At 33.9% G+C, this 72,089-nt stretch overlaps 3 protein-coding genes, 1 non-coding gene and 2 pseudogenes across 7 annotated transcripts; 3 read left to right on the top strand and 3 right to left on the bottom strand.

Annotated features, from left to right (window-relative positions):
• Positions 1 to 1,266: 1,266 nt before the first annotated feature.
• LOC131173726 (small nucleolar RNA R71) lies at positions 1,267 to 1,372 on the bottom strand. Its single transcript, XR_009144039.1, has one exon. It is a non-coding gene; the product is annotated as a small nucleolar RNA R71 (small nucleolar RNA).
• Positions 1,373 to 2,075: 703 nt separating this feature from the next.
• On the top strand, positions 2,076 to 3,170 carry LOC110672914 (uncharacterized). Its single transcript, XM_021835849.1, has 2 exons — positions 2,076 to 2,534; positions 2,640 to 3,170. The coding sequence occupies exons 1-2, from the start codon at positions 2,076 to 2,078 to the stop codon at positions 3,168 to 3,170; spliced, it is 990 nt and encodes a 329-aa protein (XP_021691541.1).
• Positions 3,171 to 25,787: 22,617 nt separating this feature from the next.
• Positions 25,788 to 29,183, top strand: LOC110672894 (disease resistance protein RPM1-like). Its single transcript, XM_058134020.1, has one exon. It carries the CDS (start codon positions 25,960 to 25,962, stop codon positions 28,996 to 28,998), a length of 3,039 nt encoding a protein of 1,012 aa, XP_057990003.1. The 5' UTR covers positions 25,788 to 25,959; the 3' UTR covers positions 28,999 to 29,183.
• Positions 29,184 to 30,687: 1,504 nt separating this feature from the next.
• Positions 30,688 to 50,412, bottom strand: LOC110672895 (uncharacterized; annotated as a pseudogene).
• Positions 50,413 to 60,135: 9,723 nt separating this feature from the next.
• On the bottom strand, positions 60,136 to 62,921 carry LOC110672879 (purine permease 3). 4 transcript variants are annotated; one of them, XM_021835798.2, is made up of 4 exons: positions 62,772 to 62,921; positions 62,541 to 62,697; positions 60,957 to 61,798; positions 60,136 to 60,640 (listed from the first exon to the last, which is right to left on the bottom strand). In XM_021835798.2, exons 3-4 carry the CDS (start codon positions 61,698 to 61,700, stop codon positions 60,326 to 60,328), a joined length of 1,059 nt encoding a protein of 352 aa, XP_021691490.2. In that variant the 5' UTR covers positions 61,701 to 61,798; positions 62,541 to 62,697; positions 62,772 to 62,921; the 3' UTR covers positions 60,136 to 60,325. The 4 variants fall into 4 exon arrangements, with proteins under 4 accessions (XP_021691490.2, XP_021691493.2, XP_057990004.1 ...); XM_021835801.2 differs by lacking the exon at positions 62,541 to 62,697 and having other exon boundaries at positions 62,772 to 62,888; XM_058134021.1 differs by lacking the exon at positions 62,772 to 62,921 and having other exon boundaries at positions 62,541 to 62,765.
• Positions 62,922 to 71,561: 8,640 nt separating this feature from the next.
• The window catches only part of LOC110672896 (disease resistance protein RPM1-like), a 14,999-nt pseudogene continuing 14,471 nt past the window's right edge, over positions 71,562 to 72,089 (top strand).

Here is a 72,089-nt window from a genome sequence, read left to right as displayed (position 1 = left end):
GAAAGGTGAAGATCATTGATAGATAATTAAGGATTAGAACTTAAAATTACCTAAATTTAGAAATAAATTAGGGTTTTAAGAGGATTTAATGATTGGTTACGAAACTTAATGGGTTTTAAATTAATCAAATATAGTATGAAAGTAGGTTTGGTTATTTTAAAACACACTTTGATTTGCTTTAAAAAGATATTAAAAGAATTTAGAATCCATCACCTTCAAACTCTATTTTCTCTTAAAATTGGAATACCCAAGACAAATCCTAATTAATTTATGCATAAACCCCCAACTTTGACATCATTTTTATCATAATTAGACTTTGATTTAAATTACCCGTTATTGATTTAGTTCAATTGCATCTAGATTTAAAATTTATTTGCTTGCTCTTACCCATTTTAGCTAGATTTATCAATTTTACTTCGCTCATTTACATTTATCATTTATTCATCAATTATTAGCCCAAATAATCGCTTTATTCATAGTTTGGTACTTAAACGGCAAATCCTTGTGGGAACGATACTTGACTTATCACTTTATTATTTGCTACGACCCATATACTTGCGGATTCACGCATCAAGTTTTTGGCACCGTTGCTGGAGATTTGATTTTTGTTTGATATTGAACGATTGTTTGTTTTGTTAATTTGGGTATTTTATTTTATTTTTAATTTCTTTTATCATTTTACTTTGAGAAATTGTTTATTTTGTTTTTCAGGTACTTTTATTTTATGAGAAGGACAAAAAGTGAAGAAATCAATTTATTCTTCGATCCAGAAATAGAAAAGACAATAAGAGCTTTAAAAGCAAAAGCTAAAAGGAGAAAAGCTAAATTTAATGCTCAACAATAATAAGAAAGAGCACAAGAGTAAGAGCAACTACAAGAAGAAATAGCCAACAATAGTAATAATCGTTCTGTGAAGGATCATGCCTATCCTAACATTAGGGATTTCATGCCAAGTATCACAAGACCAAAAGTAGAAGCTAATAATTTTGAATTGAAGCCTGCACTGTGTTAGATGGTACAACAATTACAATTTGGGGGATGTCCAAGTGAAAGTCCACATGTGCATCTAACACACTTTCTTGAGATCAGTGATGTGTTAGAGATAAATGGACTTTTGATGATACAATTCGACTCAGATTATTCCCTTTCTCTTTGAAGGATTGAGCTAGAGAGTAGTTACATTCTTTGCCACCAAGTTCTATCATAACATGGGATGAACTTTCTCAAGCATTTTTAGCTCAATATTTTCCACCAAGCAATACAGCTACGCTAAGAAATGAGCTGACTTCTTTCAAACCTAAGATGATGAGAGCTTGTATGAAGCATGGGAGAGGTACAAGGATTTGCAAAGGAGATGTCCACATCATTGGATTCCTAAGTGGATGCTTGCTCAACACTTTTACAATGGAGTTTCACTAGCTATTAGAAGTACAATTGATGCATCTTCTGGAGGTGATCTTATGGAGAAATCTAAAGATGAAGCTTTTTTTGCTCTAGATAAAATTGCTTATAACAACTACCAATTGAGTTGTGAGAGGAATGAGATCAAGAAACCAACTGGTATGTTTGAGCTTGATGCCATGAATATGATTAATGCTAAGTTTGATGCTTTGACAAGGAAGATGGACAAGCTAAGCATGAAAGTAGACTCTTCAATTGGAGGTTCAAGTAATTCAGTAGATGTTGGAGCTGCAAATGTAAACTATGCAACTGATTTTTCTGCATTTGGTCAAGATTTTTCAAGTGAGCAAGTAGATTATGTGGGGAACTATAATCAAAGACCAGGTGGTAACTCATTTTTTGCAACTTATGACCCAGCTTGGAGAAACCACCTTAATTTCTCTTGTGGAGGTAGACAAGGACAACATCAAAATTTTCAGCAACCTTCTGGGTATCAACAACAATAAAATTCTCAGCAGAATAGAGGTCCTCCTCCTAGAATTCCTAAACCTCAAAATGCTCTTGTTTCACCACAGCCACAATAACCTCCACCACAACAAGCACAACTAGATAAGACAGCTAGATTAGAAGCCATGATTGAGACTCTACTAGTAAGCCATCAAAGTTAACAAGAAATGATTTCTCAATTAGCATCTAAAGAGGATCAAATGGAAACACACAGCAAGATGTCAGATAATCAAATAGCTCAACATGCTGGCTCTTCAAATAGTAAAGCTTTTAGGAAGCTTCCTAGCCAACCTGAGAATCCAAGGGAGCAGTGCAATGCGATTACTTTAAGAAGTGGAGAGGTAATGAGGGAAGAACAGGAAATTGAAGTAAAGTTGAAAGAAAAGAAAGATGAGTGTGAGAGTGAATCCACTTCAACTAAAGCTAAAGCTAGTAAGGAAGCAAATGAAGAGAAAGAAGATAAAATGGAAATAGAAGAGAAATATGTGCCTCTTACACTGTACAAGCCTCCATTGTCCTTTCCTCAGAGGTTTCAGAAAGCAAAATTAGATAAGCAGTTTAGAAAATTCCTTAAAGTTTTGAATAAGTTGTATATCAGCATTCCATTCACAGATGTCATTTCTCAAGTGCCTTCTTATGCTAAGTTTTTGAAGGAGATTTTATCAAATAAAAGAAGGTTAAAAGATTATTAAACTATTACACTTACTAAGGAGTGCAGTGCTATATTGCAGAATAAGCTCCCACCTAAGTTGAAAGATCCTGAAAGTTTTTCTGTACCATGTCACATTGGAGAAATAAGTATTGAGAGAGCATTATGTGACTTGGGAGCTAGTGTTAGCTTGATGCCACTTTCCATATGTGAGAAGTTGAAGGTTAGAGATCTAAAGCCCACAACTATTTCTTTGCAATTAGCTGACAGATCTATAAAGTATCTAGTTGGGATTTTAGAGAATGTGCCATTAAAAGTTGGGAAGTTTTTCATTCCAGTGGATTTTGTTGTACTAGAGATAGAGGATGATGTAAGAACACCCATCATACTTGGAAGGCCATTTTTAGCCACTGCAAGAGCTAGTATAGATGTAAAGAATGGGAAATTAAAGTTAACAGTGGGGGAGGAGGCAATAGAGTTTAATTTATTCCAACATTCCAAGGAACTAGATGTGATGAATTCTTGTTATAGGGTAGATATTATAGAGCATGATGCTGAAACTGAAGTTATTAAACTAAAGGAAAATCAAGCTATTCCAATGCAATGTAATTAGCATAAAGTGCGAAAGAAAAAGTCAACTTCTCCATCTCATTTGATTAATAATGAAGCTCTAAAAGTTAAGCTCAAGCCTCCATCGAAGAAGAGGAGATTCATCTAAAGTTTATAAGAATATTCTTCAAGATATGGTTGAGATTCTGAACAAAGCAATGGGTATTTTCACATATAATGGAAAAAAGTTGAAGTACAAATTCATTTTAGCATTTGTTATAAAGGGAGGTAACATTTTCCAATTCCAACCACCATGTGAATTTGAAAAGAAGGTCAAGCTAAAGACCTTAAACAAGCACTTCTTGGGAGGCAACCCAAGCATATCCTTTTATAGTTTATTGATTTTCTATTTCATTTCATTTTAGTTTTTACCCTCATTAAACTCAAAAGTGATATTTGTTTATCTTTTGTAGGTCATTCATGAAGATTGGGCAAATTAAGACTTGTAGCGAAAAGAGAATAATTGAGAGGGAGCAAGTATAAGGAAAATTTATGCATTTATCTAGTCCCTGTGGACAGTAACACTTTTAAACTTGTGCTAAATTGCTGATATTGAAATCTACTTGATAGCACATGTTTAATTTTGTGTCTTATGTAAATCTTGTGAAATGCAACTTGAATAAGGATCATTTTTTATATTTAGGACTGATGTGAGTTTTACTGAAGTGCAAAAATAGTATTTGTTGAGTTTTACCATTTAGTGTATATATAGTTTTTATAGTTTGTTAGAATTTGCATAATTTTGTTTAAGTTACTGTTTATATTACTGTTCATACTACTGTTCATGTTGCTTAAGAAGTCAATATCTATGTCTTTTCTACAATTTTTGAATGCTTGGAATTTGTCTCAAATGCTGCTGAAAATGTGTTTTGGGTATAAGCTTAGGAATACGTCAATTTCATTAAATTTGCAAGGGTAATCTACAATTTGTGCTTAATTTGAGCTATTTGTCTTTCAATTCCCACATATTTATATCATGCTTGATAAGTTTTTGAGAGATGATGAGCTAAAATTCTTGAATTTTCTGATTTTTATGTGTATTTAATAATTCTTGAGGGTCATGATAGCATTCCATGGCATTTGGACTGTTTTTGGTAAGTGAAATCACAATTTTTCTGAAAATCTGCTGAAAGTTGCTGATGATATTGCTTACCCTAAGTTGTACCCTATGCAAATCCTACTTAACCCTAAGCAAATTTGTGCAGACCCTAAGCATTGCCCAGAATATTTAGTTCAGCAATTGCTACATGCTTAACCTCAGCAACTACCCTATGTAAGTTATACTTAACCTCGATTAATTTTGTGCTTACCCCAGCAAAATCCCTTGTGCCACCAGTAGACCCATCAGCAGCAGATTAAACAATAATACAACCTTGACAGCAGAGCCTGAATAGCAGCAGTAGTATAGTAGTAGTTTTAGTTCTTCATTTCAGTTTTAGTTTCTGTTTTAAGTTTATTTTGTAATCCGTTTGTTTTAATCTTCAAACTTTGGTAATTAGTTTTTATGATTATATTTGCACTAATTTCCTTTAGTTTAGTTTATTTTATTTTATATTCTGATATGAATATAGTTATTTTATGAATACTTTTTGGTTTAATTTTTTATTTAATTGCTAGATCTTATTTCATTACACTTTTTCCTCTTCTTGCACATTATTTTTATACTTTATTTTTTATTCAGTTCTATTTTTGTTGATATTGATGAGTGACACAGTTTACCTTCAGCCAAATATGTTTAATATCATTATGAGGTAATGGCTTACTTGTTGTTCTTTATATTTTTAGCATGTTGCCAGTGCTTATGATCTTGCTTAACCCTAAGCAATAGGTTAAGCAATATCTTAAGCAACTTCTTAAACATTGTAAATTCATATATTTGAGATGCTTTCTCACATTTTTTTCTCTAAAGTTTCATTATTAATGTCATTTTGAGCTTAATTTTGGAATTCTTAAGCTTATATTGATCTAATTCCCAATTGTATATATTTCATTAATTAATTAGCTCGCACAATTTTACCCATCTTTGCATTCATTTTACACAGTGAGGATAATGTCTCATTTGAGTTTGGGGGTGAGGGCAAAAGTTTAGCAAAATTTTTTTAAAAATTTTTTGAGCATTTTAATTCATTCATTTATTGCATTTCATTCATTCATATATAATTAATCCATACACTTATACATATACCACACATATGTTTATACTCATAAATATACACTTGTATATAGTTTTCATACAAATTACACTTAGTTTTAATTTGAGTTATACATTCATTTTAAAATCATGCATATCATAAAAATAAATTTTTACCTTATCCATAGAGGATTGAGAATTGCTTTGAAGAGCAATTGAGCTTACTTTTAGAATGGTTTGATGGATTGAAAGTTCTGGACATGTGCAAGGTTATTAGATCCTTGCCTTAGTTTATATCTTTTTAGCCAAGGGCCACCCAATCAATTGCATTGACTTTGAGTGCCTAGAGAAAATTCTAGGATAAGAAGTAGCTAATTGATGTCTCATCGATCCTAGAACATTCCTTCTAAACCTTTCAAGGCGAAATCATAGCATGCACTTGAGAAAGAAATGATCTAGGCATTCTTTGAATTTTAAACTCATATTTTAGCCTTAGCCAACTTCACTTTAAAATTTCCCTTTGGAACCAATTTGAGCCTACATTTATCCCTTTCATTTCTTTGGAACTCACATTAATGCCTAGCCATAAACCCAAACACTTACTTACCCTCCATGAGAATAATTTTTTGAGTGATAGATACACTTAAAAAAATTAATAATAAAAAAGAAGAGAAAAAAATATATAATAATTAGTTGGGAGAAGCGACTAAAGTAAAAAGGCTAGCAGATTCAATTATGGTATGTAAAGGAATTCACCACCCAAGTACACAAAGAAATGAGTTTGGGGGGTGAATTAAAAGGGACAATTGTAATTCAAAGTCAATGTTATTTATGTAGTCCCTCTAAAAACTTCAAAATTATATGCTAGTATTGGTGAATAGTTGTAAAGTTCCCTCTCCCATTTGATTTTAAAAAAAAAAAAGGTTGTGTGCCTTAATCTTTTAATGATTTGATTATTATCATATTTTGTTACCTTTATCCTTTCCTTGTTAACCAAATTATCACCCCCTTAGCCCTATTACAACCCTTGAAAGTCCTTTTGATCTTTTGATGTGTTTTGCTACATTAGTGGAGATTGGAATAGAAGAATTGCCTATGGGATTGGGATATCACTCATCCATTCATTTACTTCTATCATTATTTGAGACACTTTAGTTTATGATTGCTCTAGAGTCTATTTAAGCATGATTATTCTTTGTGATTGATTGATTTGGGCTTGATGATATGGATAATTGACCCAAGGCTAAGCGGTGATAACTTTGGTAAGGATTGAATTCTTTGTACCTTGAAAGTGGTATGGTTTGTTAGTGGCTAAAGGTAAGCTTGAGAGCTTGGATAAGTAGTTTTCATGAATTTAAGGGAAGGTACCCCAATTGCATTAATTGTTTTTAATTTGCTTGAGGATAAGCAAAGATTTGAGTTTGGAGAAATTTGTTGAACTCATTTCATATAGGCATTTTAGGATAGTTTTACATCCATTTTGCCCTTATATTTTAGTATATTTTATGTTTTTAGCTTTATTTTAGCTTATTTGTTAACTTTAATTACTTTATATTTGATTTTTATAATTTTATTATTTTTAATAGGTTTTTGTAGCAAATTGAAAGTCAATGAGTGCATTAGGAGGTGATTTGAAGAAATTTGGAGCCCCTTAAGCATGGAGGAAAGTTGAAGAAATCAAGTCTTAGAAGATTAAGTATATCGAAATTTACTTTGAGACTTTGCTTATGATGTTGCATACTGCTTAGCCTTAAGCCTGGGGCAAGTCGCAAGTTAAGCATAGCTTAAATCCAATACATTCAAGTTTTCATCCACAAACTTGCCAAGATTTGCTTAGGGTCTTGCTTGAGATCTTGCTTAGGGCAAGCGGCAGCGCTTAAGGTGCAACTCAGGTCAAGTTAGAAGTCAAACATAAGCAGAAAAACTCATTTTATCCTAAACCTGCTGAGATTTACTGAGAGTCTGCTTAACTTTAAGCAGATAGTGCATACAGAGGCCGAAAATTGCTGAAGATGTTGCTTAGGGTAAACAGTACCCTAAGCAGACTGCCCAGAATGGGAATAGCTTTGCTGACCTATATATTTTTACACCTCATTTTCTATCCACTCCTTAGCTCTTATTTATTTTTAGGGCAACTTTTGGGGACCATATAAAAGTATCATTTTCTAGTTTTTGCCACAAGAGGTAACAATAAGAAACACAAGGAAAGAAAAATTAAAAAGATAGAGGGGAGGATGATGCCATCAATTCTGAAGAAGAGGAGCTACTGCAGCCATCTCTGGAAGCTCCTGAAATCAGAGTTTTGGGTAATTCTACCTGGGTTTTTCTATTTTTAGTCCTCTTATCATATTTTTCTTTACTTTTCCATCAATTTCTCTTATAAATACCAACATGAGTGAGTAAACTCTTTAGATTTCAGAGTTGGGAAATATGATTTAGATTAATTTATGGATTTGGACTGGTTATTTTCATATTTAATATAAATATGAGTTTTGGTTCTTTTCTTGTGTGCCTAATTTACTTGCCTAATGTTGGTACTAATTGGGTATTGTGTTAATCTTTGATTGAAGGACCGAAATGTGAAGATTATTGATAGATAATCAAGGATTAGAACTTAAAATTACCTAGATTTAGAAATAAACTAGGATTTTAAGAGGATTTAATGATTGGTTACAAAACTTAATGGGTTGTAAATTAATCAAATACCGTACGAAAGTAGATTTAGTTATTTTAAAACACACTCTGATTTGCTTGAAAAAGATATTAAAGGAATTTAGAATCAATCACCTTCAAACTCTATTTTCTCTTAAAATTGGAATACCCAAGATAAATCTCAATTAATTTATGCATAAACCCCTAACTCTGGAATCATTTTTATCGTAATTAGACTTTGATTTAAATTACTTGTTATTGATTTAGTTCAATTGCATCTAGATTTAGAATTTATTTTCTTGCTCTTACCCATTTTAGTTAGATTTATCAATTTTACTTCGCTCATTTACATTTACCATTTATTCATCAATCATTAGCCCAAATAATCGTTTTATTCATAGTTTAGTACTCAAACGGCAAATCCTCGTGAGAATGATACTTGACTTATCACTTTATTACTTGATACGACCCGTATACTTGCGGATTCACGTAACACCTACCACTGAACTCTAGGTAGCATTTAATGAGACAAACCATTGCACAATCCATCGTCTCCTCTCATAGCACTAATAAACAGAGATAATATTTAATCATCATACTAGTGTGGGGGGGTCGAACCGGGGTGAGACAAGGCCATCCTCCCAAGTTAATCGCCAGACTATAACGTTCGGTGGTAATATTCCAATCATCTCTAGATTTGTATTCATTTGAAACGAATATATGTTTGTACTCAAATATATTCTTGTTGATAAATCTTGAGTTTCAATTTCCTCATTTGTGAGAATTTTTTGTTTCATCATTTGTAAGAATTTTGTGTTTCCTTCCTTATGAGGATCTGTTCTTCATTTTATATTATGGAGTTATTAAGTATAATAGTTTATTATCTGAGTAAAAGTATAATGATATGAAGTACATATTTTATCTTCAAGAAGATATCAATGTTTGATAGTTTCCACATTAGGCTCATAGAGAGACGTTAAAGTCAAACAATGGTAAATTGAACGTATTTCTTATCGAATGGCCTACTCAAATACTCTGTGTCTTTCAAATCAAGAAAATTACTATTAGAGAGACATATTAATCAATATGTGAATAAATTAATGATTCAAATATTATTTAATTAAAAATAAAAAATTAATTATAAAGTCTATTTGATTCAGCATTTTATGGTCAATTCTCTCAGTAATCAACAATCAAATAATAATGATTAGCATCTAGCAATTATTAAAAAGTTAAAAGCTAACAACAAATAATAACAACTTTTAGTATTATAGTTATAATTTTGATTGTGAATTTCTGAAAAATTAATCTAAAAATTGTATTTATCAATATTTCAAATCAATGATATAAAACTTAAAAAATGAAAGTTGGCTCTTAACCGTTGAACTAAACAAAAATCAGGAAATTGTATTGCAAATTTTGTAATCAAGCATTGACTTTTGGTGGAGCTGACTATCAAGCGGAATCTGCTATTGTCATATGCTCAAATCAGCCTCAAAAGGCAAATGGCCGCCCCATGTGAACTTGGAACTGCCTGGTCTGCGTCTCTGGAAGCGTTGAATGTGGGTATATATATATATATATATATACACGATCGCTTCCGGTGCAATCTCGAGCTGGAACTGCTAATTCAGTTAACCTTACAATTATCAATTTCAATTTGAAACAATTCAATACGATTTGATTCTGATTCAGGCCTGGTTCAAAATTTTTAAAAATTATAACAATATTATTATTTAATATATTATAAGATATAAAATTATAAGTTTATAAGACATCATTTATTTAATTTTTAATGTAAAAAAAAATTAAAGAGACACAAAAAAAATTTTTAAAAATTTTTTTAAATCTGGCCAGTTTCCACTTAGGTTTAAGTAGGGGGACAGAATCAGCCCCTATACCCCAGTTTCGGGGCCAATTCATTAATCGAAGCCGTTGACCCGATCTAATCCCAATCCGATTCATGGTTTCGAACGAGCTAGGTTTGGATATATATAATTAAAATAAGAGATAAGTGCATTTTAGTACCTATGGTTTGTGTGTTTTATTAATAGAGACCTGAGTGTTTTTTTTTTTCTATTTTTTTATACAATTAAGGACTTATGTTATTATGCTGTTAGTACTTAAACATAAAATTATTAAATGATGTCAATATATATTTATATAACAAGTCTTTTTATACTTTTAAGTTGACATGGTAAGTAGGCCTCACCTATTGGTTATATAATCATGTCATTTATCTTGTACCAAGTCAGGAAGAGTGGGAAAAAAAAAATAGAATATGCTGACATTTATCCCCTGTTATGGAAAAATTAGCAAGCATACAACAAAATAGATGGGGCTAACTTGCCACGTTAGCTTAAGAGCGTAAGAAGACTTGTCACATTAATATGAATTGATGCCGTTTAATAATTTTATCTTTAAATACTAACAACGAAATAATGCATAAAAAAGAAAATATCAAATTCCTATTAATAAAATGCACAAAACACAGGGTACTAAAGTGTAATTATCCCTTAAAATAATCACTTAATTAATTAATTAATTAATCAGAAAATTCTATCACACTCTAACCATTTCTTTTAATTTTTTTTTAAACATTATTTTAAGTGTAAATATATATAAAAAAAAACCTGTATTTTTTTTAAAAAAATTTATCACGTGCTTTTTAGGAAATAAAACTTTCAGTCAGAAGAGTGACTCAAGTTCGCCTAAACAAGAACATTGATGAATAGAGGCACCTCTTCCATTTAATACAATTTCATCAACCTCGAAAGACAAAGCTAGCTTTGCTAGAGCAAGAGCTACTGTATTAGCTTCCCCAAAAACATGAACAACCGAAGAAGACCCACTTGGGCCACTCCTTTGACGAGCTGTCAGGAGGGAATGAATTCAGAGTATGAATGGGGCGCAAGCTTATGCTGACTATCGTTTATATTATACTCCATCATATCATATAGGGATAACGTAAAAAAAAATCTTAAAGTTTTAGGGTTTTTTTTATAATTGTATCTCAATATTTTTTTGGCAAAAATATTCTGAACTTTTAACTTATTTCCAATTGCACCCTATTGTTTATTCCATTGCTAATTCTAACAGATTTTGCGAAAATGTCTAAAAAAATCCCAAGTTTTGCCTTTCTTCACAATTATACTGAAACTATTTTTTAATAAATATATTTTGAACTTTTAACTTCTCTATAATTGAACCCACTATTGATTATCCCATTCAATACTAACAGAGGTGTCAAGTTAGTATTTTTAATCCCCTAAATTGATATTAATTAAATTTAATTCACAATAAAAGAAAAAAAATTATTTTTAGTAAAATTAATGCCACTTTCATCGAGAACATAGAGGTTTATCTTTTACCTCTTTACTCTTTGACCACTAGGTCCCCTCAACCTCCACGCCTCACAAAGCTATTCAACACCAATCTCCTATAACCACTCACTCCACCATCATTGACAAGCACGCTTATTCCTCCCTTACTACATCAAAGCATATAACATTTCTCTTAATTGTCCTTCATCACCTCTGTGATACTTACATCTACCCAATCTAACTTTGCTCTTATGAAGACTCAACCTTAGTCCTTATAAACATCCCCTCTTAATAACTCAATTAGACCTCCTTACAATCCCAAAACATGACCCATTAATTCATTAATTAAGGTTTGTTTTATTATAAATTGATTTTAATTTGGAGAAATTAAAAGTGCTAACATGACACTTCTATTAGCATTTAATGGGACAAATAATAATGGAGTTCAATTCTAGTAAATTTCAAATTTTAAATTATACATATTAAAAAAATAGTTTATGATACAATTATAAAAAAAGGTACAATTTTAGATTTTTTTTAGACATTTTCATCCTTAGAATTAGCATTAGAATACAATTATAAACACGTTCAAATATTAGAGTATTTTATTAAAAGAAAAGTTTGGGGTACAATTATAAAAAAATAAGTTAGAGGATTTTTTTTATATTACCCCTATTGTATATGGGGAATCTAAATCTTTTTCATTTTTAAAAAATCGTAGTTTATGCAAAAGGGAATAATCATTTTATTATTATATTATAATCTGAATTATTATTGAGATAATTCGAATTATTAATCTAATCACCGACTAAATATTCTTTTAAAGCAAAAAAGACAGCTACTTCACTAATTAACCAGTTTGTATCGTTATCAGAGTATATCATTGATGGCCTAGTGGTGGTTTTTTTTTGTTTCCTTTTGACCAAACATTTGGTGTGAAAGAATGATTTTATATATATATATATTTTATCATAACTACCAAAATCAGTTAAGAATTCAAGGTCAATGAAGAAATTGTCAGCGGCATCAACATTTTTGGAGATTTTTTTTTTATTACAAATGACATTTTCGGAGAATTTTAAAATGATGGGTTTTAGTTGAGTATTTCCCTCAAGTAACACTAAATATTTATTATTATATATACATTAAGTATCTCTTAATGGACTTTATTTACAATGTCAGAGGTTCTAACTTCGTAGTTGTCCTTATTAAGCACAGACTCTCATAAATGGGGTAGTCAGATTTGAACTCTAAACGTTTGAGTTTAAGAAATCACACAATCTAAAAGTTTGAACGTTTAACTAGCGCTCTTATTCCTCTCCTACTATATCAAAGCATATAACATTTCTCTCAACTGTCCTTCATCACCTTAGTGACGCTTACATCTGCCCAATCCAATTTTGTCCTTACGAAGACTCAACCTTAGTCCCTATAAACATCCCCTCTTAACAACACAATTAGACCTTCTTACAATCTCAAAACATGACCCATTAATCATTAATTAGGGTTTATTTTATTATATATTGGGTTTAATTAGTTTTAATTTGGAGAATTAAAAGTGCTAATATGATATCTCTATTAGCATTTAATGAGAAAACAAATAATGGAGTTCAACTCAACTCAACTCAACTCAACTAAGCCTTTATCCCAAAAATTTGGGGTCGGCTATATGGATTCGCTTTCTCCACTCTAAACGATTTTGGGTTAAATCCTCAGAAATGTGTAATGCTTCTAGGTCATGTTGTACTACTCTCCTCCAAGTCAATTTAGGTCTACCCCTTTTTTTCTTTCTATCCTCTAACCTAATGTGCTCTACTTGTCTAACTGGAGCCTCCGTATTTCTACGCTTCACATGACCAAACCACCTCAATCTCCCTTCTCTCAACTTATCTTCAATTGGCACCACTCTTATCTTTTCTCTAATACTCTTATTACGGACTTTATCTAGTCTAGTATGGCCACTCATCCACCTAACATTCTCATATCTACAACTCTTATCTTAGATGCACACGACTCTTTCAGTGCCCAACACTCACTACCATATAACATAGCCGGTCGTATGGCTGTACGGTAAAATTTTCCTTTCAACTTATTGGGAATCTTACGATCACATAAAACTCCCGTGGCACGTCTCCACTTCAACCATCCGGCTTTAATCCTATGACTAACATCTTCCTCACATCCCCCATCTACTTGAAGGACTGAGCCTAGATATTTAAAGTGATTACTTTGGGACAGTACCACTCCATTCAAACTAACTCCTTCCCTATCACCAGTTTGGCCTTCACTGAACTTGCAATGCATGTATTCTGTCTTCGTTCTACTTAACTTAAAACCCTTTGACTCTAGAGCACTTCTCCAAAGCTCTAGCTTTCTCTTGACTCATCTATCAGAACAATATCATCTACAAACATCATACACCAAGGAATACTCTCTTGTATATGTTTCGTCAATTCATCTAAAACTAATGTAAAAAGGTAAGGGCTTATGGCTGATCCTTGGTGTAATCCAATTGAGATCGGAAAATCTCTTGTGTCCCCTCCCACCGTGCGCACAATAGTAGTTGCTCCTTTATACATATCTTTCAACACTTGTATGTACCTAATAGATGTCCTCTTTTGTTCTAGCACATTCCATAAGACATCTCTTAGAACACTATCATAAGCCTTCTCCAAATCAATAAAAACCATGTGCAGATCTTTCTTCACATCTCTATATTTCTCCATCAAGCTTCTAATGAGAAAAATCGCTTCCATAGTTGAACGACCGGGCATGAAACCAAATTGATTGAGAGAGATAGAAGTATCATGATGTAGTCGATGCTCCACAACTCTCTCCCACAACTTCATAGTATGGCTCATGAGTTTAATTCCCCTATAGTTTGAGCAACTCTGTATGTCCCCCTTATTTTTAAAAATAGGTACTAAGATACTTCTCCTCCATTCATCAGGCATTTTCTTTGAGTTTAGAATTTTATTAAATAATTTAGTTAACCATGCCACTCCCATATCTCCCAAACACTTCCACACTTCAATTGATATTTCATCGGGTCCACAGGCTTTACCTACTTTCATTCTCTTAAGTGCTTTCTTTACTTCTAAAGATTTAATCCTTCTAGTATAATTCACATTCTTTTCTATTGTTCTATAATCTATATTCACACTATTACCATTTTGACTATTATTAAAGAGATCATTAAAATAATTTTTCCATCTTTCTTTAATGTCCTCATCTTTCACCAACACTTTTCCTTCTTTATCCTTAATGCACCTAACTTGATTGAGATATTGACATTTCCTTTCTCTCCTCCTTGCTAATCTATAAATATCTTTCTCCCCTTCTTTAGTTCCAAGTTTCTCATATAACTTTTCAAAGGCCTGTGCTCTTGCTTGACTAACTGCCTTTTTTGCCTCTTTCTTTGCTATCTTGTACTGTTCATATGCCTCATTATTATCACATGTAGTTAATTTCTTACACCATTCCCTTTTTCTCTTCACTGCCTTTTGTACTTCCTCATTCCACCACCATCTCTCTTTTGAGGGTGGTCCATGTCCTTTAGACTCTCCAAGTACTTTTCTAGCTACTTCTTTAATCTTTGATGCCATCTGTATCCACATATCATTGGCCTCCATATCCAGCTTCCATTCGGACTCGAGAAGCTCATTTTTTAACTTCACTTGCTTTACTCCTTTGAACTCCTACCACTTTGTTCGAGTTACACTATTTCTTCTGACCTTAGTTGAATTGTTCCTAAACTTGACATCCAAGACCACCAACCGATGTTGACTTGTTAAAGCCTCTCCTGGAATGACCTTACAATCCTTGCATAAAGCTCTATTTGTCTTCCTGGTTAAGAGGAAGTCGATTTAGCTTCTATATTGCCCACTTTTGAAGTCACTAAATGTGACTTTCTTTTTATAAAGTAGGTATTTGCTAGTATTAGGTCGTATGCCATAGCAAAATCCAGGATGCTTTTTCCCTCCTCATTTCGACTTCCAAAACCAAAACCTCCATGAACATTCTCATAACCTTGTCTATCACTTCCTACATGTCCATTCAAATCTCCACCAATGAAAACATTCTCTTCATTCGATATGCTTTGTATTAAATCATCCATATCTTCCCAAAACCTTTGTTTACTCTTACTGTCTAGTCCTATTTGTAGGGCATAAGCACTAACTATATTTATTGTTTCTCCTTCTAGTACTAGCTTTACTAGTATAATTCTATCTCATACTCTTTTCACAGCTATTACTGCGTCTTTCGATGTCTTGTCTATGATTATGCCCACTCCGTTCTTATTTCTCTTCTTTCCGGTAAACCACAGTTTGTACCTGTTGACCCCGTGTAGCTCAAAATGAGCATTGATTTTGATGATAACAAAACTCAAACAGAATCTATCTAACCCAACTTTAAAGTGATGTGTAGGTTCTTTGTCTTATTCATAAAGAATTCTTAAAGTTGCATCTAAGGAGAAAGGATACTTAAAGGCATTTCAAGACAAATCCAAAATGAGAAAAGAACAAGACTATGGAAGCCAAGACTCAAAGAAAAGGTATGAAAGGCATAGTATTAGAGATTGAGTCTTAGGTCTTTTGTGAAAAGAATGGATGAGAATTTAGTCATATGGAGCTCAAAAATGAAATTTTATTTTCTGATTACTTCTTCTCATCATGACCTTGGACACTACTATTGGAACATTTTTTTTAAGGTCTAAATCATTTTACATTGCAAGTTGAGACATGTAGCTGTTGACTTAGTTTGCTAACTGGTCTGCCAAAATTTTTAGTTTGCTAATGTGTTTGCTAAACACGTTAGTTTACTAACCAGTTTACTAACTGCTACCAAAACTTCATTAGTTTGCTAATTGATCATCGCACAAAAGGACAAAATAACGGCCATTTTGTCTTGGACAGTGTGTATAACGTTCCAAAAGGGTTTCAAACGGTCTAAAATGATTTGAAACTATAAATACACTTTCTTTACTTCATTTACACTTGATGAAAGCTTACATTTGAACTCCAATCTTGATTTTTCATTTGTTGCTTTTATTCAAGAGCTTTAAAGTCTTTGAGCTACCATTGGCAAATCAACTCATCTCTTCTTTATAGTTTGATTTGTATTGAGTAAGAGTGAGTGTTGAAACATTAAAATGCATTTAAGAGAGGTTGTACAAGCACCTATTGAAGCTTGAGAGAGTAAGTGCTTGTGATAGCACTTGTGAAGGTTTCAAGCTACCTTGGTAAAAGCTTGGTGTTGAAAAGTTGTAAAGGGCTTTTGGTCTCTTGCCTTCAAAAGAGCAAATAATGGAGAGAATACTCAAAGAGGGTTCTTTGAGAGAGTGGATGTAAGCTAGTTAAGCCGAACCACTATAAAAATAATTGTGTTTGATCTCTCTAACCTTGACCTCCTTACTTTTGTGCAATTTAAATTTTTCTTTTTATACATGATATTGAATGTTGGTTGAATAGATTGAATTGATAAACTTGAGGACATATTGAGTGACATGATAAATTAGTTGTATATTGTATGTTACATGTTTTGTTAGATAATGCCATTTATATTGATTGAGGCTTGAATTGCAACTTAGGAACACATTGTTGAAAAAAATATTACTTTCATTATAGAGAAGCACCTAGTTGAACAAAGCCACAATTTTTCATTAGGCCAGAAGCAAGAGCCGAAAAATTGTTAAAGTCCAATTCACCCCCCCTCTTGGACTATTTTGGGACAACAAATTGGTATCAGAGCTTGTCTCTCTTGCTTAGGGTGTTACAACCTTAGAGTGATCCATAATGGCTAGTTCATCTAGTAATACTGTCGGTATACCCACATCATTAGCTGAAGGCTACTCAATCACTAGACCAACACTCTTCAATGGCACTAATTATTCATTTTGAAAAGTAAGAATGAGAAATTTCATACAATCTGTAGTATTGATGCATGGAGAATTATTAAAAACGGTCCACATGTTCCTCAAAAGAATGGTCCAGGAACTACAAAAGTTCCAAAACATGAAGATGAATATGATGACAATGATTGGAAGAAAATTTCTATAAATGCTAAAGCTATTAATATTTTGCATTGCTCACTTGACCTTAATGAATACAATCGTGTTTTAGGATGTCAATCTGCTAAGGAAATTTGGGATAAGCTTGAAGTCACTTATGAAGGAACTGATGTCGTCAAAGAGTCCAAAGCAAATCTTCTTATTCGAGATTATGAGCTGTTTGAAATGAGGCTAGGAGAATCAATTGCGGATATGAGTACAAGGTTTACTGATCTTGTAAATCTTCTCAAAGCACTTGGTAAAAGATTTAAGGAAGCTGAACTTATGAAGAAAATTCTTAGATCACTTCCAAAATCTTGGGAAGTAAAGACTACAGTTATCCAAGATACCAAGAATTTTAAAACATTCACTTATGATGAACTCATTGGATCTCTCATTGCACATGAGATGGTATACAAGAAAGATGAAGTTGAAAATGAGCAAAAGAAGAAGAAAAGCATTGCTCTCAAGTTAAATAAGGATGAAAATAAGAAGAAAGGAGTTGCATTCAAAGTTGACTCAAGTGACAACTCAAGTGCTTCTAGTGATGATGATGATGAAATGGTTATGCTTGCAAGAAAATTTAAAAGAGCTTTCAAGAAGGGAGGAAGCAAATACAAGAAATTCTTGAAAAAATATACTCCCAAGGATAAACACTTCAGGGATTCAAAAGAAGAAATTGTATGTTATGAGTGTCACAAACCTGGACATATCAAAGCCCAAATGTCCATTACTCAAAAAGAAGAAAGGAAAAGAAGATAGGAGCAAGAAAGCTATGAAAGTAGTATGGAGCAACAGTGAAGAATCTTCAAATGATGAATCAAGTGACAAAGAAACTGCTCTTCTTTGTATGATGGCACTTGAAGAGAAAGTCGAGAGTTCACAAAAGGAAGAAGAAAGTGACAATGAGGTTTGTTTCAAAGGGATGAAGGAAAGTGAAAAATGGTATATAGATAGTGGTTGTTCAAAGCACATGACCGGTGAAAAGGACAAGTTTTCAAAAATCACAATGAAAGATGGAGGATATGTAAAATTTAGAGATAAAGGGAAAGGAAAAATAATTGAAAATGGCACAATTGGAACCAAACCTTGTATTGAAGATGTATTGCTTGTTGAAGGTTTGAAATACAACTTGTTAAGTGTAAGCCAACTCTGTGATAAAGGTTTTGAGGTAAAGTTTACTTCTTCTCTATGTACAATCAATAACTTAGATAATGATACATTGTTCATTGCCAATAGATCTAACAATGTTTACTTACTTGACATGAATAATTTTAAAACTAATCATGGTACATGTCTAGTATCTCTTGATAACTCTAGTTATTTGTGGCATAGAAAACTAGGTCATGCAAGCATGCATACACTCTCAAAATTATCTAAGAAAGAACTTGTTAATGGTCTTCCTAAGATTAATTATGAAAATGAATTTCAATGTAGAGCATGTGCACTAGGAAAGCATACTAGAGCATCTTTTAAATCTAAAAATATTGTGTCTACCACTAGGCCACTAGAATTGCTTCATCTTGATTTATTTGGACTTGTAACTCCTACTAGTCTTGGTGGGAAGTCATATGCTTTAGTTATTGTTGATGACTATTCAAGATATACATGGACATTTTTCCTTGCTCACAAAGATGAAACTTTTGAAAAATTTACCTCTTTTAGTAAAATGGTTCAAAATGAAAAAGGCTTTTGCATCTCATCTATAAGAAGTGACCATGGAACTGAATTTGAAAATCATTTATTTGAGAAATATTGTGATAAATATGGAATCAACCATAATTTTTCAGCTCCTAGTACACCACAACAAAATGGGGTAGTAGAAAGGAAAAATAGGACTTTGCAAGAAATGACTAGAACTATGTTGAGTGAAAATAATTTGCCAAAATACTTTTGGGCTGAAGCTGTTGATATATCTTGTTATGTGTTGAATAGAGTTTTGATTAGACCAATTTTGAAAAAGACCCCCTATGAGCTTTGGAAAGGAAGAAAACCAAATATCTCATATTTCAAAACATTTGGTTGTAAGTGCTATATTTTAAATAATAAGAAGGATAACTTAAAGAAATTTGATGCTAAATCCGATGAAGAATCCCATCTAAGTGCAGTTAAAAGGATCTTTAGATATCTCATTGGCACATACTCAATTGGTTTATGGTATCCAAAATGTGAATCATTTAATCTTGTTAGTTATAGTGATTCGATTTTCTTTGAAGTAGATCGGATAGAAAAAGTACTTCAGGTACTTGTCAATTTCTTGGTCTTGCACTAGTTTCTTGGCACAGTAAGAAACAAACTTCAGTAGCTTTATCTACAGCTGAGGCAGAATATATAGCTGCTGGTAGTTGTGTTGCTCAAATCTTATGGATGAAACAACAATTGGAAGATTTTGGTTTAAAATATAATCTTGTTCCAATTAGGTGTGACAACACAAGTGCCATAAAGCTGATCAAAAATCCAGTCCAACATTCAAGAACAAAACATATTGAGATCAGACATCATTTTATTAGAGATCATGTTCAAAATGAAAATATCAAAATAGAGTTTGTTGCCTCTGAAAATCAACTTGCTGACATTTTTACAAAACCACTTAATGAAGAAACCTTTTGTAGAATTAGAAGGGAAATTGGTATGTGTGAACCACTTGCTTGAAATGTAAGTCATAATAATTTCATGTTTTACATTTTGTTTAATGTGTCTGTGATCTGCTGTAATATAAGTTTGCTAAGAAATCTTTAAAGAATATTAGCTAACTTGTTTGTGTACTCGTAAAATTAGTTTACTAAGTTGTATGCTAATATTGCGTGACTAAAATTAGTTTGCTATATCATGTACTGTTCAAATTTCAAACCAAAAGGTGATTGTGCTTGAAATTCTCTGCGTGTCCAGCAATGCATTTATCTTTTCACATTTGATATCACATTCTCAGTGCTGTGTCAGACATGTAGAAATATATATTTGTGCATATAAAGATAGATAGACTTGTTTGAAATAATAAAAAAAAAAAGGAGAAAACAGGTTCAGAGAAAGTACACTGGAATAGAAAAGCTCGGGACTCAAGAGAACTTAAAAACCTCTGCCACACGAAACCATCACCCTCTCTCTCCTTTGCTTCAGTTCACGACACTATACCTCTAAATCAAACCCATTTTCTTTCCGGCAAAACAAACCCATCACTTACCAAAAGCCATTGTCCCTCTATCTGCTCATCTCTCTCTCTCCTCATCTTCGTTCATCATTCACCGAAAGCCATTGTTAAATTTCATTTTTTTTAATGGCTCGCGCTAAACGCAAGTCCCCTGTTGCTGCGGTTGCTTCATCTTCCTCGTCAGCCTCCGATGACATCCCCATCGCTACATTACGAAAGAAATTGAAGGGAAAGAAGAACTTACCTGAATCGAAATCAACCATTGCCTCTTCCGACCCATCCAAGGCTATCGAACTCACTATATCGACACCCGAAAAGAAAAAGAAGCAACAAAAGCAAGGGATTGATACCCAACGCAAAATGTGCACCGTCAAATCTTCGGGCTCAGTGGATAAAGTGTTGCTAGATTGCAAATTTATCAAATGGGAATACTTTAATCAGGTAAACTTTCAATTCAAAGAGCTTTTTGAGTTTCAAGGATGGATGGATGTGTGTGAATGTACAAATGAGTATTACCCTAGGCTTGTTCAAGAGTTTTATAGGACTTTAAGAACAGTTGATGATGAGGACAAATTTGAGGTAGTTTTGAATGACAGTGTATATGGTGTCTCTGTTGAAATGATAGCTATGGCTTTGAACTTGCCTAATGATGGAAATAAAATTTCCACACATAAGGATGTTGCTAGGGTGGCAGGCTTTAATTTGGTTGAGTTTGAAAACGAAGTGTTCCCTGCTAACACTGCCACAAATGAAAAGTCCACTAGCACAAAAGCTTTTCAACATATCAAAATCATTCACAGTATGGTGAACTACATTTTCTGTCCTAAATCTGGTAGCTATGGTTATTTGAGTCACCTGGACATGTGTATTATGTGGCACATTGTTAACAAAGTAAGGATGCATTTGGCTTATTTGATTTTCAAAAACATGTGCAAAGCTTATGGGATTGGAAAACTGCCTTATGCACATCTCTTGACTGCTGTGTTTAAAGAGTTACATGTTAATGTCTCTAAGGAAAGCTCTAGGACTGATTTGATTTTGCTTAGAGAAATTCACTCTGACACTGATGGAAGAAAGAAAAGGTTTGAAAAGGGTGGTTCTTCCTCAGCTAAGGTTGGTTCAGATTCTACAAATGAGTTTATGAGTGAGCTTCAAGGGCTAAAAGCTGCTGTTAATGAGCAATTTAGTTCAAACCATCAATCCATTGAACTCCTGAGAAAATTTGTGGATGTGGTTGACTACAAAGTGAGTCACCTGCTTACTCAAAATGAGGAATTAAAAAGGCTAATTGTAGATCTTCAGCAGGCCAAGGAAACTGGTTTCCCAACTAAAGTTGAGGCTGCTACTCAAGTCTCTGCTCATAGTACTGGTAAGGGTGAAAGTAATAAGGTTGGTGAGTCTCCAGCTGCTGTGGCACATGAAAGTGACCAAGTAGCTGAACCTGAGCTTGAACCTGCAGTAGAAGTCCCTGTTGAGCATGCTAGTGACCAGGTCATTGAACTTGAAATTGGCCCTGCAACTGGTGTACCTACTGAGCATGATGGTGAAAAGGTTGTAGAACCTGAAGGTGAGCTACCTGTTGAACCTCCAAGTGCACCACCTATTGAACCTCCAAGTGCACCACCTGTTGAAACTGCTGCTGCCCCTACGTAGCAGAAGGAAGCTTCTCTCAAGGATCACCAAGAGAGTGCTCCAACTCAGCTATCTGCAGTTGCTGCCCCTGCAGCCAAGAAAGGGAGAAAAAGGACTAAATCCACCGTGTCAAATCCATACCAGTCCCTAGCTGCTGCTCTTCAACCACCATCTGATGAAGATGAGCCACAGAAGGATGATCAAGTGGTTGACCAAGGATCTCAGCCACCTGCTGCTAAACCCACCAGGAAGAAGTTGGTGCCTTCCAAATCCACTCGCAAGAGCAAAAGACTAAAATGATTTCCATATAATCTGGATTTTTAGTTTGCTATATGCAATTTTAGTTTACTAGTCTGTTTGCTACTATTGGTTTTTAGTTTGCTACTGTTCACTTTACTGCGTTCACATTTGGGCTAACATGATTCTTTTTGGGTTATTTTCTCCTGTTTCCTTTTTGATTGATGACAAAAAGGGGGAGAATAGGATGGATATGGATATGTGAATATGTGTTTATACTTGTGTTGATGGATATGGATATGTGAATATGTGTTTATAGGATGGATATGAATGTGTTGATACTTGTGTTGATGGATATGTGTTTATACTTGTGACAACTAGAAATGCTTTTTGAGAATATTGTGAACATGCTTTATAGCATAAACTCAGGGGGAGCTTATGTACAGAAAATAGATTTCTTGAAAATTATGGACATATATTTAAGGGGAGCATTTTCGGCATACTATACTTGGATTTACATACTCACATAAACTTTCACACACTTTCATTTTTTATTGTTGATTCAATTGAGTTTTGTCATCATCAAAAAGGGGGAGATTGTTGACCCCGTGTAGCTCAAAATGAGCATTGATTTTGATGATAACAAAACTCAAACAAAATCTATCTAACCCAACTTTAAAGTGATGTGTAGATTCTTTGTCTTATTCATAAAGAATTCTTAAAGTTGCATCTAAGGAGAAAGGATACTCAAAGGCATTTCAAGACAAATCCAAAATGAGAAAAGAACAAGACTATGAAAGCCAAGACTCAAAGAAAAGGTATAAAAGGCATAGTATTAGAGATTGAGTCTTAGGTCTTTTGTGAAAAGAATGGATGAGAATTTAGTCATATGGAGCTCAAAAATGAAATTTTATTTTCTGATTACTTCTTCTCATCATGACCTTGGACACTACTATTGAAACAATTTTTTTAAGGTCTAAATCATTTTACATTGCAAGTTGAGACATGCAGCTGTTGACTTAGTTTGCTAACTGGTCTGCCAAAATTTTTAGTTTGCTAATGTGTTTGCTAAAAATGTTAGTTTACTAACCAGTTTACTGGCTGCTACCAAAACTTCATTAGTTTGCTAATTGATCAGAGCTGCTCAACTTCGCACAAAAGGACAAAATAATGGCCATTTTGTCTTGGACAGTGTGTATAACGTTCCAAAAGGGTTTCAAACGGTCTAAAATGATTTGGAACTATAAATACACTTTCTTTACTTCATTTACACTTGATGAAAACTTACATTTGAACTCCAATATTGATTTTTCATTTATTGCTTTCATTCAAGAGCTTTAAAGTCTTTGAGCTACCATTGGCAAATCAACTCATCTCTTCTTTATAGTTTGATTTGTATTGAGTAAGAGTGAGTGTTGAAACATTAAATTGCATTTAAGAGAGGTTGTACAAGCACCTATTGAAGCTTGAGAGAGTAAGTGCTTGTGATAGCACTTGTGAAGGTTTCAAGCTACCTTGGTAAAAGCTTGGTGTTGAAAAGTTGTAAAGGGCTTTTGGTCTTTTGCCTTCAAAAGAGCAAATAGTGGAGAGAAGACTCAAAGAGGGTTCTTTGAGAGAGTGGATGTAGGCTAGTTAAGCCGAACCACTATAAAAATTATTGTGTTTGATCTCTCTAACCTTGACCTCCTTACTTTTGTGCAATTTAAATTTTTCTTGTTATACATGATATTGAATGTTGGTTGAATAGATTGAATTGATAAACTTGAGGACATATTGAGTGACATGAGAAATTAGTTGTATATTGTATGTTACATGTTTTGTTAGATATTGCCATATACATTGATTGAGGCTTGAATTGCAACTTAGGAACACATTGTTGAAAAACATATTACTTTCATTATAGAGAAGCACCTAGTTGAATAAAGCTACAATTTTCATTAGGCTACAAGCAAGAGCCGAAAAATTGTTAAAGTCCAATTCACCCCCCCTCTTGGACTATTTTGGGACAACAGTACCCTGAATTACCCACTTCCTTACTTTTCTCTTAGTCTCCAGAATGCAAGCAATATTCACCCTTCTCCTTTCCAAAATATCCACAAGCTCCATTAATTTTCCTGTAAGTGATCCAACATTCCAAGTACCAACCCTGATCCTCCTCCTAGCCTGCTCCTTCCTAATTGATCTCTTTCTATGATATCTTCTATTGTTTTCTACGTCTATCTTGTGTTCTGTTCCATTATCTGTTCTACCATCTGTCCTATGGACTAATTTCTTTACCCACACCCGTCCATGATGTGGGAACCCTTGCTCACTTAACACCACACCCGAGCGCCAGCATGGCGCGTCGCTTTCGGTGAACGCCCTACACCCTTGCATATTTCTCACTACACCCAGGCTCCGATGTAGATCGTCGTTAGTAGAGGACGCCCCAACGTTTATATCATTTGAATCCATATCATAAGGTGTGACGAAATTTTTACGCTGGTTGTCACCTACCGCAACCCTCCTCCTTTATCCGGGGTTAGGACCGGCTAAGCGCAAACTACTTAGGCGGAGTTAAATAATGGAGTTCAATTGTAGTAAATTTCAAAGTCCAAAATATGTATGTTAAAAAAATAGTTTAGGATACAATTATAAAAAAGTAAAATTTTAGATATTTTTAGACATTTTCACTGTTAGAATTAATGGCAGAGATTAGAGTATTTTATTAAAAGAAAAGTTTGTAGAACAATTGTAAGAAAATAAGTTAGAGGATTTTTTTTTTTTATATTACCCCTATTGTATATGAGGAATCTAAATCTTTTTCATTTTTAAAAAATTGTAGTTTATGCAAAAGGGAATAATCATTTTATTAGTATATTATAATCTCAATTATTATTGAGATAATTCGAATTATTAATCTAATCACCAACTAAATATTTTTTTAAAGAAAAACAGACAGCTACTTCAGGAATTAACCAGTTTGCATCACTATCAGAGAATATCATTGATGGCCTAGTGGTGATTTTTTTTTTTCCTTTTGACCAAACACTTGGTATGAAAAGAATGATTTTATTTTTTCTATCATAACTACCAAAATCAGTTAAGAATTCAAGGTCAATGAAGAAATTGTCAGCGGCATCAACATTTTTGGAGATTATTTTTTTTATTACAAATGACATTTTCAGAGAATTTTAAAATGATGGGTTTTAGTTGAGTATTTCCCTCAAGTAACACTAAATATTTATTATTATACATATACATTAAGTTTCTCTTAATGGATTTTATTTACAATGTCAGAGTTTCTAACTTTAGAGTTGTCCTTGTTAAGCACAAACTCTCGTAAATGAGGTAGTCAGATTCAAACTCTAAACATTTGAGTTTAAGAAATCACACAACCTACAAATTTAAGCTTGCAAAGGAGGGCTCTAAAAATAATTATATATATCTCTATTGCAAATCTGGTATTTGAATTCATTACAGTTTCTGCACGAACAACATCCCCTACTATTTGGTACCTTGAAAGAAACCTGTTCTGTATTCATTCTTCACTGATTTTCAATGCTCTTGTAAAACCCCTTCACAATCACAAACCATTTTATTTGGTACGAAGGCCAAAGCAAATTCCAGTTGAGATAAACAATGTTAGAAGGTTCAGTAACCTTTCTACTGATGAAGCTCTCAGAAATTCTAACAGATCAGAACGATCTCTTGTTTGGGGTTCGGGGAGACGCTAAGTACATCAGGGATGAGTTACAGTTCTCGTTAGCCGTTTTAAGAGATGCAGAGTCAATGGAGGAGGAGGAGATTGACCCTTTGCTAAAAGTGTGGGTGAAGAACTTGAGAGATGTGGCTTATGAAATGGAAGATGTTCTTGATGATTTCAAGCTGCATCTTGCACATGATCATGGGCATGGCTTCTGTGTTTGTCTTAATAAAACTTCCGACTTCATTATATCTTTGAAAGCTCGTCATCAAATTGCTTCAACAATGCGAGACATCAGAACCAGAATAAGAGAAATCAAGATCAGAGTAGAAGACATCTCTAAAGCACGTAGTTCATTTACCCACATCAATTCAAGATGGCGAGAAGTCAATTATAGCGGTGGAGCGGACCTGGCTGCACAGCGGGATGCTCTTCCACTAGAAGAAGCCAATCTAGTGGGCATTGAAATGCCTAAAGGGCGGCTTATTGGGTGGCTTCTTGGAAGTAAATCAGAACTTGAAGTGGTTTCAGTGGTTGGAATGGCAGGTGTGGGTAAAACCACATTGGTGAAACTAGTATACGAGAATTCAGAAGTTAAGAAACACTTTATGTTTTGTGCTTGGATTGTTCTTACTCAATATTTCAAGACAGGGGACCTCCTAAAAGACATCGTCCAACAACTCTACCATGTGCTCAGGGAGCCAAGTCCTGAAGGAATTGACACCATGAGCGACCATGAGCTAAGGGTGGAAATAAATAAATTTCTTCAACAAAGAAGGTACCTTATTGTCTTGGATGATGTGTGGAATAATGATGCCTGGAATACTTTTAAACATGCATTTCCAAACAACAAAGAAGGAAGCCGAATATTGCTTACGACACGCAGAAGTGAAGTTGCCAAAAATGCCTCCATTGAATCTCCTGATAAAGTCTACGCTTTGAATCCATTATCTTCAGAAGAGGCTTGGACTTTGTTTTGCAGGAAGACATTTCGGAGCAACTCCTGCCTTCCACATCTGGAGAATGTATCACAACAAATCCTGGGTAGGTGTGAAGGACTGCCACTTGCAATTACAGCAATCAGTGGTGTTCTGGCAACAAGGGACAACACTAGGATAGATGAATGGGACATGATTTACAGAAGCCTCAGTGCTGAAATACAAGCCAACAACAGTCTCGGGAGTATGAAGAAAGTCCTGTCGCTCAGTTACTATAATTTACCATACTATCTCAAATGTTGTTTGCTCTACTTCAGCATCTTTCCTGAAGGCTACCCAATTGAGCGTAGGAGACTTATTCGATTGTGGACTGCAGAAGGATTCGTTGTCGAAACAGAAGGAAGGATGCTAGAGGAAGTTGCAGAAGGTTACCTCAACGAGCTCATAGAAAGAAGCTTGGTCCAAGTTGTAGAGGCTACCAGCGATGGTCGGGTCAAAAAATGCCGTATCCAAGGCCTTCTGCATGACATTATCACTTCCATGGCAAAAGATCAGGGTTTTGCAGCAATAGCAAAAGAAGAAAGCATGACGTTGCCTGAAAGAGTTCGCCGCCTTTCCATACAGAATGCCAGGACAAGAATACAACGAATAAGTCAGTTTACTTCTGCCTCAGGACTTCGTTCATTGCTTGTGTTCTCGGGGCTAGATATTTTACCTGAATCTCCATTATTTGATCTTTCTCCTAGCAATTTAAGAATGCTCAACGTGTTAGAACTGGGTGGCACGCAATTGGAGGATTTTCCAAATGAAGTTACTAACCTCTTGCTTTTAAAGTATCTAAGTTTGAGAAATACCGAGGTGAATCACATCCCAAGCTCTATTGGCAATCTGCAGTACCTGGAAACCTTAGATCTAAAGAATTCTCGAGTCATAGAATTGCCAAATACAATTCTGAAGCTCCAAAAACTTCGCCATATACTTGTGTATCGCTACGAGACAAAGTTTGCTGATCAGATGGAAACCAAGCAAACAATCGGCTTTAAGCTACAAACTCATATAAGAGGTCTACAGTCCCTCCAAAAGCTTTGCTTCTTAGAGGCAAATCAAGACTTGATGAGAGAACTAGGAAAACTGACTAAGCTGAGAAGATTGGGCATTGTGAATTTAAGGAGAGAAGATGGAAGTAATCTTTGTCCTTCCATTGAAAAGCTGACCAACCTTCGTGCATTATCTGTTGTATCAACCACGGAAAGTGAGTTCATCGATTTAGGGCATATATCTTCTCCTCCTCGATTTCTTCAACGACTATATTTGAAAGGACGTTTAGAGAGACTACCTGACTGGATTTCTTCACTTGACAATTTGAAAAAGGTAGTTTTGAAATGGAGCTGGCAAAGTGGTGATCCGCTTCTATCTCTTCAACATTTGCCCAGTTTAGTACATGTTGAGTTTGTGCAAGTTTATGATGGAGAGCTATTGCACTTTCGAGCTAAAGGATTCCGAAGCCTTAAGTTTTTGGGTCTGAACAAATTAGATAGACTCAGAGAGATCATTATTGAGCCAGGAGCAATGCCTTTTCTGCAAAAGCTAGTTGTCCAAAACTGTGGTCTGTTGCAGAGGGTTCCATCAGGCATTGAACATCTTGCTCACCTAAGAGTATTGGAATTTATAAATATGCCCGTAAATTTAATCGTGACACTACATCCCGACCGAAATGATGGAGATTATCTAAAGATTGCAGAGGTACCGGAGGTCTACTTCTACACCTACTGGAATAATGGTAAATGGGATGTCTTCTCTTTAGAGATATTCAGAAAAGGTGGTCCTCAATCTAAGCAGTCCTCACAGTTGTCGACCAGTAGTGTTCCGGTTGAAGCTTCCTCTACTCAGGAGATCACATCTACTCTCCCTATCGCACACGAGATCACATCTACTCTCTCAATTGCTACAAATCTTGCTGCTTCAAGTCCTGCTTCCACTGTTTCAGCATCAATTGGGGTGGAGACCATTGACCAAGGTAACTTATTGCCATATTAAACTTTTCCTCGACTGACCTGTCTGATGTTATAAATCTATATATTTGATTCAGCAGGTTCATCTGCAATTCCCCCTTCAATGATTCCTACCAAAACTGGACCACCAGCATCTCATTCTGAACCTTTCCCATCAATTTTCACGGAATTGGAAGCAACAGCAAGCTTGAGTCAGGTATGATGATCACTTTTAACCATGGCTTGTTGAAATTTCAAACTGACTTATCTTTCTGTTCCTTAGGTAATGAATGAAGATGCGGCAATAGATGCTTTTATAGATCATATCTTGAATGTTGATGGTCCTAAAGGGAGCTCTTGGAAGCTGGCATCATCGTCTAGTCCTTCCCTTTTGCAAGCATTGAACATTGTTATGTCTGGTTTAAAGCAAGGAATCACTCTAATGGCTAACCCTTCTGATTTAGCACAAGTTGAAGAAGCAATTTCTTCATTGATCGCAGCATCAGCTAGTCTTTCCCTTTCCGCTGATGAAGCTTCAGCCTTGCAAAGGACTCGCCAGTATTTGAATAGACAAAGTGAGCGCAGATCATCAGTAGATACAAAAAGCCAAGAGTTGGAGCGAATTGAACTTCAAATTTCACAAGGTGAGGAAGGTACTAAGGCTTATGCTTCTCAGATTAAAGAATGTCGCTCCGATCGTGACTTATTGAAAGTTCAGATTGTTGATTTAGAGAATCAACTAGCCAAAGCTCGTGAAGATTTGGAAGTTGTTGGTTCAAAATTGGGAGGACTTCTCCAAGATTTGAAACAACAAGGTGCGACTGTTTCAGAGAATCGGGAAATCAAGAAAAAGCTAAATGTGGAAATTCAACAACTTCAAGACATGATTCTTTCTGATAATTCAACTCAAAGTCTTCTGCCCATTTTGGATTCTTTAAAGCTTAAATTAGCTTGAGTTTTAATGCTTCTATGGGTGAGGCTTCCTGTAATATTTTAGACCCTGCAGCTTCTTGGCTTCCTAAGCTTGCCCACCTTAGAACTTTTCTTTTTTTGGGATGTTCTAGTGTGCTGTTATAAAAGAAGCTCTTTTCTTTCTGAAATTAGAGTATTGATATTTTTGAGAGAGTTCTGTGTAAGTGCGAGAGTTCTAGTGTGCTCTTATATATTTGGATTTATGTATTATTAAGTTAATATCAAAATATTAAATAAACCATATAAAAAAACTCAAATAATAAACATGTTCATAAACATTATTGAGCCAACGAGCAAAGTTGTTTGGTTATACCCAAATAATAATGATAAAAGAATATAAAACCAACAATTTTGTTTTGGAAGTTGAATAAGCACATGTTAACTGGTGATCTTTTTTCCATTTTCATATACAATTTGCTCATCTGAATATTACTCAGTTCTCTTACTACTCTGTCAAGCCAAATGAAGATGCATTTTGATATCTGCTTAGGCTACAAAATTCCCTAGATGCCATTGTTATTGCATCATTTGTCTCTAGCATAAAAATTAAATATTGGCTAGCCATATCCAAATATTTTTTCAAAGGATTTCATCAATTCAATATGCTTGCCATTTGCCAATATTAATATCCTATCAATTTCTACATTCAAATCTAGTCCAAACACAACTAATTTCCTGTTGCAAGAGGAATATGAAACCAGGTTTGAGAAGAACTGCATGACAGCCTTAATCAACCGAAAAAGTAAAAATACCTCCAAAATCTTCAAGCATCAGATCCACCAGTAGGAGTGATTCCTTGTTGCTTGAACTCTGCATCAACTTTCTTCAAGAACTGATCCCAACCACTCCCTGGACCAGTATCCAAATAATCTTGTGGAACTGCTGTTTTCAGCCCTGGCCGAATTCCACATTGGCTCTCCACAATTCTGAAGTCTACACTGTTCCCTTCTCTCGCATTCTGCTCTAGTTCCTCCCAAGTAAAAAGCAATGGAAGTGTAAATGCTCCCCAACGAATAAAATCCAGAATTTTAACGTGCTCATCCTTAGTGATGTAAATATCTGTTGGATTTGAAGGAAGAAAAGCTAAGAAAAAACAAGAGAGATTTCTATTGAAACTAAGACTGATTTCTTGCTTTTCTTTCTTACGCACTTTTTGTAGTACATGGCTATTTATAGAAGTGTTACACTCATTTCATATAGGCATTTTAGGGTAGTTTTGCATCCATTTTGCCCTTATATTTTAGTATATTTTATATTTTTAGCTTTATTTTAGCTTATTTATTAACTTTAGATACTTTATATTTGATTTTTATAATTTTGTTGTTTTTGATAGGATTTTGTGGCAAATCGAATATCAATGAGTGCATTAGGAAGTGATTTGAAGAAATTTGGAGTTTTTTAAGCATAGAGGAAAGTTGAAGAAATCAAGTCTTGAAAGAGCAAGTTAGCTGAAATTTGCTTGAGACTTTGCTTAAGATCCTGCTTAGGGTAAAGTGGCAGTGCTTAAGGTGCAGCACAAGTCAAGCATGAGCAGAAAAGTCCATTTTACTCTAAGTCTGTCGAGATTTGCTGAGGGTCTGCTTAAACTTAAGCAGACAGTGTAACCAGAGGCTGAAATTTGCTGAGGGTCTGCTTAACCTTAAGCAGACAGTGCAACCAGAGGCTGAAATTTGCTGAAGAAGCTGCTTAGGGTTAAGCAGTACCCTAAGCAGACTACCCAGAACGTGAATCATGCTGCTGACTTGGATAATTTTACACCTCATTTTCTATCCACTCTTTGGCTCTTATTCACTTTGAGGGCAACTTTTTGGGGCTATATAAATTCATCATTTCCTAGTTTTTTGCCACAGGAGGAAACGGGAAGAAACAAAGAAAAAGAAAAAAAAAAACACAAGAAAGAATAAGAAGAAGAAGGAGCACACCATTTCTGCTGGAGAGCTGCTGCCAAGTGATGTCCACCTGTAGTTTTTCAGAGTTTTGGGCTCTCCTTCCCCTGCGTTTTTCTATTTCTTAGTCTATTTTTATGTTTCTTTTGCTAGTTTTATCATTTCCTCTTGTAAATTTTATCATGATAGAATAGTTTTTCTAAGATTTCTGAGTTGGGTTGTACTATGTTGAATCTATTTGTGGATTTGGATTGGGTTTTATCTAGATTTATATAAATATGAGTTTTGATTCTTTTCCTTGTGTGCTTTATGACTTACCTAATGTTGGATCCCATTGAGTCTAGTTTTTAATCTTTGATTGAAGGACCGAAAGGTGAAAATCATTGATAGATAATCAAGGATTAGAACTTGAAATCCCCTAGATTTAGAAATAAACTAGGGTTTTAAGAGGATTCATTGATTGATTATAAAACTTAATGGGTTTTAAGTTAATCAAATATCGTATGAAAGTAGGTTTGATTTTCTTAAAATACTCTTTGATTTGCTTGAAAAAGTTATCAAAAGATTTTAGAATCAATCACCTTCCAACTCTATTTTCTTTTAAAATTGGATGACCCAAGACAAATCCCAATAGACTTAATTCATAAATCCCAACTTTGGAATTAATTTTATTATTAATTAGTATTTGTTTTTGCTTGCCCATTATTAATTTAGCTAATTCTTGCTTAGATTAACACTTTATTTACATTACCCATTACCTATTTTCTTTATTTTCTACTTAAATTGCTGCATTTAGTAAAATTAGTTCTTACAAATTGTCATTAGTTTAAATAATCGAAATAACCATAGTCTAGTACTCAAACACAATTCCTCGTGGGAATGATACTTTACTTATCACTCTATTACTTGAAACGACCCGCATACTTGCAGATTCGCCCCATCAAGTTTTTGGTGCCGTTGCCGGGGAGTTGTTGTTTGATATTAGATGATTTGGTTGTTTGGTTAATTTAGACATTTTCTTTTTAATTTTCTTTTATTATTACTTTACTTTGTGTTTTTCTTTTTAAAATTTTCTTTTATATTTCTAATTTTGTTTCCATTTGCTTATCTTGTGAGGTATTTCAAAATGTTTCATGTACAAGTCTTCACAAGTTTTGCTCAACTGCACTTGGAGCCCTTTTATGCTGCTTGGGGAAGATTTAATGATATGGTAGAGAGATTTTCCAATCACAACCTTTCAAATCAGTCTCTAATTCTTTGTTTCTATGATGGTTTGGATGAAGCGACAAGAAATTGGGTAGATTATGGAGCTTGGGCAACTGGTGATCATGTTCTTCAAAGAGGTCATGAGGATGTCATTCACTTGTTGAATGACATGGTGAATTTTGATTACCATTGGCATTGGGACCCTTCACTGCAGGGTTAGAGTCACCAATATCCCCCATACCACAAACAACCCAATATTTCACACCAATCATTTGAGTTTGAAGAAGAGAAGGGAGTGGGACATGAAGAGGCAGAAGATAAATTTGAAAATCTCTTTAACCAATTATTGAAGATTCAAGAAGACCAAGGAATGAAACTTAAAGAGATGGTAGCTAAATTGGATGATCTTGAAACATCAATGAAAAAAAATGAGCTATCAATTAAGATGATGAATGGAGTTTATGAGGAGGAACAAAATACTCAAGCTGGGGACAATGGGTTAAGCTATGACAATGCTTCATGGGAATTTGAATCTGCAGAAGAATTGAAGCCTCAATCAGAAAAAGAAAAATCCCTTGAAGATGAGTTACCAATAGAGTTTCCACAAGAAAATTAGTTACTTGAAGAAGAAATAGAACTTAAAGTTGAAGGAAACAACTCTTTTATCTTTGGAGAGTCATTGGAAGAGGGCTTATATGGAAATGAATAAGAAAAGAAGTTGGTGGTTGAGGAAATTGATAAAACCATCAACTTGAGCTCATTGATGGATCTTTCACATACACCACCAGAAGACCCTTTTTTCTCATGGATACCCCCTTCATCATTTTATATCCTACATGAGCTAAAGCTTTCTTCAACCCAAGCATGTGATTCAACTCTAAGTGTTGTTCATGCTACATGGAAATTTGCTTAAAATCTGGCCAATCTTGATGGCACTTTACATCAAGACTCATATGTCATATTATATGATAATTATTATGGAAGGAAGCCACTTTTTGATTAGTATATCTGAAGGGGTCAAGCTAATGACCTTAAACAAGCGCTTATTGGGAGGCAACCCAAGTTTACTTTTAGTAGTTTGTTTGTTTTCTTTTTTTGAGTTTTTGAGTTTTTGAGTTTTACCCCATTCAACTCAAAAGTGACATTTGTTTATCTTTTGTAGGTTATTTACGAAGATTGGGAAAATTGAAATTTGTTCCAAAAGACAAGAAATGCAATGCAGCTGTTTAAGGGAAGAAATTCTGCAGTTTTTTTTTTCTCTGTGAACAGTAACTTTCTTGAATTTGTGTCACATTGCTGATATTGGAAAATTGAGTGATGATATATGTTTAATTATATGCCTTTTTGTATTTGGTTGAATGCAACTTGAGTGAGGATTAATTTTGATATTTTGGACTAGTTTGAGCTTTATTACCAAGTTATGTTTGTTGCAATTTTGACTTCTGGTATATATGGTGTTTTTGTTTGATAGCAACTTTTCATGCTATTGTTTTAGGTGTTGCTGTTCTTGTTGCTGATATTTCTTATTGCTGATATAGTTGTTAATGCAGATTTTGTGCTTGATGTGAATTTCAGCTATTGATATTGCAGATATAGCTATTGAATTTCAGTTTTAATTTATTCTGGATTTCATGTCTGCATAATTTCTTATAGAATGTGCTTAAATTTGCATTTTTAGAATATGTTTTGCTAGTTTTTGGAAGTTTTTGGGTAGAGTTTTTAGTTTTTAGTGTAAGTGTGTATTGGGTATATGCTGGAGATCAGGATAGTCCTTTGATAGCATTTGGAATGTTTTTAGTGAGCAAAATCTCTGTTTTTAAATAGACCAGCCGAAATTTGCTGAAGGTATTACTTACCCTAAGCTGTACCCTATGCAAATCCTGCTTAACCCTAAGCAACAGGTTAAGCAACATCTTAAGCAATTTCTTAAGCAGTGTAAATTCATACATTTTGGATACTTTTTCACATTTTTCTCTCTAAAGCTTCATTGTTAATATCATTTTGAGCTAATTTTGGAATTCTTAAGCTTATATTGATTAAATCCCCAATTATATATATTTCATTAATTGATTAGTTCACACAATTTTGGCCATCTTTGCATTCATTTTAGACATTGAGGACAATGTTTCATTTGAATTTGGGGGTGAGGGCAAAATTTTTGCAAAATTTTTAAATTTTTCTTTAAAATTTTCATTCATTCATTTATTGCTTTTTATTCATTCATATATAGATAATCCATGCACTTATACCTATACCACACACATGTCTATACTCATACATATACATTTGCATATAGTTTTCATATAGATTACACTTAGTTTTAATTTGATTTATGCATTCATTTTAGGATCATGCATATCCTAAAAATAAATTTTTACCTTATCCTTAGAGGATTGAGAGTTACTTTGAAGAGCAATTAAGCTTACTTTTAGAAGGGTTTGATGGATTGAAAGTTCTAGATAGGTGCAAAATTATTAGATTCTTGCTTTAGTTTATATCTTCTTAGCCAAGGGCCACCCAATCAATTGCGTTGACTTTGAGTGCCTAGAGAAAACTCTAGGGTGAGAAGTAGCTAATTGATGTCTCACCATTCCTAGAGCAATCTTTCTAAACCTTTCAAGGCAAAATCATAGCATGCACTTGAAAAAGAAATGATCTAGGCATTCTTTGAATTTTAAACCCATATTTTAGCCTTAGCCAACCTCACTTCAAAATTTCCCTTTGGAACCAATTTGAGCCTATATTTATCCCTCTTATTTCTTTGGAACCCACATTAATGCCTAGCCATAAACCCAAACACTTACCTACCCTCCATGAGAATAATTCTTTGAGTGATAGATACACTTAAAATAATAATAATAATAATAATAATAATAATAATAATAATAATAATAATAATAATAATAATAATAATAATAATAATAATAATAATAATAATAATAATAATAATAATAATAATAATAATTAGTTGGGAGAAGTGACTAAAGTAAAAAGGCTAGCAAATTCAATTATAGTATGTAAAGTAATTCACCACCCAAGTACACAAAGAAATGATTTTGGGGGTGAATTGAAAGGGACAATTGTAATTCAAAGTCAATGTTATTTATATAGTCCCTTTAAAAGCTTCAAAATTATATGCTAGCATTGGTGAATAGTTGTAAAGTTCTTTCTCCCATTTGATTATTAAAAAAAAAATTATGTGTCTTGATCTTTTAATAATTTGATGATTCTCATATTTTATTACCTTTATCCTTTCCTTATTAGCCACATTATCACCCCCTTAGCCCCATTACAACCCTTGAAAGTCCTTTTGATCTTTTGATGGTGTTTTGCTACATTAGTGGAGATTGGAATAGGAGAATTGCCTATGGGATTGTGATATCATTAATCCATTCATTTACTTCCATTATTATTTGAGACACTTTAGTTTATGGATTACCCTATAGTCTATTTATGCATGATTATTCTTTGTGATTGATTAGTTTGGGCTTGATGATATGGATAATTGACCCAAGGCTAAGCGGTGATAACTTTGGTAAGGATTGAATTCTTTGTACCTTGAAAGTGGGTATATGGTTTGTTGATGGCTAAAAGTAAGCTTGAGAGTTTTGATAAGTAATTTTCATAAATTTAAGGTAAGGTACCCCAAATTGCATTAATTGTTTTTAATTTGCTTGAGGACAAGCAAATGTTTGAGTTTGGGGGAATTTGTTACACTCATTTCATATAGGCATTTTAGGGTAGTTTTGGATCCATTTTGCCCTTATATTTTAGTATATTTTATGTTTTTAGCTTTATTTTAGCTTATTTGTTAACTTTAGATACTTTATATTTGATTTTTGTAATTTTGTTGTTTTTGATAGAATTTTGTGACAAATCGAAGATCAATAAGTGCATTAGGAAGTGATTTGAAGAAATTTGGAGTTTTTTAAGCATACAGGAAAGTTGAAGAAATCAAGCCTTGAAAGAGCAAGTTAGCTGAAATTTGCTTGAGACTTTGCTTAAGATCCTGCTTAGGGTAAAGCGGCAGTGCTTAAGGTGCAGCACAAGTCAAGCATGAGCAGAAAAGTCCATTTTACTCCAAGTCTGTCAAGATTTGCTGAGGGTCTGCTTAAACTTAAGCAGACAGTGCAACCAGAGGCTGAAATTTGCTGAGGGTCTGCTTAACCTTAAGCAGACAGTGCAACTAGAGGCTGAAATTTGCTGAAGAAGCTGCTTAGGGTTAAGCAGTACCCTAAGTAGACTACCCAGAACGTGAATAATGCTGCTGACTTGGATAATTTTACACCTCATTTTTTATCCACTCCTTGGCTCTTATTCACTTTTAGGGCAACTTTTTGGGGCTATATAAATTCATCATTTCCTAGTTTTTGCCACAGGAGGAAACGGGAAGAAACAAAGAAAAAGAAAAAAAAAACGCAAGAAAAAATAAGAAGAAGAAGGAGCACACCATTTCTGCTGGAGAGCTGCTGCCAAGTGATGTCCACTTGCAGTTTTTCAGAGTTTTGGGCTCTCCTTCCCCTGGGTTTTTCTATTTCTTAGTCTATTTTTATGTTGATTTTGCTAGTTTTATCATTTTCTCTTGTAAATTTTATCATGATAGAATAGTTTTTCTAAGATTTCAGAGTTGGGTTGTACTATTTTGAATCTATTTGTGGATTTGGATTGAGTTTTATCTAGATTTATAAAAATATGAGTTTTGATTCTTTTCCTTGTGTGCTTTATGACTTACCTAATGTTGGATCCCATTGGGTCTAGTTTTTAATCTTTGATTGAAGGACCGAAAGGTGAAAATCATTGATAGATAATCAAAGATTAGAACTTGAAATTCCCTAGGTTTAGAAATAAACTAGGATTTTAAGAAGATTCATTGATTGATTACAAAATTTAATGAGTTTTAAGTTAATCAAATATCGTACGAAAGTAGGTTTGATTTTCTTAAAATACTCTTTGGTTTGCTTGAAAAAGATATCAAAGGATTTTAGAATCAATCACCTTCAAACTCTATTTTCTTTTAAAATTGGATGACCCAAGATAAATCCCAATAGAATTAATTCATAAACCCCAACTTTGGAATCAATTTTACTATTAATTAGTCTTTGTTTTTGCTTGCCCATTATTAATTTAGTTAATTTTTGCTTAGATTAACACTTTATTTACATTACCCATTACCTATTTTCTTTATTTTCTACTTAAATTGCTGCATTTAGTAAAATTAGTTCTTACAAATTGTCATTAGTCTAAATAATCGAAATAACCATAGTCTAGTACTCAAACACAAGTCCTCGTGGGAACGATACTTTACTTATCACTCTATTACTTGATACGACCCGTATACTTACGGATTCGCCCCATCAAGAACCAAATATTATATAATCAACTAAAAGGAATGGAGCACCTTACTTAGAAAATTAGTTTTACAAGTTTAGATATTTCACATCTACTTTTGCAGGTAAATTTCAAGATTTGAATTCAAACAAAAAACATAAACTACATCCTTGGAACTTGTAGAAAATTTGGAGTTTGAAGCAATAATATCATATGCTTCAATACTCCTCCTTGATACTTTTGCTGAAGACTCCAAATTAAGTTATCTTGGAGCAACATCTCTTCAATTTTCTGCTTTGATTGGTTGTCTTTAGAGCACACATCTCCAATTCTTTGCACATGGAGCGCTTCTCTCCAACATTCTTCATTCACTTTGGGTGCAATATTGCCATAGATAGCAAGCATTTACTTTGTACAGTCTATATATTTTACATTCAAATTATTCTTCCTTAATTAGTTTGTGAAACATAAATAGAGAGAGATATCAGCCTTAGATCATTGTAAATCATATAAATTTAGCCATTGACTATTGTATATTCATCATCTATTTATTTAATGAAATGATAGCAGAAAATCATTGAGCCATTCAATCAAAAGTCTTTCAAATCAAAGTTATCATGGTATCAGAGCACTGATCTTGGAATTTTAGAATTTCTGGTTGTTCTTGGTTTCATTGGAGTTTGGGGCCATTGCAGAATACAAGTCTTCTTCTGCGTGATTTTTCCCGTCAACATCAAATCAATTTTTTTTTGCTCAAGGTTGCAGATCAAGTGTGGGCGGAGAGGAAGCTCACATATTTTGGTTTTTTTTTTTTCAGTTTATCTCTCTATATTTGGGTTGACTGTGAATTGTTTTGAACTGAAAATATTTGGTGATAAATCTGAATTTTGTGTTAAATTTATAGGAAATAATTGTTCAACATGGGAATTTTCAATTTCGACTGTATGTTACTGGAAAAGAGTTATTGGGACATATTGATGGCACTAATCTAGAGCCAACAAATGCTACAAAAATGGCAGAATGGAAGATCAAGGATGCTAGGGTGATGTCTTGGATCTTGGATCATTGGGTCATGTGAATCTCAAATTGTTCTTAATTTATGTCCCTATAAAACTGGTCAAACAACGTGGGAGTGTACTTGAAGAAGCTTTAGAATCAAACGAATTTAGCTAGGAGATTTCAATTGGAGTGTGAGATTGCAAACTATGCTCAAGGGAGTCTATCTATTCAGGAATACTTTTCTGGTTTTCAAAATCTATGGGCTGAATTTTCTGATATAGTTTGTGCTACAGTGTCTCAAGATTCTCTTGCTGATGTATTGGCTGTCCATGAGATTAGCAAGCATGATCAGTTTTTAATGAAGTTACGATCAGATTTTGAAAATGCTCATTTTAATATAATGAATCGTCATCCTTCTCCTACTTTGGATGTCTGTTTCGGTGAATTAATTCGTGAGGAACAACGCCTTCTTACACAAACCACTCTTGAACAGAAGAAAATGACTACAACACACATGGCATTTTCAGCTTAGGGAAAAGGCAAGGGTAAAGATCTGAGTAACGTTCAGTGTTTTAGTTGCAAAAATTACAGGCATATTGCTGCCAATTGTAATAAGAAATTCTACAACTATTGTAAAAAGCAAGGGCACATCATCAAAGAACACCCTCAGAATCGCCAGACAATTGCTTATCAAGCAATTGTTGGTAGTTCCTCAACTAATCATACTCAAATTGGATCCTCAAATATATCAACAGTCAATAAAAATGCTGTTCTTACTCCTGATATGGTGCAACAAATGATAATTTCAGCATTATCAGCCCTGGGGATTCAAGGTAATGGTAATTCTTTATCTAAATCTTGGCTTATTGATTCTGCTGCATTAAATCACATGAATGGTTTACAAATTCACTACGAAATGTTCATCCTTATCAAGGATCAGAACATATTCAAGTTGCTAATGGAAACAATCTTTCCATTATTACAATTGGTGACGTTACTCTGATTTTCAATAATGCTTATTTATCACTTGGCCTTTCTGATAATCTTATTTCAGTTGGTCAATTAGTGGATAATAACTATGATGTACATTTCTCTCGTGATGGTTGTTGTGTGCAGGATCAAGTATCGGGGACGGTGATCTCGAAGGGCCCTAAAGTTGGATGTTTGTTTCCTCTGCATATTTCCATTCCTAGTAGCATTTCCTTAGCTTGTTCTGCTATTGTTAATAAAAGTGAGGTGTGGCATAAACGTTTGGGACACCCCAATTCTGCTATAATGTCTTATTTACTTAATTCTGGTTTATTAAGCAGTAAAGATCAATTCTCAAGTCTTCCTATTGATTGTGAAACTTGTAAATTGGGAAAAAGTAAAATTCTTCCTTTTCCTCTTATTGGTAGTCGTGCAAATAAATGCTTTGAAATTATTCATAGTGATGTAGGGGGAATCACACCTGTTACTTCTCATGCCAATAATAAGTATTTTGTGACATTTATCGATGATTATAGTCAGTTTACTTGGATTTATTTTCTCCATTCCAAATCTGAGGTTCTTTCAATATTTAAGTCTTTTGTTGCATTTGTTGAAACTCAATTTTCTGCTGCTATTAAAGTTGTTCGATCTGATTCTGGTAGAGAATAAATGTCTAATGCACTTCATGAATTTTTTAATGAAAAAGGTATTCTCTCACAACACTCTTGTCCATACACACCTAACAAAATGGTGTAGCAGAGCGAAAAATCGTCATCTCTTAGAAGTTACTCGTACTTTATTACTTGAATCTTCTGTTCTACCTCAGTTTTAGTTAGAAGCTTTATCTACAGCAGTTTATCTTATTAATAGACTACCTTCTCAAACTCTAAACTTTGAATCTCCTTATTTTCATCTTTTTCACCATCATCCTCACTATGGGCATTTGCATATTTTTGGTTGTGTGTGCTTTGTTCATTTGCCTTCTCATAAACGTCATAAACTTTCTGTTCAATCAGTCAGATGTGCTTTTATGGGATATAGTACAAATCACAAAGGTTTTGTTTTCTATGATCCTTCTTCCAAAAAGTTTCGTGTTTCTCGTAATGTTGTTTTCTTTGAAAATCAGTTTTTTTTTTTTCATCTTGCAATCAATCCTTTTCTGATGTTGCTATTCTTCCTAGTTTTGATTATTTATCTTCCTCTCATAATCAATTCAAGCTTGGATATGTGTATGAACGATGTCCTTCCACACCCCTTCCTACTCCAGATCCGCCATCTGATCCTACTTTACCGACCTTGAGACGCTCTACCAAAGTCTCCTGTCCTCCTAATTGGTATGGTTCTTATCATACATCATGTAGTGCTGCTTTATCCTCTATTTTGGTTCGATCTTCTTACTCACGAGCCATTAAGCATGAGTGTTGGCAGTAAGCAATGCAAGAGGAACTTCAGGCCCTTCAAGATAATCATACTTTGGACATTGTTCCATGTCCACCAACAGTCAAACTTATTGGGTTTAAGTGGGTCTACTCAATGAAACTTCACTCTGATGGGACTCTCGAGCTCTATAAGGCTCGGTTGGTTGCTCTTGGTAATCGACAAGAGTATGGGGTGGACTATGAAGAGACATATGCTCTAGTGGCTAAAATGACTACTGTGCAAACAATTATTTCCATCGCTGCTTCACAGGGTTAGGTACTTAAACAAATGGATGTAAAAAATGCCTTTTTGCATGGGAATCTCAAAGAGAATATTTACATGACACCTCCTCCTGGTTTGTTTTCTTCTTTTACTTCTAAAGTTTGCAAGTTGAAATGCTCAGTATATGGTTTAAAACAAGCTCCCCGTGCATGGTTTGAGAAGTTTCGATCTACATTGCTTAAATTCAAGTTTGTGTAAAGTCAATATGATTCTTCTTTATTTCTTCATAAAACTTCCACTGGAATTGTTCTTCTTTTAGTCTATGTTGATGATATTATTATAACGAGGACAGATTCGTTATTGATTGCTCAACTTCAGCAGTAATTTCGCGATTCATTTCATATGAAGGATATTGGGCAACTTACATACTTCTTGGGGTTGGAGGTTCACTCTAACTCTTCTGGAATCTTCTTACATCAACATAAATATACTCAGGGTTTAATTTCTTTGGCTGGTCTTTAGGATTCTGTGTCTATTGATACTCCTCTCGAAATGAATGCTAAATACCACACTGATAAGGGAGAGCTACTTTCTAATCCATCTTTGTATCAACAATTAGTGGGGAGCTTAAACTACTTGACTATTACTAGAATTGACATCTCCTTTGCTGTCCAGCAGGTTAGTCAATTTCCACATTCTCAATGCTATCTTCACTAAGCTATAGTTCATTGTATTATAAGATATCTTTGGGGTACTCCATGTCGTGGTTTATTCTTTCCTGCTAGATCTTCTATGCAACTTACCTCTTTTAGCTATGCGGATTGGGCTGGTTGTCCAAATACTCATTGCTCTATCACAGGTTGGTGTATGTTTCTTGGGGATTCTTTGATATCATGGAAGAGTAAGAAACAAGATCGGGTCTCCAAATCTTCCACTGAATCTGAATATCATGCCATGTCTACTACATGCTCTGACATTACATGGCTTAGGGGTTTGTTGTCTGAACTTGGATTTCCCTAATCTACTTCCACTTCTCTTCATGCAGATAATACAAGTGCCATTCAAATTGCAATTAATCCCTGTCTACTATGAGCTTACCAAGCATATTGAAGTAGATTGTCACTATATTCGAGAAGCTATCCAAAATCGTGTTATTTCTCTTCCACATGTTTCCACAGCTATGCAGATTGCTGATGTGTTTACAAAGTCACTTACTCGACAGCGTCATTAATTTCTTATTGGCAAATTGATGCTTCTTGATCGACCAGCATTAATTTGAGGGGGGATATTGCCATTGATAGTAAGCATTTACTTTGTACAGTCTATATATTTTACATTCATATTATTCTTCCATAATTAGTTTGTACAGTTGTAAATAGAGAGAGTGTCACACCTTACCCCTCTGTAAGGCATAACATGATCCTGTAGAATACCTAATGAACTACCGAACTTCACCTACCGATAACTCATTAAGTACCCTACAAGGGATTTTAAAACAATTTTCTTATTTTTGACAAGTGGTGAGGATTTTCCAATAGGTATTTAAAACATTTAATTGAAATTAAAAAATAGTTAAAACTTTTGGCCTATTTTATTTTTCCGTAAATTTTATAAAAATTTTGACAGAGTTCTATCTGTATTTTGAGAAACCAGTTCTTCAAATACCTGTAAAAAGCACTTCTAAAAATTTTTCTCAATAACTACTTCAATTTCACAATCAAACTCAATCCATTTCAAAAACTCCACAATCATTTCAATCAATTTCTCAAGTCCAAAATTCAATAATCCTCAAAATACTAGCAATACATTTCATTCAAATTAAATAAAATAGTTTCACTCATATTTCATTAGAGACAAAACAATTTATATATACATCACTATAAAATTTACATCAAAGGAAATTCACACTAAATTTTTATTACAAACTTCATACAAACTGTGTACAAGCTGCTCAAGACCATTTTACATGTCCATACATTTATGTGCAATATATACATCAAAAGAAATATTTACAGTTAGGGTATAAATTATACCCGATGACTTCAAGCTGATAGCTCCTCACACCTCAGCAGCTCAGTCTGCTGCTCCTGTAGTCTCTATATCTGCTACAGCAATAAAAGCTATCGCTGAGTACTAGGACTCAGTGGTGCACAACATACTAAAATAATCTTTATGCATAAATAAAATCACATTTATTCAAAATTTGAACTGAGCATGCGAGTTAAACACAAAACATAATTTATGAGATTTTAATCCCAAACAATTTTATTTTGAAGTATCAAATCACATTTCATAAAACCCACAGTTAGTTCATGCCATTCGAAACAAATAGAATCTCAATAGCCAGAGGCTAAAGAGAAATCACATCACAAGGCTAGCTAGCTCAAATATATGGATATCCATTCACATCCTCTTCTACTGGCACACCTCAACACTTCTCCAGAGAAGGAATCAAAATTCGAAACTAATTACCCCCACTAGTCGTGCTAGTGAGGTGTTCAAATATATGTTCATGATACTGTAGTTTCAAAACTTATCTTAACAGTTTGCTAAACATTGACATTTCAAATATACACAATAACTTTCAACAATTTCGATTAAAGCATCATAAATAATGTCTCAATTCACTTTTTCAAATCATTCAAAACAATATGCAGCAAATAATTTATAAAAATTACACGTTGTGCACAAACCTCAAGCGAGTCGCCTCTTGGCCTCGACTCGGTTCCTCGGGTTCTTTTTCGGTATTCTTTCCAACTGAAACACACAATTTTACAATGTTTTAGTACTAGAACATAAAATAAATCCAAAATAAATTTAGCTTCACTTTTACCTAGCTCTAACGCTCTTAACTCGACGTTCTTGAAATTTTGTGTTTTGAATTACTATTCACTACACTATTGAAGTCAAATTGTTGACTGTCTAAGGCTTAATAGGTATAGAAACTTCAACTTCACCCACATACCATATTTTAGTCACCAAACTTGTTGGTTTTGGTCATTTTCTCAACACTTAAGTCTTTTAGGCAAAATTGCCAATTTTCAGTTTTGGAGTCCTAAGTTGCACTGTTCCATTGATCACTTTACTGTTGGAATTTGGAAAAACCTTCTTCATAGAAAATGTTCCCTAATGTCTTAAGTTTATTCTCCTTTTTGAATCACCCCAATTGGAGTTTTGTAGCTCAAGTTATGGCCATTTGAACCATGGCTGCCGGATTAGACACAACCCAGAATTCTGGGTAATTTTCTGGTGCTGGCAGATTTGAGTCACCAACTTGGGGTGGCCAAATGACTTGGTTAATGGCATAATTTGGGTTTGTGTTTTTCATGAAAGTTTTAGGTCTATATCTCATCTAACCATTGGTAAAATTTCAGGTCATTTAGACCTTCCTAGCTCAAGTTATGACCCAAACACGATTACTATTCATGTGTACTGTTTATACTGCAGATTTTCAAGTTTGGTCAGTTTGTTCACTAGGTTTTGGTCACTTTTTGAGCATGCTTCCTGAATGAAAATTGTGTCATTTAGTGCCTATTTTCAGTCCCAATTGATCCCATGCCAATTGGACTTGTAAAATTTCATTTTTGGTCCTTCAAAGTTGATTTTTGGTCATGCTGCATACCCAATCCGAATTTGGCTTTGATTCAAACACTTCTAATGCACTTAATTAAGTCACAAATGACCATTTCTCACTTCACATTAGGTCAAAAACACCATTTCACCATTTCTCCAAATTTTATCTCCCAACCCTAGGTCCAAAACCCTAACTTCCATGTTTAGCTCATTTCATGCAATTAAACTATATAAACCTCAACTACACCTTCAATCAAGCTTGCCTACCTTTTTAATTGTATCAAAATCCATCAATTTCAAGTTACCTCTAAGCTGGCTGAATTTCACTATATTCCTAAATATGTTGTTTTTATTTTATTTTCATCAATACTAGTTCACTTCAAGTGCAAATTCATGAATATAAGGAGAATTGAGAGGATTCTTGACTAACCTTTAAGGAAGTATTCCCAAAGCTTCAATTCTTCCACTTTCTTCCCTCCTATTCTTCTTTAATCTTCTTTTCTAGGATAAATTAGAAGCTTTTTAGGGTTTAGGGTTGAAATTTGTGGGGAAGAACTAAGTTTTTCAAGCTTTAAAAGCTTGTTAATGGAGGAACCTTGGGAGAGAAAAGTGAGAGAGAGATGAGGACGTTTTTTGAAGAAGAAGAAATGATTTATTTCTTTTTTTATGAATTTTTAAGTCTTATGAAAGACCAAAAATGTAAATAAATAAATAAATTAATTATATTCTTTATGGCATCATGCATGAGGTCATGCATGATGTCATCACCTTTTGACTTTTTTATTTTTTTCTTTTCTTTTTTTTATTTATTTTTTTATTAGTTCTTTAATTTAATTCTAGATTCCGAAATTTTCTTTTCTCCGATTTTATTTGACAGTTAGGTCAGGAGTCAGCTCTCGGGGTCAATTGACCAAATTGCCCCTCGCCGGTTCTTCCCGATTTGCAATTAATTCCATATTTCTTCCGGCTTCCTAACCTAATTATTTGACTGACTTAACAGTTCTTTTTCATAATTTTCGCTTTTCCACTATGTTTATAAGGGTTCTAAGGACCGTGGCGTCACATTTTACGGTTCGAAATTTGAGTTTAAATCGACTTCGCAGTCGTTCCCAAGAAGGTCACCCATCGCTGTAACTCTCAGCTCGTTTAACTTCTTATGTTATGTTTTTCTTGTTTATACTTAACAAATTGAACATTACTAATTATTTGTGTTTATAGCTTCTCTAATTGTCTTAAGTGTGGTTCTAATCCCCTTAATTGTCCGGACCGACACTAGTCACCGGAACAGTGAAATATACTAGGCTATACAAATAGGGGTGTTACAGAGAGATATCAGCCTTTGATCATTGTAAATCACATAAATTTAGCCATTGACTATTGTATATTCATTATCTATTTATTTCATGAAATGATAGCAGAAAATCATTGAGCCATTCAATCAAAAGTCTTTCAAATCAAAGTTATCACATCTCACCATTACTTTGATTTTCATTTTCTGGTGCACTTCTCACCATTTTTCTGTTTTTCTGGTGCACTTCTCACCAGTGAATTTCTTGTTCCTCAGAATAGAAATTCTTCTCCTTCTTTTTCTTGTGCTACATTTGATGTGTTTGATGTGTTCTCTTCCTTGAATCTACAAGCTTTTTGCACATGCCCAAGCCCTTAACATTTGAAGCACTGTGGCTTTCCCTTGTGCCAGCAATCTTTTTCTTCATGGCTGGTTTTCTTATATATGCCACATAGAGGATACTTGGCTGGAACTTGCTTCCTTTAGAAGATGAATCTATGAAGTTGTTCCTTGTCAGAAATGTACCTTTAACAAATTTTTCAGATTTGAGATTGAATCTTTGCTCTTGAGCTTACAAAGATCCAATGAATTCATTGATAGATAACTTGCTAAGACCTTTTGATTCCTCAATTGCTGCAATTCTTGGCTCAAATTTGTTTGTTATACTTACTAATACTTTGTCCACAATCATTTGATCTAAAATATTCTCTCCATAAATTATCATTTCATTAACAACCTTAACTAACTTTGAAACATAATCTTTAAGAGTCTCTTCTTCATTCATTATTAATGACTGAAATTCCCTTCTCAAATTTAACAACTTAACAGCTCTTATCTTTTCTAAACCTTGAAACTCCTCGTGAAGAGCATCCAAGGCTGATTTTGCTGTTGTTGCCCCCATAATTCTTAGAAATATTGAATCGTCTACTTTGAATGGAGAAATGAGAGTGCTTTGAAATTCTTTGTTAAATCTTCCTTTTGTTTCTTCATCTAAGCAATAGTAGGATTGTCTTGAAGTGATGGTTTATAATCCTTTTCAACTGTCTCTCCTAGATCATATGCCATGAGAAAAGTTTTCATTTTGACAAACTAAAAGTTGTGGTTCTCCCCTTTGAACACTAGTGGTGCTAGAAGTGAAGCATTTTCAGCCATGTTTCTTTAACAAGAGAAAAACTCTAATTTGGTCCCTTAAGATCAATAAAGCTCTAATACCATTTGTTCGATTTGAAAAAAGAAAAGCTAAGAAAAAAATAAGAGAGATTTCTGTTGAAACTAAGAAAGAATTCTTGCTTTTCTTTCTTACACACTTTTTGTAGTACATGGTTATTTATAGAGCCAAATATTACATGGTTTCTACCTAATCAACTAAGAGAGAAGAGAAGTACCTTCCTTAGAAAATTACCCTTACAAGTTTGGACATTTCACATCCACTTTTGCAAATAGATTTCAGAATTTGAATTCAAATAAAATACATAAACTACTTCCTTGGAACTTGTAGAAAATTTAGAGTTTGAAGCAATAATATCATATGCTTCAACAATATCAAATGTGTAATTCTCTTACTCAAAATTTAGCCTCACGTTATCAATAAAAAAAATCCTCAATCAGTGATTGAAGATTATATTTCTTCTCAAGGAGAACAGGATAAAATGTAATGACTTCATGCTGTGAGATTCCTACTAGGTGATGACCCGAAACAAAGCAACGGAATTCCATCTCAGGTAACAAAGAGGAATACCACTGCGGACTGCAAGGAAGAAACTAAGGGGTCTTGACAAGGTTTTTTTTGCTGCATGAATCATATGCATGGCACAAATCATGGACCAATGAGTCAGATGACTGCAGCAATAGAACAATCTCACCGAACAAAGTGCAGTGCAGGGTACCAGATGTGCTAATCCAAGTAGAGTCTTTTGGAGAACTCCAGTTCAGCTTAGGAAAAACTGCATCTCCAAGGATTTCAATCGATTCCTTGATATTCAATTCAACTTCTGGGAAAGATGGAGGTGATATAGTTTGCTCTGCTTCATCTCTAGACCCTTCTGACACTTGATAATCCTCTTCATCTATAGGATTATGAATTCTATTTGGTAAAGCATCTTCATTAGAGACAGAAATGGGGAGGATAAAGGGCCCTGAATCATCAAGAAGGTATTCAACAAATATCATAACCAATCCACCATTTCAAGTTACATGACTAACTTGAAAAATGTATTTAATTTATGTTGCATATATTAATTCTCTTAAAATACGTAAATAACTAACATGTTAAATTCATAAATATTATTCCATATCCAAAATTTAAAGAATTAGATAGGAAATTTTGAAAGTAAACAAAATTAAAATTTACCTATTTTGGACCGCACCCGAAAGCTGCCTACGTACCTCTATTATAAAATGGAGGATCAAGTTCATGTAACTCTCAAATACTCCTAATTACAACTCCTACCAAAATTTCAAGACTTTCCAGATGTTGCCAAAATTTCAAGACTTTCCAGATGTTGCCAAAAATTTGGCAACATCTTCCCTAAAAATTAGATATTACTCCCTATTAAAACAAGCTTCAAATTTTCATATATATATATATATATATATATATATATATATATATATATAGGTGTTCACTAAACAATGCAAAAGACAAATTCAAATCAAATTGTCCACTTGAGGCCTGCATAAAATTGTATATATATAAAAACTTCTCCACACTATACACTTCTACTCTAAGCTTAACAATTATTAAACTAGCAAAAAGTGTAATCCATATGTAGAGTTCAACACTTGTCATTATTGATATTGGAAAGTAAACAATTTCAATGGGTTACAAAACTAGCAAATAATTTCCAAGAATAATAGATTAAATTGTTCATTTTATTTTGATTGATTTGGTAATATGAAGTGCTAATCTAATTTCTACTTTTACAAAGAAATTCACATTCTAAGGCAAATCATTGTATATATGGGTACATTGTACAAAAATGAGAATAAGGAGATAGTAAGATGTTGAAAGCAATCAAATTTCACCCAACTAATTACTAAGGACCGAAGGCACATAGTAAGAATTTAAATGTTTAATGTTTACATGGATAGAAACATGAACTGCTCAAACTAGGTCACAAGGTTCCAAAACTTTGTGGCAATTCTTAACTCAAAGTAATAACTACAACATCTTGGCTTTAGATCTTTGCATTAGTATGGAAAGTAATCTAAGTACATCCCCCAATGCATTTGAATTAAATAGTTGAACCAAATCAATAAATTAGTTCATTTTTCCATAATTCATTATATATAGCATTCAATACATAATTGAAAATATATCTTTATTAAATGCGTATTAAAATAAGATAAATAAAAATAAAATAATATTAAAGTAAATTAAAATTTATTAAATATATAAAAAGTAGAGAGAGCAAAGTATTTAACTCTATGCGACTACTTTTATAGTATAATTTTAAATTATTTTATTAATTTTATTTTAAGATATATAATTGTTAAATTTTTATAATTAAGAATCATTAAATGAGAAATTTATAAAATTATTGAAATATATTTAATATTTTTAATTAGTTAACTATAAAAATTGTGGTAACATGCCCATGCATATTTAATATTTAATATGTAATAATATATTTAATATTTTACTGTAAGTAAAATATTAATTTTAATTGTAATTTTGATATTATTATATGTTCAAGCATGCCCATGCATCACTTATAAATATGTATTTATGTAGTTAAACAGTAGGCATGTTTTATGTTGCATTCATAATTGTTAAAGTGCCATGGATGTTGTTGTGGTAATTTGGAGCAGTGTGCGTGAATTGGCGTGCGTGCGGTATGGTGTTGGCTATGGACAGGACGGGTAGACACAGCTTGAGATCTTCGCTGGGACCCGGTCCTTCGGGGTAGACACGGCTTGAGTTCTTCGCTGGGACCCCGATTTGGTTTATTAAGCGAAAGTCCGGCTTGAGTTCTTCGCTGGCACAGGTTGGATTTAAGAGAGCCGTATAGGGGATCAGCTCCCATATATTATGATTAATATTACTGGGTGTGTGAGTGCTCCAAATTACCTTTTTGATGTTATGATGTGAAATTTTTGCTGTTGTTGCATTTCACTCTACAGGGTGCATTAGTTTTAGATAGTTATAGAGATTATGGTTAAAATTGATATTTTACTCTCTGAGTCGAACGCTCACTCCTGTTCACTTATTTTTCCAGGCTACAGGAGGAGTTCTTTTACAGAGCAACCTGCTTTTTTCCTTGCAGGTTTAACGTTGATTATTTAATTGTTTTATTATTTTTCAAAATTTGAAATCAAGAACTCCGCATGTGTTAGTAATAGTGTGAACCTTATTAGAAATCGTATTAATTTAAAATTTTGAGATTAACAAATGAAGATTTCCATGGTATTTAATCAATTTGTAAATGAGGTAACAGGGTTGAGCTGGGCTCCCCTAATTTTAGTTTCTGATAATTACTGGATTAAGTTGGCCCAAAATACAATTATAACATTTTAATTTAAATTATTTTATATGCTTATTGGGCCTAAATTGTGGGCCTAGTCATCGGTTTGAGAACAGTAAGGCTTACTACGGGCCTCGGGGGCTTTATGCTGGCCTAGGTCTTAGTGCCGGTCTGGCCCATAGGTTGGGTCGTGACAAAGTTGGTATCAGAGCTTAGGCTCTAGATTCATGGGAAATAATATAATTGGGAGTGTAAAAAGAGTCTTGTTAGGATGTTACATGGGGAGTATAGGATTCTGTTTTGTCTTTTTCTGTAATTCTTTGTTTCTAGATTCTGCGTTATACCTCGGGAAATATAAGAGTACCTCAGTTAGTGTCTTGGTTTTCGTGGAGTACATAGAAACGTGAAATAGAGTTAGCAGACATATTGAGGTTTGTCATGAGGACACGTACTCCAATAAATACTATATTTCTGTCTGTATGGGTTTAAATGGTGTGCCCATTTCGTGCAAGGCACGAGTACATAAAGGTGAGTTTAGAAAGTACAGTTGCCCTAGATAAGGATGCGGATACCACTGCTGGCAGTCATCAGTGGATGACCCAGTCAGAATAAGTTTATGATAATAATAGATTCAAGAGAGATAAGAGATTAGGAGACCTAGTATGTCGGGACGTATTGTAGTAACTATATAATGTTCTCGATGTCTGCTCTGTAAGCTGCAGATTACAGTACCGACATGAGATTATTGTGTAGAGCTGCGTGCATCCCCGTGGTGCTCCATAATGAGGGTGTTTGCGGATGGCTTCTATTTTGGTACAGTTATGCCAGAACAGAGTTCTATGTTTGCAGAGGAGTTGGGAACTCCTGGTTAGGAGTCTAGAGTTAGAATATTGAAAGGTCACAGTTGGGTGATAACTAGAGTCAGTGACTCAGTTACCCTAGCATGAGCTAGAGTTGCATTAAGAGTTACAATCAGACCAGAGGTTTCAGACTAGTGGCAAAGTAAAGATGACACCTATAGAGTGAGACCATTTAGTCTTCGGTATGGAATTTTGAATGGTTTTTACAGTATGACAAACATTTTGCTTAGAGTTTAGTGAGAATAGTACACCTTGTGTGTATCAGTATGGAATAAAGTACAACACTACTACCTAGGGAAGGTCAAAACTATGAATTGATGATTCACAGAGCTATGATATGATAAAAGAGACATTAATTTGACATGGTTTTGGGCAAGGTGGTAAATGTAGTACCTTTATTGCAGTAAGTTAGGGTATAGTCCTATCTTTTCAGAAGGAATCGAAAGTTATTACTAATAATGTTGACCAACAAAATAGTGCCCCAGATGGGACTGTAGAGTGTGGTAGAGAGTAGTTGGCTCGGGTATCCTGCAGAGGATACAAGTTTTATTATAGAAATCATATATAATCAGATCAAGATGGATGTAAATCCTTTAAATTGGATGACGGGTTTGGGTGCTCGGAATCTTAAGTTTTGGCTAATTGAGTAAACATAGAAAATAATAATAATAATAATAATAATAATAATAATAATAATAATAATAATAATAATAATAATAATAATAATAATAATAATAATAATAATAATCATAATAATAATAACAAATAAATAAAATTAATATAGAATCAGTTCTCAAGGTAGTAAGGGTATTATGTAAGCTAAAGGATAAGAATAGAAATCATACGATAAAGGTATGACTGCAATTTCCTGAGTTCCTTTCGAACTTCATATTGTTCAAAACAATAGTATAATCTAATTATAATAGTTAAGAGAAATAAATTAACGAAGATAAATTATAGAAGGCCAATGGACATAAAAAGTGCAGAATGAAGGTTTGGACAATTGATTGCAGATGCAATATAATCTAAATGCCAGTGGAAGTACTAACTAGAATGGTCAAAGGACCAAATCTGAGTAGCACAGATATGTGATAACGTGGTAGAGACTCTGAAAGATATAGTTAGCAGGTACAGCTGTCATGTTAGGAAGAAGAATGGAACCAGGGATAGAATAGTCAAGTTCTATTTTGGGTAAGAAAAAGGAAATAAATGAAAGGACAACCTGAAGGGCGCGTAACAAAAGGAAAAAAGTTAAGATATAGGGTAGACTAAGTGTTATTCTTGGCAAGGAGAATGACGAGGATGGAAAACCCAAAATGGTACCACATTAGTGAGAACAGTGATGGAGGTATGGAATACAATAATAATGAGTAAATGCTAGAAGGTGTGTGATGGTATTCCGGACTACCTAATTAGGTACAGAAAGAGAAGTGAGTAAGTAGTAAGTTGAATAAAAGTCAATCTAAGGGATCAAATAGGTATGATGAGAGGAAAAGAATGATAGATAATGACACAGAGGCTTCAGGTTAGACTTTTGAGATAGTGAAAAAGTAGTTAGAGGTTCATTATAAATGTCAGGCAAACATTTTTAGTGTGACCAACAGAATCACTTTGCAGTGAAGCAATAACGATAGAACAACAGTAGCGGTAGAACGAGAAGTGACAAGTCTGGGTGGTTATAAATCACTAGAAAGTTCAAGGATCAAATTAATGACCATAGATAAGGGTGGAATTAGAGAAATCTTTCAGGAATCAACAAAAGTTAAGGGCACAATATAAACGATGATAGATATAAATCATAGGTCGAGTATAAGTAAAGTTAATAAATTATAAAATATTATGTCAGGAAGGACAATGGTACGGTAAAGTGTTCATGCAGATGATACCTTATAGGTAGAGCACAATTGTGTTAAGAGATGACGAAATTTAAAGAGAAAGACCAAGGAACATAGGTTAACCATTATTATATGGACAATCGGGCGTAGTTGAATATAAGAGGATATTTTTCTTTCTTTTCAAATTTAGCTTGTGCTTTTGATTTTAGAGCGTTATATAAGGAACAGAAACTGAGTCAAGGAGACCTAGTTATTTAAGAGTTTGGTGGCCACCGATCCATACACAATTTCCTGATATAAGGATGACAATAAGTGCATACTTAGTGTTAAGTATGAAAGGACGATCAAAGTAATAACAGGAGTTAAATCGAGCTAGTTACTAGGGCTTACAACCCTTTTGAACTATAAGCTGGAGGAAGTGCTAATTGCTGATGAGTTACAGTGAATAGAATTGTTGCTAAGGGGAAAAGTTGAGGCTGAAGTTTGGAAAGCTATAGGCAGTATATGTAATTATATTAATGAGAATGAACACACGAAGTATTTTGTTTAGAATTAAGGCATGGCTCACATTTCCCACAGCCGTGTTAGTTCAGATGGAACTTATAGTTTCTAGAGCTCCTATCCATCCAGGATGAGCAATTTCCTACTAAGGCTGGTAGGGAATAATAATATTCTGATAGGTAAGTTGGGAAAAGGAGATACAAAAAGAAATTTCTATGGGTAATTGTAAGTGTTACATAAGGTGAAGAATGTGCTGGTAGAAGTAAATCGTAAGGTTAGAATTCTTGAAGTAATGGAACTAGTAATCAAGATAAGACTAAGAAATAAAAAGAAAGTTAAAGTTGATAATGGGATAGACATCTTTGAAGGAAAAAGGTATAAGGGTGAAATAGGACTAAGATTAATGAATAAGTACAGCAGGTCGAAAAGATATTAATAATAGTAAAAATAGGAAAAAGGAAGTGGATAATATCCAAAGGATAGGAAGAAAGCTCGATAGAGCTAGTTATAATGATGAGGATAAGGAGGAATAGGTATGCTAGGAACACACTAAGAGATGTTTAAAATAAGTTATTATGAGATGATAGATTAAAGGAGTAGTAGAGCCTCGATCTGAGTGCCAATGTGTCAGAGTAGGCCACATACTAAGAAGCTATAGGAAGAAGTCTAGATATTTCCATTCCAGAGAAGGAGTGAGAATTGATAAAGTCGCATTGGATTGAGTTGTCAGGGAATATAAACACTTTTGTTACCTAGAAGGAGAGACCCAGTTTACTTTCCAATGTTGATAAATGATACACTTGGCCCTTGGAGGAGACTCTACCTAACTAGTTACATAAGATGGACAGAGGTTGGTCTAAGTACCTTAGTAATGACACAAAAGAGATTAAAAATTTGAAGTATCATGGGAGTGAGAAGATTTATAGGTATTGACTACTGAGGTCATAAGAAGAGTAAAGATCTCGAACAAGATGCCTAGATTAGGTGCTACAGGAAAGCTACTCATAGGATGCCTTAGGATAAGGAATATAAGTCATGTTTTGGGAAAACCGAGATTATCGAAACAAAGGAATGAGGACTGAAGTCACCAAGAGACACATTAGGACGTAATAAAAGTGAGATAAGCACCAAAGTTGATTGAAGTTATGAGACATCAAGTAAAAAACAGTGAGGTATAGCGCATACTTGAAATGTCAGAAAAATGATCAATGAATAGTTACAAGATAAAAGCCCTCTAGAAAGAGATGATGACAAATAGGATACTATGGTAGAATCAGAGAGCGGTAGAATGTCATATATAATATACGAAGAGTTTGAAGAATAAATGTTTTACCAATCTCTGCATAGCTGGAGGAGTAATGATTGCACTTGTTTCAATAATCTTCTTTTTCCTTATTTCTTTATTTATTTGAAAATTTGAGGACGGATTTTTCTTAAGGGGGGAAGAATGTAACAGCCAGAAAAAAAAAATAAAATAAAATGATTTGACTTTGGAATGTGACAGTGGATTTCCACTGTCACTGTCAATATTTAAAAAAAAAAAAAGTTCAAAAAAAAAAAACATGAGGAGGACCCCCCCCCCCCCATTTTCCCTTCTCTCCTCTCCTCCCCTCTCTTCTTCTTCTTTCTTTCTCCGGTGACCTCCCAAGCGGCTCCCCATCCAGCTGGCGACCTTCCGGCGACGGCCAGAACCACCAAAAACGGCGGCAAGAGAGGGAGAAGAGAGAGAAAACGCGCGCACAGTGGGCAGTGGCTTTCCGGCGCGATTGCGGCTTCATCAGACGTCCGATCGAGGCGATTCAAGTGGCGTTGGAAAGCTTGTTCCGAGAGCTTTCTTTTGATACCAATTTTGCAGCAAATGGAGGTCGGATGAGTGAGATATGGATGAGAGAAATTTCGAGTTTTTCAAGCTTTTTCGTCAGATCTACGACGATCCGACCGTTGGATCGACGATCCGAGACCACCTATGGACTGAGGAAGAGGAGAGGAACATGATGGTATGATCGGATCCAGCAAATGTCGCCGACGACCAGCGGCCGGCCACCGTGCGTGGTGGTTCCGGCGGTGGCTCCGGTGGGCTATGGAGATGATTCAACTTCCAGAGGCTTCCTCATAAATTTTTGGAATTTTTGAGACACAGATAAACTTCGGGTAAGACTATTTTCATTATTTCTCTGTCTGTGGAGCATAAATGCAGTGTTTCTTAAACAGGAAAAATTGGAGAAAAATTCTAAGAAAAATATACGATGAAAGTAAAATTATTTGGGGATATTCTATGGTGCTTGTTGAATTTTTGAGTAATTGTAGAATATTTTTGAAAAATATAGATGAATTTTAGTTAGATTTTTAGCATATGGGCATATAAGATTATTTGAAATTAAGATATTTAAATTTTATATGATTGGTTGAAGCTTGAGGGTGGAGGTTTAAATATGTGAATATTAAATTGGGTTGAATTAAGAATATGTTAGCTGTTGGAAACTTATGAAATTGAGTAATATTTTTGAGTAAAATATTCATGGGTGAGTAGAAAATTACAATTCATTTTGCAATAGCCTTATAATATTGTTAAGGACCGCGGGGTAAAATTTTAGAATTTTTAGAGCTTGTTTGAGTGGATTTTTGTAAAATGTCAATTATAGGGACTAAAACGTAATTTTTAAGGTTTTGAGTATTGCTTGGTTTTGAGGGCCCAGGAGGGGCCATATAATTATGATGAATATGAGTTGAATTTAGAAGTGTTATTTGAGCCTTTTTGCAGGTTGGGTAGGTTCCAAGTATAGGGGAAACTCGGCCGGATTTCCGGCATAAATTAGGCTATATATTGCCTCTTTAGAGTTTTATTCTAACTTAGTACTAATAAATTTATAATTTAATTATGAGGTGATCGAGGTCAGCTATTTTTCTGCATCCAGCAGCCACAATAGTCATCGGTGTACTGTTAGTAAAATATTAATTTTAATTATAATTTCGATATTATTATATGTTCAAGCATGCCCATGCTTCACTTATAAATATGTATTTATGTAATTAAACACTAGGCACATTTTATGTTGCATTCATAATTGTTAAAGTGCCATGGATGTTGTTGTGGTAATTTGGAGCAGTGTGCGTGAGTTGGCGTGTGTGTGGTATAGTGTTGGCTATGGACAGGACGGGTAGACACGGCTTGAGATCTTCGTTGGGACCCGGTCCTTCGGGGTAGACACGGCTTGAGTTCTTCGCTGAGACCCCGATTTGGTTTATTAAGCGAAAGTCCGGCTTGAGTTCTTCGCTGGCACAGGTTGGATTTAAGAGAGCTGTATAGGGGATCGGCTCCCATATATTATGATTGATATTACTGGGTGTGTGAGTGCTCCAAATTACCTTTTTGATGTTATGATGTGAAATTTTTGCTGTTGTTGCATTTCACTCTACAGGGTGCATTAGTTTTAGATAGTTATAGAGATTATGGTTAAAATTGATATTTTACTCTTTGAGTCGAACGCTCACTCCTGTTCACCTATTTTTCCAGGCTACAGGAGGAGTTCTTTTACAGAGCAACCTGCTTTCTTCCTTGCATGTTTAACGTTGATATTTAATTGTTTTATTATTTTTCAAAATTTGAAATCTAGAACTCCGCATGTGTTAGTAATAGTGTGAACTTTATTAGAAATCGTGTTAATTTAAAATTTTGAGATTAATAAATGAAGATTTGCGTGGTATTTAAACAATTTGTAAATGAGGTAACAGGGTTGAGCTGGGCTCCCCTAATTTTAGTTTCTGATAATTACTGGATTAAGTTGGCCCAAAATACAATTATAACATTTTAATTTAAATTATTTTATATGCTTATTGGGCCTAAATTGTGGGCCTAGTCATGGGTTTGAGAACAGTAAAGCTTACTACGTGCCTCCAGGGCTTTATGCTGGCCCAGGTCCTAGTACCGGTTCAGCCCATAGGTTGGGTCGTGACATTTATTGTGCCACATGGCAGTACTAAAATTTAGAATACCACTTGATAGCAATAAGGAAAAATCTCTCTACTTTATATTTATATAGATTTAGATTATTATTATCATTACTAAATTTTTATGATTAAATGATTATTTTTTCAATAAATAAATATCAAAATTCAATATTTGAATAAATTTATTATTTATAAATTATTATATTATTTTTAATAAAAAATAAAAATAAAAATATTTTTATTTAATATATATATATATATATATATATCACACAAGTTTTTTCGATGTTGCAGTGTAAATTATGAAATTATGCAAAGTGACAATTTATATATGAAATATAATTTATTTAATTTTATTAAATTTTTCATATTTTTTATTAATTAATTATTTAATTGCTTCAAGATATAATTAAGTTATTAATTCTTCAATTATGTATATGTTAGTTACAAATTATTTAATAATTATTCTCTTAATCCTATGATAAGTAGTCATTGTTATAAGTTACAATATATATATATATATATATATATATATATATATATATATATATATATATATATATATATATATATAATTTTCTTTTTTTTCACAATATTTAGTTTTTTATTATATTATTTTTTTATTAAAAATTTTGAGAAATAAAAAATAATAAAAATATAAAAATTATATAATTAGTAAAAAATGAAATTTATAAAAATAAAATATGAAATAATTAATAAAAAATTTAAGACATTATTTAATTTTTATGAATTAAAATTAAAAAATATATAAAATAAAATTATTTATCTATTGAAATTATTAATAGTCACATTTATTAGCATTGTTAATTTCCTAGTTTTATCATATTACAAACATATAAGATATCACGAATAATTTATTATTGTATATATTTAAAAGGTCAAAATTGGTTAAGGTGTGAAAAATTAATATGTCACAAATGCTATATGAAATTCAACAAATATTAATAAATTTAATTTGACTATTTTTTGAAAAAATTATTATTAATAAATTTAATTTAATTAACTTTAAAAAAAATTATCACTTAATATGAACATGATTCGTTTAAAATTATACGTAATAGCATTAAAGGAAAACCTGGCTGTTTTATCGGTAGGCGCCAGATTACCATTATGTGCCAGGAGAGAATCCAGTCTTTCAGGATGAGAAGACGTCAAAGATTGAAAAAGATGAGGTGGTTAGATTCATTGTTATTGGAACAAAGTGGCTTGATGGGAGCTTCAGGCATTGGCTAGTTTGGAGGGTGACTTTCTTGGACCAGTGTCCTAGAGGCCTGCTTTCTACTTCCCTGGAGATACATGTAAATCTTTCTTGAACTTTTACAGTTGAACTTAGCTTAAGTGGAGGCATGTTTGCTATTGTTTTTGGAGCAATGAATATTCCTGGATACCTTAGCTCCTAGCATTAAGCTGTAGTGATCTGATTATATATGTTTAGAAATTTCTGTAATACCTTCTGTTTGCTGATGTTAAAAAAATCCTGCAATTCAATGGCTGATGGGAATTCTCAGCTCTTAATGTTTTTGTATATCAATATTTTGTTATAGATATCAACTTGGTACAGTAGTGGTCCACTAATGTAATTGAAGGGTAATCTTACAAGTTTTTAATCCCAAAATCCACAAAAAGTAACAGCACCAAATTATGATCAGAGCCGACATAAACAAAACAAAAGCAATACTGCGCACAATCAAAATAGCAAAACGCTGTAAAGAAGCAACTCTCTTATTTCATGTCAGTTTTTCAAGCAGTTAAAAATTTCAGTTGAACAGAACTTCTAAATCAGGCCTGGTCACTTGACAACAATTGTCTCTCAATCAGAAACTTGGTAACAAATATATACAAGCACTTATTACATATACATTCAACATATAATTAAACTTCTCCTAATGTTGAAGCCTGATTCTAAGTTTCTTGATTTGCCGGAGCTCACCATAGAAGTAAGAAATGAAGCCCCAGAGCGACAAAACAAGAGAAATCACTTTCTCAACTCGTAATTTTTCGTGGTAGAACAACACAGCTAAAGCCTCTGTCACAGGCAGCAGACCAGAAATTATAATACCAGAGAGCAACGAGGAATGACAGAAAATAACACCGACTGCTCCCATGAAGAAGAATTGCCAAAACACTGCAGTACACACCATTACCACGTAATATTTTGCTCTCCCAAGCTCAAAGTCTCTTGCCTCTCTTGGAATTGCCTGCATCAAGCCATGCCACTTAAAATATCTATTTTAGATTTCAGTCTTAAATGATATTCAAAATTATCATAATGCTAAGGTAACCATTTGATATGTATGGAAGCCTCAAGTTCAGATATATGAAATTTTCGCCAATTATGATTTCATATCCTATTCTATGTTATGATATTGAAATTGAACTAGAGGATGAGTATTGTTTTATCAAAAGAAACTTCCATTGAAAACACGTTTTGAATATATATGTAAGCTTGTGTGTGTGTGTGTGTGTGTGTGTGTGTGTGAGAGAGAGAGAGAGAGAGAGAGAGAGAGAGGAAACCGCAAAATCCTTGTGCACAAGCATCCCAATGATGCAGACTGCAGTAGCGAAGAAAGACAAAACCATCTGCATCTCCATAACTAGAGTGTAAGTAATGGTCTGCTTTGCTTTCTTATATGTCAACTCGATCAAGGGTAGCACAAACCCATAAAGCACTGAAGCTCCAAGCGTCATTAAAAACCCCATAATGTACTGTTTGTCAGTTTCATGAGCAGGGCGATCAGAACTAGCATGGAGGACTAGGACAACAGCTCCAATTGACAATAAGAAAATTGCATTAATGGTAAAAGGTGTGAACTTTTGCTTGACCAAAATATAAGCAAATCCAGCAGTAAAGCCCAGTTGGGTAGCAATTATAAGAGAATAAGTAGTGACGGGTAGAAGAGAAACACCACTGGCAGCAAGAAAATCATCAAAGCCAGTAAGAACACCTATAACAGCACAAGCTAAGAAGAGGTGCGGGCTAATATAGAAAAGCTTGGTCCTGGAACCCTTTTTCCTTCGACGATACAAGTATGAAACAGAGAGAGGAAATATGATAAATGGCCAACCAGCTGTCTGCAGAAAGCATGATATCCAGACACCCTTACCACCTTTCAAGAAGTAGAGCCGCTGGATGAGTGGACCTCCGCAATTGCCTATCCCCAACATTGCACCGTTCAATACGAGCAGGAATTTCTTCAGGGATCTGCTCATCTTCTCTTCTTCACTTGATACTTGGTTATTACTAATGTCGGTCTCCATCTTTGCAAGCCAGTATCCGCTCTCTCATGAAGCACAATTCACAGAATGGATCCTGACAGCGATATTGCAAAAGTTCTCTATAACAGGCTTATTTGTACCTATTTAAACACACAAATTAAGTATGGAACATGGAGACATCAAAATGCTTGCAGGATATAAAAATAAGGCTTGCTAAATTTACATTGATTTATATCATGTTTACTTCAGGAAGCAGGAGTTGCAGGGTTACCGCCGCAGATAATCTATGAGTAATTTCCAGGTTTTGGGTTACATGCCCAATCAGTAAGCTTCATTTGGACTAGAAAGAGAAATAGATTATTTCCAATGGATAATTGATTTTGAACACTTTATTGGATTTTTTTTTCTTTTTTATTCATTTACCATTGGATTGTTCAAAGGGGAATTTTCCCACAGTGGTGGTATGATTGTCTTAAAAAGCGGAGATGAATATCGTCTTCCTCGGAAAACGCAAGGCGATTATACAAATTCTTGAATACCAGATAAGACAATAAATTTCAAATCTTAATGTAACCATAATAAAGATTATTAGGAATCTTTGGAGATTTGACCCTTCCAAAATCACCTTCTAACAGATCATCACATAAGAACTTACATAAATACCATCCCTCTTCAGAATTCAGATGAATGAAATTTCATTTATCCCCATTTCAGCCATATGATTGATCCAAATTTACTATACTCGGAAACATCACTAATAGTGGTGGCTGAGATTAATGGAGATCAAGGCAGTAGGAAAAAAAAAAAGGCTAATATTGAACAGTTAGGAAACTAAACATTAATGGTTTTGCAGTTATACAAGAAAAAGAATCATAAAGTTACCTCTTTGAACAAGATTTTCTAGGCTCCCACCACCTCAAAATCAAAGAACCCCAGAAGAATAAGAACCCAAAGCCCATTTTTGAAAGAAGACAGTCCTAGCAAATTATGTGGTAGCCGAAGAAAGTAGCAGTATATGAAAATCCATGCAACTCCTCACCTAAAGAAGATAGCAGAAAGCAATTTCATACAAAGCAAGAAACGACGTAACAATCAAGACCCAAAAGCCTATACCTTGAATTATTTTATGGAACTTGCAGTTTTTAATATTAGCCTTGAGAGGAGGAGCTGGTTGCAGAACACCCTGCCGTTTGAGGGACACGTATTGCTAGGAGCTCTGTGACACTTTGTGGTACTGTAACGCGGGCAACAGCCAAAGTGGCCGCGGGCCGTATAATTTTTCTTGTTGGGTTGTAGTTTTAATTGACATTTGGAAATGGGCCGTGGACACTTATTATTAAGAGCTCAGTAACAATTTTCTTTTCTAATAAATTATCTATTTTAATATTTATTATTAAATAAAAACTAATTAATAATATAAAAATGATAATGAGAAGGGTTGGGAAAGAATCGCTGCTCCATCTCTATCCCAAGAGGTAAGAGTCAGAGGCGAGAACTTTCCCATGAGGAAGCGAGGCGGGCGAGTTTTCCCACAGAAACTCTTTTTATTTTTTATTTTAATTTATTATTATATAATATAAAATATAAATTAGAAACATAAGTTTTAAATATAATTTTAATAATATATTTATATTTTTTTTAAATTATAATATTTAAGATTTTATTTATTTTATAAAAAATATTTTAAAAAAAAATTCATATTCTTTAATATTTAAGATCTTAAAAAAAAAAATGAGTTAACAAAAAAATATTTTCTCAATTAAAATAAAAATTAATTAAAACTAATTAATAATATAAAAATGATAATGAGAAGGGTTGGGAAAGAAACGCTGCTCCATCTCTATCCCGAGAGGTAAGAGTCAGAGGCGAAAAACTTTCCCATTAGGGAGCGAGGCGGGCGAGTTTTCCCACAGAAACTCTTTTTATTTTTTATTTTAATTTATTATTATATAATATAAAATATAAATTAGAAACATAAATTTTAAATATAATTTTAATAATATATTTATATTTTTTTAAATTATGATATTTAAGACTATTTATTTTATAAAAAACATTTTAAAAAAAATTCATATTTTTCAATATTTAGGATATTAAAAAAATAAGTTAATAAAAAATATTTTCTCAATCAAAATAAAAATTAAGTAATTTTTCATAAAAATGACTTTTTTAAAAGGAAGTCATTTTTCATTATTTAAATTTTATTAATCTTATTAAAATATAAAAATACTTATATATACAATATACAAAGACATATCATTAGTTTAATATTATAATAAAAAAATAAATGTCACAACCAGATCTCACAGGCCGGACCGGCACTAAAACCTGAGCCGATATAAAACTCCCGAAATCTGTAATGAGTTTTACTATTCTCAACTCTATAACCAAGGCTCAAAACTAAGGCCCAACATGCATATAAAGTAAAATAAAATAAAAATATTTCATTTCAATTCAGGTCAACCCAACCCAATGATTATCAGCTACTAAAGCAAGGAGAGCCCAGCTCAACCCTATTACCATAATTTACAAATTATTTATATATCATAAAATTTTTTGTCATTCAGTGAAAAATCAAAAACTCAATTTAACACTGTCTCTAACAAGATCTACAATATTGCTAACACATGCGAAGTTCTAGATTTCAAATTTAAAAAAATATATATCACAAATAAATAACTCATAATAAACCTATGAGGAAAAAGGCATGTTATTCTGAAAAAGAACTCCTCCTATATCCTAGAAAAATAAGGTGAACAGGAGTGAGTGTTCGACTCAGAGAGTAACTATTCATTTTACATATAATTTCTATAACTATCTAATTCTAATACACCCTTAGAAATGAAATCCATCATCTTCACACTAGTTATACAAATCATATTAAGTCACATCAAAGATTATCTGAAGTATTCACACACTTGAGTTAAATCTATACTCACACATACATATACGGGAAGTTGATTCCCTTACCCAGCTCTCTTAATCCAAGGCCTGCCAGCGAGATCAACTCGAGCTAGACTTTCGCTTAATAATCCATATGCGGGGGTCAGCAAGATCAACTCAAAGTTGTACTCACCCCGACTTCCTCAAAAAAGACCGAGCCCTAAGCAAGACTAGCTCAAGCCGATTTGTCCGTCCTACCCATATCCATCACACCGTACTACACGCATGCCGACACACACACATAGCTCCAGATTATCAAAACACAGTAACTAAAATAGTAGTCATCAAGTACAAATGCAATACGGGGCATGCCTAATACTTAACTATATATATATATATATATATATATATATATATATATATATATATGTGATACATGAGCATGCCAGAAGTATAATAATATTGAAATTATAAATAAAATAAATATCTACTCACTAATTGACCAGAAACTGCTGCGGTAGCTAAAGGGAGAAGGATGGATGACCTTGATCACCTAGATAATTATGATATAAATTTATTAATGCTAACCCAAATCAAAATTTTAAAGAATTAAGGACACTCTAATTTATGCTGGAAATCTGGCAGAGCCTCCCCTATACCTAAGACCTACCCGACCTTCAAAGTAGTTCAAGTCACACTTCTAAAGCCACACATTATCTCAATAACAACACATGGCCCCTCCTGGGCCCTCCAACTCAGGCAAATGTCACATAATCTAACAATTCAATTATAAGGTTTAAAATGGATATTTCACAAAAGTCATTCTAGCTAGCTCTAAAAATTCTAAAATTTTATCCCGTGGTCTTTAACAATATTATAGAGCTAACGCAAAAGGAATTATAATTTTTCAACTACCCACGAATATTTTATGAAATTTTATTCTAAATCTAACACTATAAAATTGAAGAAACTCAGAGTTCGAGTTTACCTATATCAATTCTAACGCTTGGAACGCGTCCGGGGCATCTGAAAATGGTGGGGTAACCTATAACTTTGACCCGGTTCGGAAGTGCTTCCGGCAACTTATCTGCTTGTCCCGAAATTATAGATCCGGGTAACGGTCGAATTGCCACGAAATGAAAGTACCTACGCAAAGCCCACAACACGAGAGGTTAGACTAAAATATTTATATTTATATATAAAATAATTATTTAAAAATTAGGAGTGTTACTTTCTCCCTACCTCCCGCCCCCCCCCCCCCCCCAAAAAAAAAAAAAAATTTATCCTCGAATTTTACACAATGCAGAATAAAGAATTACAAGATTAAATATTGAATAAGTACGGATACTTTTTGTGCATGTCCTACTCTAACTCTCAGGTAGACTCTTCTACTGATTGGCTCCTCCACAAAACCTTAATCATAAGGATCTGTTTTTACCTTAGCTGCCTCATCTGAAAGTCCACTATGGCTACTGGCTGCTCCTCGAAGGTTAAGTTTTCTTTCAACTCCACTGTATCGGGTTGTAACACATGGGAAGGATCATGTATGTACTTCCTAAGCATGGAAATGTGGAACACTGGGTGGACATGAGAAAAACTTGGTGGTAACTCCAACCGATAGCCTTTGCTCCAACTCTATCAGTAATCTCAAAAGGCCCTATGTATCGAGATGTGAACTTGCTCTTCTTCTCAAATCTCATAACTCTCTTTATTGGAGAGACCCTCAGGAATACATAATCGCTCACTGCAAACTCTAAATCCTTTCACTTAGGATTTGCATAGCTCTTTTGTCTGCTGTAGTGTCCTAGCTATCATCGTCATTTCATAGTGAAACTCATACCTCAAACCACTCCTTAATCTTTTTCTGACATCTTCAGTACTCACTATATCTACACTACGCTTTACTTGATATCTCATAACTTCAATAAGCTTTGGTGCTTACCTCTCCTTCATTGTGTCCTAACATATCTCTTAGCGACTTCAATTCCCATTCCTCTGTTTTAACAATCTCTACTTCCCAAAGACATAACTTATGTTTCTTATCCTATAGTATCCTATGAGATGCTTTCCTGTAGCACCTGTCATAAGCATCTCATTCGAAATTTCTACTTGTTCTATGACCTCAATGGTCAATACCTATGCATCTTCTCACTCCCATAATACTTCGAATTTCTAATCTGTTTTGTGTCATTACTAAGGTCCTTAGACTAACTCCTGTCCATCTTATGTAACTAGTCATGAAGAGTTCCATCAAAATGCCAAATGTACCTACAACATCTATGCTTCTTCTGCACTCTAATATGGTATCCTGTAGCACTAGCCTTTGCTCCCCTTTATTACCAATCCTGTGGTGTAAGGATGTGATTCATATTGTTTGTTTTACAATGTCTCATGAAACGCCCTTTTAATAACCACCTTTGCATGCACCTTACCTAAGATCATTGCTAATTCTGTTGGCCATTGAAGCTTTAGTGTCACACCTTACCCCTCTGTAAGGCATCACATGATCCCGTAGAATACCTAATGAACTACCGCACTTCACCTACCGATAACTCATTAAGTACCCTACAAGGGATTTTAAAATAATTTTCTTATTTTTTTGATAAGTGGTGAGCATTTTCTAATAAGTACTTAAAACATGTAGTTAAACTAAAACTAGTTAATATTTTTGGCCCATTTTATTTTTACGCAAATTTTATAAAAATTTTGACAGAGTTCCCTCTGTATTTTGAGAAACCAGTTCTTCAAATACCTGAAATAAAAGCACTTCCAATAATTTTCTAACCACTGCTTTGAATTCATACTCAATCTCAACCAATTTCTCAAATTCACAAGTTCAATAATTCTCAAAATACTGTCAATCAATATCATTCATATTTCAGTTAAAACAAAACAATTTAGATACATTATTACAACATTTACATTAAGAGAGTTTTAAAACCACAATATATATTACAACTTATACAAATTTTATACAAACTGCTCAAGACCCACTTTTACATGCCCATACATTTATGTGCAATATATACATCAAAAGAAGTATTTACAGTTAGGGTATAAATTATACCCGAAGACTTCAAGCTGATAACTCCACACACCTCAGCAGCTCAGTCTGCTGCTCCTCTAATCTCTGTATCTGCGACAGCAATAAAAGCTATCGCTGAGTACTAGGACTCAGTGGTGCACAATATACTAAAATAATCTTTATGCAAAACTTAAAGCACATTTATTCAAAGATTTGGCTAAACATGAAAATTAAATACAAATCATGCATTGTGAGATTTTAAATGTAAACCAAGTTCATTTCAAAGTATCAAAACACATTTCACAAAACCCACAGCTAGATCATGCCATTCGAAACAAATAGAATCTCAATAGCCAGAGGCTAAGAGAAATCACATGAATCTCGATAGCCAGAGGCTAAAGAGAAATCATATCACAAGGCTAGCTAGCTCAAATATATGGATATCCATTCACATCCTCTTCTACTGGCACACCTCAACACTTCTCCAGAGAAGGAATCAAAATTTGAAACTAATTACCCCCACTAGTCGTGCTAGTGAGGTGTTCAAATATATGGTCATGACACTGTGGTTTCAAAACTTATCTTAACAATTTGCTAAACATTGTCATTTCAAATATACATAATAACTTTCACAATTTAAATCAAACATCATAAGAATGCCATAATCCAATATTTCACATTATTCAAAACAATATGCAAAAGATGATTATAAAAGTATACGTTGTGCACAAACCTCAAACGAGTCGCCTGTTGGCCTTGACTCGACTCCTCGGGTTCTGTCCCAGTATTCTTTTCCACTGAAACACGAAATTTTCCAATGTTTCAGTACTAAAACTTAAAATAAATCCAAAATAAACTTAACTTCACATTTACCTAGCTCTCACGTGTTAAATTCGACGTTTTCGAAATTTTTGTGTTTCGGGTTACTATTCACTGCACTATTCAAGTCAAATTATTGACTTTCTAAGGCTTAATAGGTATGGGAACTCCAACTTCACCCACATACCACATTTTGATCACCAAACTTGTTGGTTTTGGTCATTTGTTTAAAGCTTAGGTCATTTTGGCAAAATTGCTAATTTTCGGTTTTGGTTCTCCGAAGTTGCACTATTCCATTGGTCGATCTACTGTTGGAATTTAACAAAACTTCCTTCATAGAAAATGTTCCTTATTGTCTTAAGTGTATTTTCATTTTTGGATCACCCCAATCGGAGTTTTGTAGCTCAAGTTATGGCCAAAATAAAATTACTGTTCACATGCACTGTTCATGCTGCAATTTTTATGCTGGCAGATTTTTGATCCAACTTTGCTCAGTAATTTGATCAAGTTAAGTCCATAATTTGGTCTAACTTTCTTCATATGAAATGTTCTACTATGTCTTATGTTTCCATCGGTTCAAGAATCGCCTAAATCCGAGTTTTCTAGAGAGAGTTATAGCCCTTCAAACATTACTGCTCAATGGTAATTCTGTAGAGTTGCAGGTTTGATAAGTCAACTTTGCTCAATAATCTGACTAGGTTAGTGACATAATTTGGGGTGACGTTCTTCATGAAAATTTTAGATCTATATCTTATCTAATTACGGTTAAAATTTCAGGTCAATTTGACCTACCTAGCTCGAGTTATGACCAAATGAACAGTTACTGTTCATTTGGTCAGTTTGGTGCAGTGGCAGCTTGCTCTCATTTCACTTTGGTTAATTGTTTCACCAGAGTTTTGGTCAGTTTTTGGCCATGGTTCCTTAATGAAAATTGTGCTATTTTATGTCTATTTTCATCCCCAATTGGTGACATATCAATTGGACTTGTAAAATTTGAGTTTTGGTCCTTCAAAGTGGGTTTGGTCATGCTGCTAGTAGCATGACCATTGGACCTACGAATTTGGTTCTCATTCCAACAATTCCCACACATCTCTTTTGGTCATTATTGACCATTTTTCAATCCACAATTGGTCAAAGATATCATTTATGCATTTCTCCAAATTTGGTTCACAAACCTTAGCATTCAAAACCCTAACTCATCACTTTCATGCATTTAACTACTTCTAATGATTTTAATGTTAATCATTTAACTAAGTAAGGTTTCTAAACTCATTCAATTGCATCATATTCATGCAAACCATACTCCTCTCAAGCTGCCCGAAAATTCAGTTTAATTCTTCCCCCATATTTGTTTCATTTAAATCAAGTTCTAAGCTCACTTAATTACTTAAACATGCATTTGAATGGAAGAATAGTAAGTTAGCATACTAACCTCAACTTCAATGCCAATTCTCCAATTTCTCTCCTTCTTTCTTCTTTCTTTCTTGTGCTTAAGTTGAGATTGCAAGGTCTAACAAGGTTTTTATGGGATTTATGAAGATTAAGTGGAGCAAATTAAGCTTAAGTGTAAGCTTAATGGAAGAAATTTTCATGGAGAAGAGAGGGAGAAGGTGGGGCGGCACAACATGGAAGAAGAAGTGATTTTTGTTTTTCTTTTATTTTCTTCATCTTTATCCCTTTTTGAAGACCAAAATTCCCAAATTAATAAAATAATTAAATTAAACCTTTATGACATCATACATGATGTCATCCCTTTGACTTTTCCAACCTCTTTCCTTTTCTTTTTTTCTATTTATTTTTTTTTCTATTAGTTCTTTAATTTAATTCTCAATTCCGAAATTTTCTTTTCTCCGATTTTATTTGACAGTTAGGTCAGGAGTTAGCTCTCGGGGTCAATTGACCAAATTGCCCCTCTCCGGTTCATCCCGGTTTGCAAATAATCCAATATATCTTAGGCTCACGACCTAATTATTTGGTAGCTTAACAGTTCTTTTTCATGATTTTCTCTTTTCCACTGTGTTCATAAGGGTCCTAAGGACCGCAGCGTCACTTTTTACGGTTCGAAATTTGAGTTTAAAATGACTTCGCAGTCGTTCCCGAGGAGGTCACTTATCGCTGCGACTCTCGGCTCGTTTAACCTCTTATGTTCTGTTTTTCTTATTTATAGTTAACTAATTAAACATTACTAATTATTTGTGTTTATGGCTTCTCAAATTGTCTTAAGTGTGGCCCTAATCCCATTAATTGTCCGGACCGACACCGGTCACCAGAACAGTGAAATATACTAGGCTATACAACGGGGTTGTTACAACCCCTATCGTATATGAGGAATCTAAATCTTTTTCATTTTTAAAAAATTATAGTTTATGCAAAAGGGAATAATCATTTTATTAGTATATTATAATCTGTATTATTATTGAGATAATTCGAATTATTAATCTAATTACCGGCTAAATATTTTTTCAAAGCAAAAAGATAGCTACTTCAGGAATTAGCCATTTTGTATCACCATCAGATGATATCATTGATGGCCTAGTGGTGATTTTTTTTTCCTTTTGACCAAACACTTGGTATGAACAGAATGATTTTATTTTTTTTATCATAACCACCAAAATCAGTTAAGAACTCTAGGTCAATGAAGAAATTGTCAGCGGCATCTATATTTTTGGAGATATTTTTTTTTTTATTACAAATGACATTTTCGGAGAATTTTAAAATGATGGGTTTTAGTTAGTATTTCCCTCAAGTAACACTAAATATTTATTATTATATATACATTAAGTTTCTCTTAATTGACTTTATTTACAATGTCAGGGTTCTAATTTTAGAGTCGTCCTTGTTAAGGACAGGCTCTCATGAATGGAAGTGGCCATATTCGAATCCTAGACCTTAGAGTTTAAGAGGCTCTGATACATATTAAAAAATCACTCAACTTAAAAATTTAAACTTATAAATGGGATCTCCAAAAATAATTATATACATCTCTATTACAAATCTGGTATTTGAATTCATTACAGTTTCTGCACGAACAACATCCCCTACTATTTGGAACCTTGAAAGAAACCTGTTCTGTATTCATTCTTCACTGATTTTCAATGTTCTTGTAAAACCCCTTCACAATCCCAAACCATTTTATTTGGTACGAAGGCCAAAGCAAATTCCAGTTGAGATAAACAATGTTAGAAGGTTCAGTAACCTTTCTACTGATGAAGCTCTCAGAAATTCTAACAGATCAGAACGATCTCTTGTTTGGGGTTCGGGGAGACGCTAAGTACATCAGGGATGAGTTACAGTTCTCGTTAGCCGTTTTAAGAGATGCAGAGTCAATGGAGGAGGAGGAGATTGACCCGTTGTTAAAAGTGTGGGTGAAGAACTTGAGAGATGTGGCTTATGAGATGGAAGATGTTCTTGATGATTTCAAGCTGCATCTTGCACATGATCATGGGCATGGCTTCTGTGTTTGTCTTAATAAAACTTCCGACTTCATTATATCTTTGAAAGCTCGTCATCAAATTGCTTCAACAATGAGAGACATCATAACCAGAATAAGAGAAATCAAGATCAGAGTAGAAGACATCTCTAAAGCACGTAGTTCATTTACCCACATCAATTCAAGATGGCGAGAAGTCAATTACAGAGGTGGAGAGGACCTGGCTGTACAACAGGATGCTCTTCCACTAGAAGAAGCCAATTTAGTGGGCATT

Source organism: Hevea brasiliensis, chromosome 14 (assembly GCF_030052815.1).
Source record: "Hevea brasiliensis isolate MT/VB/25A 57/8 chromosome 14, ASM3005281v1, whole genome shotgun sequence".
Taxonomy (NCBI): domain Eukaryota; kingdom Viridiplantae; phylum Streptophyta; class Magnoliopsida; order Malpighiales; family Euphorbiaceae; genus Hevea; species Hevea brasiliensis.
The sequence above is the reverse complement of the archived record's forward strand: the minus strand, read 5'-3'. Positions and strand labels throughout refer to the sequence as shown.

Bases quoted from the DNA above. Each gene is read 5' to 3' on its own strand.
- LOC110672914 (XM_021835849.1), top strand. From the start codon at position 2,076: ATGATTTCTCAATTAGCATCTAAAGAGGATCAAATGGAAACACACAGC. The intron at 2,535-2,639 runs GTGCCTTCTTAT...GCTATATTGCAG, and splicing joins TCACAGATGTCATTTCTCAA to AATAAGCTCCCACCTAAGTT.
- LOC110672894 (XM_058134020.1), top strand. From the start codon at position 25,960: ATGTTAGAAGGTTCAGTAACCTTTCTACTGATGAAGCTCTCAGAAATT.
- LOC110672879 (XM_021835798.2), bottom strand. From the start codon at position 61,700: ATGGAGACCGACATTAGTAATAACCAAGTATCAAGTGAAGAAGAGAAG. The intron at 60,641-60,956 runs GTTTCCTCTCTC...GGCTTGATGCAG, and splicing joins TTGTGCACAAGGATTTTGCG to GCAATTCCAAGAGAGGCAAG.